Here is a 72089-nt window from a genome sequence, read left to right on the forward strand (position 1 = left end):
AATCCATGCCTACTAACTAAAAGTCAGCTAAACAATCACAAGATGTAAATCAAGTTTGTTTTTTGCTGTTTTCACAGGATCTCTCTGTGTAGCTAACTAAGGCTGACCTAGAATCTGTTATGTAGACCAGGATGGTCTCAAACTCATGGACATCTGCCTGGCTTTACCTTCTGAGTTCTCTGTTTACAGGGTTTTCACATGTCACTCATTAAAAATGTACGTGTATGTGTTGTCACATTACAGTGAAGTTGTATAATAAATCACATAGGCCCTGATATTGTCCAGATATTTCAGTCTAATTTTCTTTGATTTGGAGATCAAGAGTTATCTCCTGGGAAAAATGATAAAACTCTCCCTAATGTGTTTCAATTTGTCATAGGAAGCAATGAGCTCAACTTCATGCCCCTAACAAATGGCTTCACTGGGCCTGTCATCTGTTGTTACTAGGTGCCAAGTTCATAAAATGTTTCTCATACTGCCTTGTGGGTAGTTGATATTCTCTGTTGAAACTTAAGAATAACAAAACTTCTGTCTAGATGCAAATGTACATTCACATATTTCAACACGACAATCTTTATAGACATGGTCAAGGAAGGTAGAGTGATAACAGAGTGTGGCTGATGGATGAAGAGTAGAAAATCAAGCTTTGTCAAGACACAGGGTTCAATCCAAGGACTCTAGGATCTACTGATGTCCATATAAAAGAGTTGTCCAAGAAAGTTAGATAGTTACTAGCCAGGATTTTAGTGTTAAAACTTAAAATGTTTTGGGGAATGTAAGATAATTCCAAATTAAAATTGGTTTCCTTTTCTGTTTGTGGACATTCTGTAATCTCATGTTCCATTTCCATCTTCAGAAGCATGTAAAGAAGTTGTTACTAGTGTATATTTGTAATAAGGGAGTCTTCTAGATCGTGTTCAATTAAACAAATCACTAATGCATAGCAAACAGCCTCCAATCAAATAAAATCACTCCTACCTTGTTAAAACCTCATTTGTTATAGGAACTCTCAAAACATAAGGTGTCTCAGAGGAAAAATTATTACCACTCATATTGCAACAGGAAATAATGTTCCCTATAAATCAATACCAGCAGGAATGTTTTTATTAAGAAGGGATTCACAGGTCAATGGCTAATTTCAAGCTGACAGTGTAATTCAGCAAAGCACATTCCCTGCCTGTTGCAGTGGTCAGGAATTATGTTTGTCAGGGTCTGCTTCAAGCAATTTGCAATAGAAATAAAACCACCAAAATTATACATAAGAATACATGTTTTGATTTTTTTTTAATTCTCTGGAATTCAAATGTACTTGTGGGAGAATTAGTGAGAGGTGACTTTCTTGGTCAGTTGAGATATGGTAGAAAGCTCATTTCACCAAAGGAAAGCTGGGATTCTGGCTCTTAAAGGCCCAGAAAAGAACACAAGAAAGGCAGAAGACTGTGGCCCCAGTGTGTAACCTTTGTACTTAAGCAGGAATAACTTTTGTGTTCTGAACCTTGGCTTCCCAGACTAAAGTGCATTTATTCTCTTAAGAAATCTTGTTACAGTCTGGATTTTGATTCATGGCTACAGGGATTCTGCACTTGTAACAAGCTTCCAGATGATCAAGATGATGTGAACATGGACTATACATTCTGAGTAGAACCGTGGTGTCTATTCAGCTAGTGGCTATATGAAACTCCCCTGTGATTTGTCCAGGGCAGCTACTGTTGTGGATGGGAATATGGTAGCAAGTCATGGTGCTGTCTATTCCAAATACCTGGTGTGTTGTTTCTTTTTCTTGTTTATTGTATTTAAATTATAACAGTTCCCCCCTTTTTTTCTTCCTCCAAATGCTTCCATATACCCTTTTGAGCTCTCCAGCAAATTCATGGCCTCTTTTTCTCTTTTTTCAATTGTTTTTTTTCTCTCTCCCTCCCTCCTCCCCCTCTCTCTCACTCTGTCTCTGTCTCTCTGTCTCTGTTTCTGTCTCTCTCTCTCTCTCTCTCTCTCTCTCTCTCTCTCTCTCACACACACACACACACACACTTTTTTTTTCTTAAATGTCCAGTTGAGTTCATAAACCGATTCTTGCAGGTATGTTTTCAGGCCTGACCATTTTGTACTGTACAATCATCATTTGATGTGCTCTTCTTTGGGCGAGACAACCTCCCCTACCTCCAGTTTTCCTCAGTTGCCTATAGTTCTTTGTGTAGGCCTAAGATCCTCATGAGCTTTTCCCCCATGAAGTTTGGGATATTTGTTGGTGTCCTCTTTGGTACACTCACATTCAGGCAGTCTGGTTGAATAGACCTTGAGATATTACTAGGAAAAACAATCTCACAGCAAACTCCTTGATCTTCTGGCTCTTAAAATCTTTCCCTCTCTCTTATGCAATGATTTCTGAGTCTCAGGTGTGGGAGTGTTTTGTGATATATTCATTGAAACTGGGCTCCACAACTCTGTATATTTATTGGTTATAATTTTCGGTTAGTGGTTTTCATGTATTGCAAAGAGAGGTCTCCTTGATAAGGGGTGAAGGCTACACTTATCTGTTGGTATAAAGACAAAAGAATATGTATAGATTGTTAAATTAATGATTGAATATTCTCCTTCAGTAACTATGATTAATTGGTTAAGATACCAGTACCAGGCATAGTATCCTGCCTCTTGAGTAGATCCTAAGTACAATTAGAGAACTGTTGATTACTACCAAGGTATGTGCACAACTACTACACCTGTATGATTATTATACCATGCTGGATGATGATTTTGTTAAAAAAAATAGTTTTAAATACCATATAAGCACTTACTCTGTGGGTGCTATTTTAATTAATTACTTCACACCAACACCATTTTACTTATACAACCTCTTATTTAATCATCACATCCACACCATTGCTCATGGCCTATAAATCTTATCTTATAAAGGAGGAAGGATATTGAGATGTGAAGACTAAATACCTTTCCCAGGCTGTGTAGCCAGGGTAAGAACTGGAATGGTGCAACATGTGGGTACCTGAATGTCTGTTGGCATCACACATTCTGTGAGAATAGTTTAGGTTCTGTTTCATTAAATAATCTTGAAAGCATTATGATTCCTTTTATCATTGACTATCTTTTATTCTTATTTATGATTCCTTTCATCATTGACTATCTTTTATTCTTATCTCAATATTACTAATAGTTTAACTTTTTATGTTATCTGGTTTAAATGCATTAACTCTCATAATCATTCTGATATTGAAATGTATTGCTGTCACCGCCCAAGCTGCCCCGCGTTTGGAGGCCAGAAATGTTGAGAACTGCACTATCCCACATTTGGGGCCCAAAATGTCTCGGACCGTTCTTTCGATGTTGGAACCCACACTGCCAAAAGCCTTGGGGACTAACTTTTTAGCCTGCACTGCCCCAAGCTGCTCCAGTCTGCCGGTCAGGGTTCAGCAGGAGAGAGAGTGAGGATGGACTCGAGGAATGGAGACCAGACAGAGCGTGATTCAATCCCATTTATTCTTCAGTCTCTCTTCTTCTCTCTAAGTCCCAAGTCCTAAGTTCCTAGTCCTTAGTGCCTCCAAGTTCCAAGTTTCTTCTTCCAAGTGCTGAGTGCTTAATGTCTAATTCCAAGTTCTTCCTCCAAGTGCCAAGTGCCTAATACCTATTAACTAACTCCAAGTTGTACTCCAAGTTGTACTCCTAATGCCTAATTCCTACTCCAAGTTGTACTCTCTGAAGTATTTGATTCTCTGTTCTCCAAATTGTTCTCTAAGAAGTGTCTGATTCTCTGATATGCTCTTCTGTCTGCCTCTCACCTTTTATATGTCTCACTTCTAAGCCACGCCTCTAAGTCACACCTTTAATCTTGCCCTTAGGTCTTGTCTCTAAATCTGATCTCTAAGTCACACCCTTAAATCACACACCTTTAAGTCTCACACACCCAAGGGAAAATCCTGAGTATCTAAAGCAAGATGTTATCAGAGTGTGCTCAGCTGTTGTAGGCTAATGCAATCAAGTCTCTGGTCAGGGTATATGGCTCAAGATGGCTGCAAGGATGATAGCCTCTTTCTGTCAGCTCCCCACATATTGCTATTTTTTATATGATTGAAAACTGCAGTTAAAAGAATGAAACCCTTTAAATTAAAAAGGAAACATCAACCATAGAACTGAAATAAGTTGTAATAGCAGAATCATTGAGCCAAGAAACTTTGTTGTAAAGAAAATAAATTCTATTTGATCCTTCCATGTATTTATATAGATGATGTCTTTCACAGAGTATATATTATCTTTCTTAGATTTGTCTCCCTTATATGAGTAACAATTTTAAATAGTTTAGAAATTAGAAATAATTTACTTTCAGTTTTAGAACTAACAGAATTCCTAATACTTAAAATTACTTAAGTATAGAGTAGAATGGATAAAGAAAATGTAATATATATTATGTATGTATATTTTAAAAACCATGCACACAAATGCAATTTTGTTCAGTCACAAAGAATGAGCTATTCCATTTTCATGAAAATAGATGTTTCTGAAGATAATAATTTTAAGGCAATTAATTCAACCACAGGAAGACAAATATCATGTATTTTCTCTCTCATTGTTATTTCTTAAAATGATTCACAAAAACATATGGATATATGGGATGAAAGAAAAGTGAAACCTTAACCTTAGTGAGAAACAAAAGGTATGGATGGGAGGCTTAGGAGATCAGTGGAGGGATGGTGGGATGGGATGTCAGAAATATAGTCCATGCATAATATATTCATGCTCCTCATGACTCATCGAAATGTTTTGCACACAGCCTTAATTTTAATGTCCTAAGCAGCTCAACAGCTGGGCCACTTCCAAACTTCCACATCACTAACTTCTCCCCTCCAATGTTTCAGAATTATTACTTACTAAAATCTGTATTTCATTTATGTTACCCTAGACCCGATGGGCCCCTGGGGCCCTCTTCCCAGATTCTTATAAGTTGTATGCTTTCTCTCTTATAGTTCTCAGGCTTGATCTTTCTGCTTTCCCATCATGATGATTTCAAACACTCTGTCCTCACATTCTTTGTCTGGGAACCTCAAAGTTCGTCCTCTGTGTCCCTACCCAACCATTGGCTGCTGACAACTTTATTTACCAATTAGAACCAGCTGAAGGCAGGAGCCATCAATGTCTCACATGCAAACATGCAAATTCTCCTGTAATTTGGGATGATAACTTGCTCATCTGCGTTCACTGCTTCTCTATTTTCAATAAGCAAGAAATGGAAACACATGAATGGATAATCAAGATTTGATACATATACAGAAAGTAAAAATATTGTGATATATTCCCAGGTAACCCTGATAGAAAAAGACTATAATTGCATTTTCTCTACTCTAGATTCTAGCTCGGAATCTTTAGATATTTGCGTTAAACTTCAGTATCTGCAGAAGTCAAGATACGAGAAATGAGCCATGGGTGGGACTTAAAAGGATGAGGACCACAACATAATGATCTAAAGGGGGAAGAAATATAATGTTTAAGGAGGTACAAGCACACACACACACACACACACACACACACACACACACACACAATATATATATATATATATATATATATATATATGTTTTCACTGAAGACTCTCTGCTTCCTATGTGAATAGAGATATTATCTCTTAGCTTCTTGTTCCTTAACCTTCCACAGTGCCTCTTTAGTTATTATGAACTCCTGTTTGGAACTTTTAGTTCCCTCATCGCTCTTTTCTTCAGTCATGATATTTTAATTATAACAATAAAAATAACTAAAATAATGCTGCGGAGTTAATTGTGTACAGAAGAATCTGAAGTCATATTGATGTGTTCCTCATTCTGACCATCTCACACAGACTCTCTGGCATTGAGTAATTGGCACTTTACTTAATTTCTCTGATTAAGGTTGTTTATTCAAGGAATTCATAGTCAGGTATAGTGGCTCATGCCTGTAATCCTAGCATAATGGAGGCCTTGATATCAATATGGTGAGTTCCAGGCTTACCAGGCATACACAATGATCTTTCAGCTTTGTCTTCGAAGAACTGGTTCCTTGTAAAGATGAACAGGATGATTTTAGCCAAGTTAATAAAAAGAAAAAGACCCAAGTTAATATAGATATAGGTGAAAATGGAGAAGCTATATCAAAAGACAACTGAGTGCAGAAAATCATGAGGGCACAACTGAAAAAAATTACTTTTTACAAAACTGCACTTATAGCTTTTGATAGATTCTGGGGGAATGACAAGCCACTCTAGACATCTGTGTACCCACTAAGGAGCTGCATATGCTCCAGCAGATAATCCCAGTCTGTACTCATGAACCTGGTTAAACTCAATGGGTCTTAGGAAGGGAAGGCGGGTGGGAGAGAGGGGGAGTGAGAGAGAAAGAGACAGAGAGAGACACAAAGATGTAGAAAGACACACACATAGAGAGACAGAGACACAGATAGAGACAGAAAGACAGGAAGAGGCAGAAGAAAGAGTAAAAAAGAGGAGGAAGAAAGAAGGAAAGAAAGAAAGAAAGACAGAAAGAAAGAAAGGAAAGAGACAGTAATAGTATCACAGGAAGTGCAAGAAGCAGACTTGTAGAGAGCAGGTGTAGACAGGTGCAGTAGAGGGGGTACTAGCATAATTATGTAATCAAGAGACTGCACATTGTACATATATGAAACTGTCAAAGATTAAAATCTAGAAGAAATGGATGAGTTTATAATCTGTAAAAATCTATATACATTAAATCAAAATGAAATGAATATTTTAAACAAATATATAGCAAGCAATGGGGCTAAAGAAATAATAAAAATAATCTTCCAGCCAAAATTATTTCAGCTATAGAAGGATTTTATTATTATTATTATTGTTATTATTATTATTATTATTATTATTATTATTATTATTAACCAAATTGTGTCAGATCTTTTTTCTTTTACTTTTTAAATAAATAATTTTCTTACTTATGTCTTTAAATATGCCATTTATTTTTTGAAGGAAGTCATAATCCTTTCTAGCAGTAAAATGCTACCTTTTATTTGTAGTCAATACTCTTCTTTAAAAATACCTTTTATTAATTTGACAAACTTAATAAGGTTTTTATAATAAAACATTAAAACATTGAAGAAAATATTTAAGAAGATATTAAAAGTTGGAAAGACACTGCCTGTTGATATGCTTCGAAAGAATCATAATTGTGAAAATAATTGTCTTATCCTAATCAAAGTTTCAACACTAACTCTAAGAATATTTTTAAAAGCCTTAAAAATTATATTCATTTAAATTTACCTAAAACCACATAAATACATACAAATGCATGTATATAGATTTTATACAGCTTAAATGAAGTTACACTACTTGGACTGACAATACTCCACCAAGAACCATAGACCACCTAACAAACAACCTAGCACCAAGCATGAGAAACCTTTTGAATTTTTGGCCAAGAGAGTGCACAAGATTCCTAAGACAATATAGGCTATTGCTGACATCATTGGTTGCTTCCCAGAGTCTGAATGTTAGTTTCTATTAATGAAAGTACAATATATTTTAGAAAGAGGGCTTGGAAGATTTGAGCAGAATTTCATTTGAAAACATCTTTTCTGAAGATTAGTTTTCATACTACCAGAAAGTCTTATGCAAGCTGCCAAAAAAAGAAAGTCAGTCAATAGTCCTACCCAGATGTGATTTCTATGAACAACAACAATGACCAGCATAACAAGATTACACAATAGTGACACTTATATCTGGTAACCAATAGTTATCTAAATGGACCTTAAAACCTGCTCAGCCAGAGTGAAATAATTTCTAGTACTGAAAACATAGCCAATTATGTGGAGCTAGTGAGGTCATGGATCTTAGAGAAGAACCTATTACCATCACTTTATTAGACCTGCATAATTTCTAATTGCATTCTGAAACATGTATCCTTATACCCACAGATAAGAATAGTTCCCAGCCCTCATCAAAGGATCTTATTTGTTTAATAGACAGATTATTATAGAAAACCACAACTAGTCAAAATACAGAAACAACTGACATTGGATGTTCAGTCCCAATGGATATGTTTACAACACAACTCCTACATCTAAGTCTCAGTGAATGTCACAGAAGAAGAAGGATTGTAAGAGCCAAAGGGCCAAGAAGACTTCTATAGGACTGTTTCTACTAGAAATGACAAGGAGCCTTCTTTCATGATGCCACAACAATATGGTAGCATAAACAAGACCAGTACAATGACAACATCAATGGGCACACTAAAGTAAACGAGGAGTCATATGGGCTGTACCCTTAGGAAAAGATCTATAGGTAATTAATAAATTCTGAGAGAGAAAGAGAGATAGAGATATTAGTTTTTCTCTAGATGACACTGTAATTTGTTGTCCAAAACCAAATGAACAGTCCAGATATCATACACATAATACTTTTATAAGCAACAATAAATAATTGTACTGTTGTATTTATATATTTATGACTATATATATGAATATATGTTTGTATGTATATAACAATAATAATCAAAGAAAAATGTGCCATGAATTTGAGAGAAATTAAGCAGGTATTGGAGCAATTAGAATGAAGAGATATGGGAAGAGTTGGAGGAAGGATAGAAAATGGAAAAAAATAATATATTTTAATTTTTAAAAAAGTATTCCAATACTATTTTTCACAGAAATTAAAAAAGCAATCTTAAAATTTGTTTACATGCTCAAAAAAAATTGTCAGATAATCAAATTAGCACCTGTGCAAAGACCAATTAAGCCTGAAAGAATCACCAGTCTACATACATGTTATTTTACAAAACCATAGTGGTAAATTAACATGGCAGTGACACAGAGACAGACATGTAAATCAGCAAAATAGCAGTTCTAGATATAAGCCCACACAGCTACAGACACTTACTTTTTGGAAATGATACTAAAAAATCAACACTGGCTGGACGGTGGTGGCACACGCCTTTAATCCTAGCGCTTGGAAGGCAGAGGCAGGCGGATTTCTGAGTTCGAGGCCAGCCTGGTCTACAGAGTGAGTTCCAGGACAGCCAGGGCTACACAGAGAAACCCTGTCTCGGAAAAAACAAAAAAAAAAATCAACACTGGGGAAAAGACGGCATCCTTAACAATTGATGCTGGGTAAAGTAAATGTTAACTCCAAAAGATTTTAAGGACTGACACAAAATTACTTTCTTTAATCCATAGAGAATTAAAACACCCAAAACTTGGACTATGAGAATCCTGTCGGGTGTGTAGCTGGAAAAAGATTCTCTCCATTCAGTGTGTTGTCTCTTTACTAAGATCATTTCTGTCTTTATTGTATCCAAGCTTTGTAGTTGTATGATGTCTCATTTGCTGGTTATTGGCCTTATTTCCTGAGTACATTGAGTTCTATACTGAAAAATTCTTAGTTATGCCTGTGAATTGTTTTCCGTACTCTTTAACTTTAGTTTCCTCTAGTGGGAAAGCTATTTTCGTTGTTTTGCTAAACGGACATGATGTGACTGTTAAGTTGCTTCCAAATAGTTTTTATTGTCATAGATTAGAGATCCTGTGTAATTTGGTCACAGAATCTTCCTATGAAGAAGGCCCTAACTGGATGAAGTGAGAGACTAATTACCTGTTGAAGCACCAGTTAAAAGAGACATCTATATCACCTGCTCCAAGGCACAGAGAACATTTTGGGAAAGGGATCAGAAAGAATCTAAGAACCAGAGCAAGAGTTGGAGTTCTGAGGATCACTGTCTACAGGAAGTGGACATGCTACGGCTTTTGTCCTCTTGAAATCATAACTGCTGTGATTATCTCCACAAGATGGTTCTCGTCAAGATCTTGTTTGGGCAGGGGAAAAAGAAGCCCCAACCCTGTCTACGTTAATTATAGGTAACAGAATAGGTTCATGGGATTCCACCTCTCTCAGAGACTCTCTAAGTAGTTAATGAATTATTGCTGGGGAAGGAGAGACATTTTCTTCAGTGGTATGGCCATGGGAAAAGTGCCCATGATTCTATCAATTCCATTTCCTTGCTTCTGCAGGTAGTCACAATGGAGCTCATTAAGTCAACCCCACCCAAAAAGACACAAATAAAAGAGGGACGAGGAGGGAAGATGAAAAGATCAGTGCTGGATAAGAGGAGGGAAGTATGAGAAAATACATTATATGCACATATGAAAATGTCCTAATCAGACAATTATTATATATAACCAATATATGCCAATATAAACAAAAAGAAAGGGAAGAAATAGGCAAGGAAGAAAAGGATGGTGTAGCAGTGACTTGTTAATCTGCTCTGAGCTCCCTGCAGGTGCATGAGTGGCTCTGCATAAGCCCAAGAGCTCTGGATTCAGGAATTTACTATGCCTAACTTGCTCAATGCCTGGACACTTCCAAGCCTGCCCATGACTACCCTCCAGTATTCCTGAGTAAATACTGCTAATTCTATATTTCATCTGTGCTACCTCAGAGAGGAAGTGGCCTTTGAAGCCACTTCCCTCACTCATATATATCCTGTGGGCTCTTGTCTGATCTTTCTGCTTCCCCATCATGAGGAATCTTTCCTCTGCACGGTTGGTCCTCCGCCTCTCTCATGGCAGAATACATTTTCTTCTCTCTGTGTTTCTTGCCCAGGAATCCTAAAAGTCCTGTCTCTGTCCCTCTGCCCAACCATTGCCCTCTGGTTCTTTATTGATCAGTCAAAAACCAATTGGGGACAGACTCTCAGCATCTGGACATGTAGATTCCCATGTGATTCTGGGAGCCAATTAAAGCAAAGCATGAGAACCAATCCCCAGTAGGAGGGAGGGAGGAAAAAAGAATTCAGGACAAAAACATTGGAAAAGAACAATGCCTGCTTCAAATGGTATTAGAACAAAAGGACTACACGTACATAAATAACATGGAAATTTGAATGGCACATTGTATCTATTAGGTGAACAAATGCTTGCCTACATATTGTAGACAGTATTTCATATTTAATATACTCAGTTTTTCAATTATGCTATAAATAGTTCTTTTACCCATCAAAACATCATTTGATATTATATGTTGCTATTTGTGTTAGAGTTGACTATGAGGTAGCAGCAAATTATTAATATCACAGCTAACTCATACTGAGATCCTTTTCAACTCTGTTATATTCTACTAGTTTGGAATTTTCTATTTACTTCCCTATATGGTTTTTTTTTTTCTGTAAAATTGAATAAAGGAGCCTATCAAGATTGACCTGTTTGTTCTCTGTATATATGGATGGAACTCGGATCTTCTGATGACTGTTTTTTGAAACCTAGTCTCACTGTATACATTTGTCTAAGATGGAATGCACAATGTAGTCCATACTGCCCTTGAGCTTTTAGGAACCCTGCTGCCTCTACTTCCTGTATGATATTATCCCTGTCGATCACACTGGTCCATTGTAAACTTCCATTCTAATCAGCAGATGCTGAACAATCCAAGCCTCTAGGTAAACATCCAGGAATCAATCTAATGTGATTCTGCTGGGTTGAAATAAGATTATTCTTCAATGTACCTGGCTTATTCACTAACCCTGGAGATGTACTGGGATAGATGAAAAGCCACAATTTCCTGTCTGCTTGAACATCAGACCTCTTCTCACTTCTCTTTGTCCTGGACACCTTGTTGGGGTGTATATTTCTCTGCGACATCTCAATCAGTCACAATTAAGTGGGGTTAAAGATGCCCTTTCCTCTGAGGTATAGCCATTGTGTATGTAATCTGTGGGTATAGACAGGAAGGCTTGTTCTGTTCTGAGAATCAGAGACTGAGACTGCTGAGAGCAGTTTGAAATCCAGATTCATTGGCAGTGTAATTAGCATAATATCCCTGCAAACTCTGACAAAACACTAGCTCTCTGTCTTAGCTTTTGCAGACAGAATGAGTTTCCATCATTCTGCCTCAGCACGATTTCAGAATTTTTAAGTGAGGCTTCAGTTTAATCTACACACAGTTTTTTTCCTCCTCAAACCCAGAAGGAACTGTAATTCCACAGAGAATTTTTCCAAGAATCTCTTAAAACTAAACTCTTGAAAATTGGATACTTTTTAATGTCTAAAGATAATTTCAGTTGGATTTTGGGAAGTTGTGACTCAGCTGAAGTTTAATGCAATCTTGATTGGGTTTCTAGCAGGGACTGCATGCTCATTGTCTCCAGTGTTTTCCTTTCATTCTCGGGAAAACGTTCTGTTACGCAACTTTCATTATTTTTCACAGCAACACAGCTGGTAAGAGGTTAAATCCACTGCATCTAATCCCAGGGCTCTTTAACTGTCTTCTGTGTCAAGATAATAAAATGACACTTTTAATCTTTTATTAGGATTTCAGAAATTTCTTCACATACACTGTCTTATTTGCTCCTTGTAGCTGCCATGTGAAACAGTCAGGGCAGAACTCATTACTTCCTCTGACAAGGGAAGAGATTGAAGGCCAGGGGGTTAAGTGGCTCATTACTACCACACTCCTTCTTTGGTGAAAGGTGTCACAGTAGACTGAGGAGGGTACCTGCTTAGGAGGCAGCACCTGGAGTTTTGTCATCTCCATATTCTATACTGTCTTGGCAAAGTTGTTTACGTACCCTGAAGTCCAAGTCATTAAGTGAGACCCTAAAGCAAAGCAGTGTCAGGGATGCTGTAAACACAGCGCATGGGCTCATTTAAAGATTCAGATAAAGAGTGAGCTAAGGGAGAATGGGCTAGCCGGGGTAAAACAGATGATGGAGACGGAGTGCTAAGGGGATTGTCATCATTACTTGCTTTTGCTTTTTGTTGTTGTTGTTGTTGAAGCATTTATCTGTATGTATAATCCACCAGAGACTTGAGACACATTTAGTGATGAGCCGTGTGGTTTTTATTCTGTAGGACACTTTCCTTTTTCTTTTTCCTTTTCCTTTTTTTTTTTTTTTTTTTTTTTTTTTGACAAAATTGAACAAGCAGCAGGAAAATACACTTTAAAAATAGCTTGATCTGTACAGCCCGGGGCTTGAGTGATGTGTTACTGGGTTGTATGTTGCTAATGACAACATGCTGGGCATTGGGATGTGATGAATAGGGTTCTGTTGGACCTAGGGGATGTTTTGTAAAACCAGTGTTGGAAGGATGTGAGATGATAGGGTGAGCCCCGGGGCTGAATTCCAATTGCTTGCTTAGATAATTTATGATCTAAAGAAATGGGAAAGATTGCAATATTAAGCACAATCATATTCTACATTTGTTACTTGTAGGCACACTCTTATAACCAGAAAAAAGTGAAATCACTTTAAAATTTAAATTATTTCTAAAAGGTCAACCATACATTACTATACATTGCTATAATTATAGTTATTTAATTTACTTGAGGTTTACTGTAAGAATGTTGATTAAAATAAACGTGCGTGCTATGGCTATTTATGAAAATTCTCAGTGTAACATTCTCTACCATGTGTTCTAGGGAGAACAACACTGGGCCCAAAACAAATTAGAGTGTGCCAGGATTCACTTCAGAGTTTCATTTTCCTTTGAGGTGAATGGGGAGGACAGAACCTTTGTCTTTTCGAGTTTTTCCTCAACAAAATTAATGTTTATTTTTAGAGCTATTTCATTGAATTCTTTTTTTATCATGTTTAAAGACTAGTTCCCACTCATGGCTGCTTCTCAAGATCCTCAGAATAAATTATAGTAGAGTGTTCAGTCCTAAACAGGACATTTATACCAGCCTCTCTAAGTCTAAGGAGGCATTTTGAAAGAGGGAGCCTAAAGAATATATAAGCTGAAAGATAGAAGGGGTACCAAATTCTATTTTGTGGAATGACAGCCATTGCAAACATAATCTTAAAGCAGCTGTGTTTGCTTGCACTATGCCTGCACAGGCCTGAACCTGTCAACAGCTAATTATGGATCAGAGAGGCACTCATAAGGTCCCTACCATTCCCTGCAAACCACTGGCAACTGGTGGGTTTCGGATCCTGGAGAGTCTTATTTTCAGTTGTGTACCATGGTGAGTTCATCAGGCCCCAGAGTATAGTTGCAAACCAGTGGTTACACAGAAGATCTTGGTTAAAATCAGAAGGATACACACACACACACACACACACACACACACACACACACACACACTTTACTTTTTCTATTTGTTGCCTCCAGCCAGCTTTGGACCTATAAGGATTCACCAGCACAGAGGAAGCTTTTATGTTGGTACCAGCTTGCTTCCTCCATGTCCGGCAATAAAAGTATGTGATACCTTACCATTGAGTTCTGGTGTGTAACCAAGAATAATGACAAAAGACCAGTACACTATGTTGTTCTAGTGGGGGGATAGGGTGGTTCTGGGACCCTCAAAACCTAACTAACAACTTAAGAAAAGATTTCCCATGCTTGATAGTGGGATTTTTATTTGCAACCTATGCCTCTTGTGAGGAACATTAACCCCACATAGGGTAACTCTGGTTAAATTTTTTTTTTTTTTTTTTTTTTTTTGTTACATGTATCCATTCTTAGGAAGCTTGTAATATAGTGGGTTGCCAGATTGCCTTTTCAAACATCCTTGGTGTTAGGAATTCTTCTTTCCTTCCCTCCCTCCCTCCCTTTCTCTCTCCCTCCCTCCCTCTCTCCCTCCCTCCCTCCCTCCTTCCCTCCCTCCCTTTCTTCCTCCCTCCCTTTCTCCCTCCCTGCTTTCTCCCTCCCTTTCCCTCCATCCCTCTCTCCCTTTCTCCCTTTCTCTCTCCCTCCCTCTCCCTCTTCCTCCCTCCCTTCTTCTTTCTCTCCCTCCCCTCCCTCCCTCCCTCCCTCCCTCCCTCCCTCCCTCCCTCCCTCCCTCCCTCTCTCCCTCCTTCCCTTTCTCCCTCCCTCCCTCTCCCTCTTCCTCCCTCCCTTCTTCTTTCTCTCTCCCCTCCCTCCTTTCCTCCCTCTCTCCCTCCTCTCTCTACTTTCCTGTTTCCCTCACTACTTAAACTTCCCCCAACTTTTTTCCTTTCTCCCTTTATGTTATCTGTGTTCTACTAACACCTTCCTTAAAATTTCTCTTCCATCTTTCTATGACCACTTTCTAGTTTCTTCAGGTTAAACATATTTAAAAATTTGACGCTGGAATTCCTGTATGAGAAAGAACATTGGAGAAATCTGTCTCTAGGTTATCTCACTCACTACATTTTCCCCCCAGTTCTACTCATTTCTATTCATTAACCTTAAGGCAGTAATGCTTGTAGGAAGTAGAAAGAGGATTTTTTTTTTTTTTTCTAATTCAAGTTGCTGCTCCATTCTCTTTTTTAAAATGGGAAATCCAGACCACTGATATTCAGATATACCAAAATGTGTGTAATGCTCCCTGTCGTCTTCTTGATTTTATAGTTTTTTTTATTTATTGTTTTCTGAAGTCTCTTGATTGTGCTTGTCTTTCTCTTCAAGCATAAGTGTTCATTCCAGTATCTTCTGTAGGGCTCTCTTAGTGTTTATAAATTCCTTAGCCTGCTTGGATCAAGTAAAGTTTCACTTTTACCTTCAGTTGCTATAGTTTGACCTTGTGAATTAGACTGGTGGGCAGTATCTTGTCTTAAGTGTGTCATTCATTGCAAGCCCCTCTTGCTTTCCTAGTTTGGATTCGAAAGCCAACATTGTTCTAAGAATCTTTCTTGAGTGGGAGTTTACTCTTTTCTTTTGCAGTTTTCAAGGTATTTGCTTTGCTCTGCACATTGAGTGTTTTAAGGCTATCATGACGTGAGCAGCTTCTTTTCTAGCCCTGTACATTTGATGTTCCATGTACTCTTTAATTCCGAATGGTTCCTCTTCCCTATACTTAGAAAGTTTTTGCCCAGGATTCATTAAAAAATATTTTTTATTCCTTTTGCATGAAATTGTTCCCCATAATTTATAAATTCTGATTTTAATTGTGACTGTAGATGTGTCCTGAATGATCCAATTCTTCTATTTTGCTTTGGTATCTTGATATTTTGTCCTTTGTATTCTATTGGTGAGGTTTTCCTGTTGAACATTTTATTTGACCCCCTGTGGTTTGCATTTGCATCACCAGCACTTTGCTTTTATTGAATAATTCTCTCTTTTAAATTCTAATTTCATATCTTAAATTGGCATCTTTTTTTTTTTCATTCAGCTATTTGTGTTTTCTCGGACATATTCCTGTTTTTAGTTGTGTGGCGACACATAAAATCACTTTCCTTGAGTTCTTTATCTGGAAAATTTCTAACTTGATTTCATCTAGGTTAATTGCTACAGGGTTGGCAGATACTTGAGGACAACGGTTATCTTGCTTTTTTATGTTCCTGTGTTTTTGAGCTGGGATTTGCCCATCTGGATTTTAGGTTTGTTTGTTGTTGTTGTTTTTCAGGAATGGATTTGTTTGACTTACATCCCAGGTCATAGTCCATTACTGAGGGAATCAGGGCAGAAAGTAAAGAGGAAATTAAAGCATAAACCATGAAGGAATGTTGCTTGCTGCTTCACTCACTGATTCATGCTTAGCTAGCTTTCTTTCTTTTTTTTTTTTTTTAATAAAATTTAAAAAACACTGTATTTTGATTATGTTTCTTCATTCCCCCAACTCTACCAGGTTCTCTCTACTTCCCTATCTACTGAACTTTATCTTCTTTCTTTCTCTGTTTTCCTTGAAAATGGTAAAGATATATGTCCTGATATTGTAAACCAGATCAGCTTCTGGGATTGGAGAGATGAGGAATAGGTGTAGGAAAAGATTAAGGAAAAGGAAGGAGGGCCGAGTGCTTTCCTGCATGTTGTGTGCGACTTTGTTTTCTTCCCCTGTCTCTTCTTTAGAAAAAAAGACAACAGTAAAAAGAAAGAACTAAACAACTCCTCCCCCAAAAGACCAATGTAACCAAAAACTGCCAAAACATAACAATAAGTCCGCAAAATACAACTGAGTTATTTTTATGTTGCCACTTCTACTGGGTATGAGACTTTCCTTGGAGTAGTCATAGATACACTCAGTGACATGTCAGTGGATAAAATTAATTTCTATTTGTCAGCAGGTGTCAGTGGCAGATGGATTCATGGTTAAGAGGAGGAGCCATGTCTACTTCCCCCTTTCAGTGCTGGGATTCCATCTGGCTTGAAACTACATAAGTCTTGTCCCTGCTGCCACAGTCTCTGTGGGTTCATTTATACACTAGTCCACTTGTGTCTGAAAGAGTTTCCTTAGAATTATCTATCCTCTCTGGCTCTTCTAGTCTTTCTGCCTTCTCTTCCATATGGACCCTCAAGGGGAGGAGTTTGTTGATGACATCCCGTTTAGGATTGAGTGCTCCAAAGTCTCTCCGTCTCTGCTTGTTTCTAATTAGGGGTCATCTTGTCAGTGCCCATCTACTGCAAGAAGAAGCTTCTCTGACAATGGCTGAGTGAGGCATTGCTATATACATACAGCAGTGTGTCATTAGGAATCACTTTATTTGTTTTGCTACTTTAGGAGAATTATAGTGTTGTTTTCTTATAGACCTCACCCTTTCAGCAGTGCCAGGTATGTCTTCCAGCATGAAGTAGGCCTTAAATCCACTTATTAAAAAATAAGTGGTTCTTATTAAAAAAAATATTTGGTTCTTCCCACAGTTGAGATTTTTGTTGTTACATAATTCAGGTTCTCTTTGCAGTACTGAGATGAGAATATGTTTTCGTATGTCAGAGTGTTCTTCTCCACAATCAACTTTAATTTGACAAAATTCCCATTTTTCTGTAGGCCTTTCTGCTCTGATGGGAAGGTGTCTTGAAACTCTGAAGCCCAGGAGCCACACATCTCTGAGGTGGGACAGTGTCCCAGTGGAAAGTATTCTAAGATACAGAAGCTCAAGAACCACACAGCTCTGAGAGGAAGCCTCTTCAGCAGAGGTGGTGTAGCTCTGGGAGCAGGGCGGGCGATGGTTTCCCCAGCTGAGCTGAGCTGAGCTGAGCTGAGCTGAGCTGAGCTGAGCTGAGCTGAAGAGCTCTTCACTGCTTCCTTTCTTCTCTTCATTGCTTCATGCCTTCTTCTGATGAGACTTATACCAGGCAGCAAATCTCACAAAAGAGATTTATTAGAGAGTCCAGGGAGAAGAGAGATGAATCCAGGATTGTCTGCCTATGCTTCTTTGGGCAGGTGGGGGTTGGGGGGAGAGCACGGATGGTGAAGATTGGTAGGATTTCAAGTCCTGAGCTTTGGAGCAATAATCACTATTTAGCAGTAAATCCACACTGATAACTGAATACAGGAGATTACAAAATAGACATTTGTTAAGTTCCAATTGTTTAGCAAGAGAAGGGGCCCAAACAGTACTAAGTGTATGGGATATGTTAGTATGAGTCAGAAGGAAAGTAAAAAAAAATAAGTAAACAAACACTCATAGTGAGATTAGAGGTTAGGTTGTTACAGGGACAATGGGGAAAAAAACCGAAGTAGGTGTGAGTGTTCGCCCAGGGGCAGGGTTGGCCTGCCACCTTGACCTAGAGTTACATAAACAGGCACAAGCTGTTCAAAGGAAGGGGTGCTAGATAATGACACCACTGGCAGATAAGGAAGGACTGTGTCTGTAGAACTGGGTGGTGATCTATGAAAAAGAGATCACTGGTCTCCTTGGTGGATTCTCTGTTTAAGTTTCCTGGTCTTGTTCCAGGTTATACTTGATGTGACTTTTGCCTATTCTGATCTTCTAGACATCTAGGTCACGGTCTATAGATATTGAGCCAGTGTCATAATGTTTTAACCTTATGTTTAAACCTTCAATTACCTTTCTACCTTTCTACCTTGTATTTTCCCTCAGGTCTTCTCCAAGATCAAGTTTAATTTTACAAAATCCTATATCCCTTGCATTTCCCCCACTTTAAACAACCTAGAATATGTTCCACACTCTGTGGCTTTTGGAAAGACTGTTGTCTTAAAGACTCATTGTGGAGCATGGTTTAATTTTTTCAGTGAGTAATACTTTTTTTATGTTCTCTTTGTGCGTGTTGCGTGTAGCTTTTGCTATTCTGCCTAAGCTCTGGGAAGAGGCCTTGCTACCAGCCCCCACCCAGCTTCCCTTGAATGCATGGATAAAAGACACAGACCACACGTCCATTTTTAACTTGCCTTCTTGGCACAATTGCTGGGCATTTAAAAACTCCTGCAGCTAGTGAGCCCTTATCAATAACCTTAGCTCTGCATCTCCCACCTGCCCTAAACTTTAGTTGCTCAGTTTCATCTTGTCCCCCCTAAATTCCCTTGACCATCTCCCTATAGAAGTGGCCTGTATGGGCACTCCATTTTGAGATCTCACATGCCTCGTCAACTTTTCTCCATTAGAAAACACTACAAGCTCTCCTCCCTTTTCTCCTTATTTTTCTCTCTTTTCCTACTACAAGGTCCTGGAAGTCCTGGCTATCCCTTCTGCCCAGCAATGGCCCCAGGCTTCTTTACTGACAGATCAAGAAGAACTAACTGAGGAACAGGACCCTAACATCAGAGCCACCCTACATGTGTGATGGAAAATTTCTTTGTTTAGGTCTGCCAGGCATATTTCTTGAATATTTTATTCTTTTCTATTATTTGAGAGTTTCTTGAATTGATTTTATTTTGATCAAATCTACTCCTCTCTGTCCATCCAACCATTCCCGTTCACCATTTCATGGGTTCTGATTTTAAACCTACTGAGTTCACTTAGTACATCCTATATGGGCACTGGAGTAGGACCATCTACTGGATCCTGTGCAGCCTCTCAGGGATCACATTCCTGAACAAATTCTGCCTTTTCCTCACAGAGTGGGAGAAGCAACTCTTTACATTCCACCTCTAGCAGAGGATCTATGAGTAACTGTCACTCTTGGTATTGTTATTGCTGCTTGTTCATATACACATTTTCATATCCATCATGTTTCTTTCAGAGCAGAACGTCATGCTTGGTGCATGAATATGCCATCTTTCCCCAGGTTGGCAACCACTAGTTACAAGTTGTCAGTTTATCTTAGGTTTTGCAGCTGTCACTATGCCTCCTTGAATTTGAAATAATTATATTTTTTCTAGGTCTTTTCTCTTAACTTTAACACATGTACTGGTTCAATGATCAGGTAACTATTATATCTTAAGTAGTATTGGAGATCTTGTGTAGGTTTTTAAGCTAAATGAATGTTCATAAAGTTTAAACGTCAGCTTAAGACACATTTCTTTTGCCTTGGTGAGAACTTGAATTTTAAATTCAAATTTAAAAAGTGTGTGTGTGTGTGTGTGTGTGTGTGTGTGTGTGTGTGTGTGTAGGTTTAAAGACAGGTCTTACCTTTCAGAACATATATGCCTTCACCAGGTGAAAAAAAATTACAAGAACATAGGTTATGATTACCACCTGTCCTTTGAGCTCCTCACACTGTAGAATCTATTGTAAGTTACCATGATATGGTTTTACATAATTTTGTGGTATTTTTGTATCCTGCCTTGTTGATTTACTTACATTTTTATTTTTATACACTTTCTTCTGCAGTATATTATATTGCTGGAAATAATACCCGTTTTACTAGTTATTTGATAAAATTTAGCTTATATTTGCTCTGAAGTTTTCTGTAACACAATTAATTATTTTTGGCTTTATTTTTTATTATTTCTTCTTATATTTTGTTTCACTTACCTGGTTCTTCTAACCTTTTTGGATAGAAATGTCACTTATGCATTTTTGAAAAATTTAATACCAAAGCACTTTGGAAAATATATTTTTCGGAAATTCCAATTTCTATATGAAAAACAGTTTTTTTCTCACTCCAGTTGGGCTGCTAAAAATGCCAGACTGGGTGAATTTAACCATACGGGTTTACGTCTCATAGTTCTGGAGGGAGTGGCATCAAAGATGATGTTTTTTGGAGGATTACTTTCTAATTCTGACATGACTATCTTCTTGCTGTGACCTTGTGTGTAGGGGATGCTGGTGTGGAGGGTTAGTAAGAAAAAAGAACATATTCTCTTAGGTCTCCTGTATAAGGGCCACTGACCACATTCACATGGCTCTGATAAAAATATAGTCTTGCAGGTCTCCTGTATAAAAGGCACTAACCACACTCATGGGTCTCCCATGAGAAGAATATACTCTCACTGGTCTCTTGTATAAAGGGCACTAACCCCACTCATGGGGCTCCGACTTCTTAATCTTGTACTAGAGTTAGAATGTGGAAGAAAACAGACCATCACAATCAAGGTGCAGTTGGTTTCGTTTGTTTCAACAAGATTGAGCATTTTTATGTTTCTCTATGTTGGTTATTTATGCTTCTTAAAAATCATAATCATTTGTCAATTGTTTACACAACTGAGGTGACTTTCTTTAAGTTACATTGAAAATATAATAGATATTGAGTTTTGGATCATCATATGTATTGAAAGGGAGTTTTCTCTTCAGTTCACCTCCAGATTTGAAAAATGACCTATAATTTAAGTTCCTCTCTGTTGTTGAGAAATAGGACACTCACAGGCACTCTTAAAGTGGAATAGACAATTTTTATTCGGAATGGTAACTGTATGAGAAACTTGCCCAATTCACCCATCACCCTTTCTGTTCTTTTATGAACAAAACTTATATCCTGGTTTGACACACTGCAGTTAGAAAGAAAAGTTATCCAGAAACAAAAGCTATAGAAACCAAAAGACAAGATTAGAGACTTCAGAACTTTCCTGGATCCTGGAACTACTGTCTAGGCCTTTGATAGATTAGGTCTTTGTCCCTGTTTTGGCAGGTGTTGTGACCTACCTGCTAGGTTCTAAGGTCAGAATGGTGCCTCAGACACGGTGTCAGTTGTGGTAAGGTATCAGGACCTGTTAATTTTTCTTACTTGCTGTTCACTTTCTTTGGCCTCTTCCCTGCAATTGACTATTACTACGGGGTTACTTATAATTTTCATCAGTCATTTGAGATGTTATTATTCTCTGTCTTTTCCTCTTTTTTCTCTTGTCCTCAAATTCCAATTTTTGCTGTCTAAGATCTGTTTAGCATCTTGTCATAGTTTATATTTACCCTAGATATTTTAAAGCAAGAGAATTTTCTGGTTGCAAATCCATTGATAGGTCAGGTCTAGAATTCTTTCTCATAAATGGCAGGTGTACCTGGTGGTATAGGGTGGACTATCTCAGGACTGACAATGTGATGGGAACAGATACTCAGGCTTATGTTATGTGTGTGAAAACTATGTGTACATCCTATCCACTTTTTTTTCTATTTACTTCTGTACTGGCTGGTTTTGTGTGCCAGCCTGACACAAGGTAGAGACAACAGAGAAGAGGAATTTCAGGTGAAGAATTGCCTCCAATCCAGCTATAAGGCATTTTCTCAATTAGTGATTAATGGGGGAGGGCCCATTCCATTGTGGGTGGTGTCCTCCCTGAGCTGGTGGTTCTGGGTTTTATAAGAAGGCAGGCTGAGCAAGCCATTTAAAAGCAAACCAGTAAGCAGCACTCCTCTATGGCTTCTGCATCAACCTCTCCCTCCAGAATCCAGTCCTGCTTGAGTTTCTGTCCTGTCTTTTTCCAATGATAGTTTATGACATGGAAGTATGTGCCAAATAAACTTTCCTTTCCTCCCCAACTTTCATTTTGGTCATGGTGTTTTTATTGTAGCAATAGGAACCCTGGCTAAGACAACTTCCTAACAAATGACCTTGCTATGTTGTTGTCTGTTGTTAGATCAGTTACTAGCTACAGAACACAAGACTGTGCTAAAACATCTGCTTGTTTTCACAGCCGTGTTCTTATGAAGATTTCAGTGGCCTCCAATAATTTGTCACTGATGGAGGCACCTTGCACTTCACAGCACCTACATTATCATATTGGTTAAAGCAAGCTATTTTTATCATTGCCCAGACCAGGCTTAAGATCCCTTTCCCCTGGTTTACAGTGAAAATTGGCAAGCTTCCAAGTCTGCAGAAAACAAATCAAACATTGACCTGGTGGTTGTGTTTTTCCAGAATCCAAAGGGAAGCATTAAACACATGTCCATTCTTAGTGTTGAGGCTGATAAGGTGCCAGCGATTCTTCTTTGAAAAGGAATTTTCAGACATGCTTTAGTATCTGATTTTTAATTTGCATCTTTCTCTCTCTCTCTCTCTCTCTCTCTCTCTCTCTCTCTCTCTCTCTCTGTGTGTGTGTGTGTGTGTGTGCGTGTGCATGTGCGTGTGCATGTGTGCTAGTGGGTGCATACCCACACATATGGACTGTGTGTAAAAGCCCATGCTTTTCTTGCTTGCATTTTCTCTTTATTTTTTAAGACAGTGTCACTATTTGAACCCCAAACTCATGGATTCAGTCAGGCAGTGTGGCCAATGAGCCTAAGGAATCTACTTCTCTTCCTGACTCTCTCAAGGCCGTCATTATAGGAACACATTACCTTGCCTGGTTTTTAATGTGGATTATGAGGATCTGAATTCAGGTCTTTGTGTTGCTTGGTAGGCACTTTACCAGTGGATTCATCTTTCAAGTCCTATTTCTACTTTGCTTAAAAAATAAACAAACAAACAAACAAAAAAACCCAAACCGGAATATAGTGTACATATGTGTGTATACCTACATGATCTCATGCACATACACACATGTGTACACACACACACACACACACACACACACACACACACACACACATTCCTTTATAACTTTAATCAGTCAAGATGACTTTAAGATTTATTCGTAATGACTGTTGTTGTAGAAAGCACTAGTTTATTCTTTTTTTTTTTTTTTTCAGTTTCTCTTTGGTAAACAAACCTATGGTTTATTTGCTTTTGTATATTGGTCCTTTATTTTTTCTTAACTAGAGTTCATTACATACTTCCCATAGATATGGGAAATAAGCATATTGTCCTGGTCTCCATTTTTTTTCTATAAAGGGCATGTGTTTAATCAAGAACAACTATTTAGTTTCATCAAATGTGGTTTGTTTCCTTCCATGAGATGTATGTATGCTTGTTCTCTTCTTGTTCTCTATGTATGCTGGAGTGAGAACACTTGCTCCAGCAGGAACTGTCATGGCCCATATCTACAGTAGCAGTTCAGTATGTGCAAACACATCTCTAGCTGTCAAAACCTGTACTTCTTTTACTTAATATAGCCTTGAAAGCCGAACAGGGCTTGCTGTGTTCTGTACAGGGATGGGAGATTTTATACTATTTGTGGTTCTCCATGAGCTGAGATACCCTTTCCTAATTCACTTTGTCGTTGTATTTCTTCTTCTACTACACATGGTTCTGAACTTGCTAAATAAAGTAATTGTGAACAAGCCCCCATCTTGTGTCTACTGTGAAGTACGCTTCTCTAAGACTACCGAAATGTTATTGGTGGCTTTTTCAATTTACTTTTCTAGAATGCAGCATGACCATTTCATATTATGTATTATATTTTGCTGGGTTTGCTGGGTCACCTGTAGTCATGAGCTAGAATGATTTGTACATTTCCATTTCTTTTACATATCATTGTCAAATTTTCTAGCAAGGTAGTATCAGTCTCACAAACGAACAGAGGAGTATACCATAATATTTATTTACTGTGAAAGACTAGAATTAATACTTTGTTGGGTATTTAAAGATGAATTTGAAGCCAACTCTTGTCTATATTTTTTCATAGAGTTTATCTACCACCATGTAGACTGTATCTGTGTTCTCAGATCTCTAGGGTGCTATATTTTCCTGATGTCTGGACCTTTTTAGAACATTACCATAGGATCTGGCCAAGCATAGTATTGTGTAGTTAAAACCCGGAGAGTCGATGCAACCTTGAGATGAAACAAATGATAAAGAGGCAATAATTGTATACCTTCCAGGTATAAAAATCTCTTGGTTTAAGGAATTCTAATTACAATAAAGTAGAAGGTTACTCAAGGATTGACTTTGTGGCAAGTGTTGAGAATTCTGCTCATTTTCCCCCAGGAAGTAAGCTGCACCTGGACCAGCAGCAATAATTGTATGCAGCATATAATTATACTATGATTATCCATACTCAAGACTCAGATGCCTTTCATATTACCAAAGACAGATACATAGGCTTTATCTTTTAGCTGATTGTATCATAGCTCCTTCATTTTCTCAGAGAAAACAAATTGTTTTCTGTTGACTGTTTTGGTACAGTGGAGACATTTCAGGACCCTTTCTACATTTATAGCCACTGCCTGGCAGGACAAAAAACTTAGTGAACTCCTTTTTTTTTTTTCAATTTCTAAAGCTACACATTTCAATTTTGTGTTGCAAGCCAGGAGGAATGACTTCTGGTAGACACAGTGGCCTCATCAGGCCTACAAGGACTCTCACATTCTATTGGTCACATGTCCCAGAGTCCTCAGAATGTAACAGTTGTCCTAAGCCATAGTCTGAGAACCCAATCAGATGTAGGTATTTCTCTTTATCTCAAATATTTTTTCAAAACGCTTCAATTTGAAATAAGGATGACAAAAGTATTCCTGCTAGGATTTCCAGAACATTTGGAGGATAGGTACTTTCTTTTACATAATGCTCCAGCTTCACTAAATGGCTTTAGTAGTGAACTGGTGGGCTCTGACATTATTATGACTTTGGTTAAGGATGACAATTTTATTATAGTGTTTAGACCTCTGCTTTCAAGGAATGGAGAATTTTTATTAGGCCATGCAATTTAAGTGAAGATCAAAGAAAGACATTCTTCTGCTTTCTTCAAGACTCCACAATCAATCCACCATTCAATCTAAGTCACTAACTTCTATGTCTCTTTCCTTGTCTTTGGGCAACAGGGACAGTATGGAAACTGGCTTAAGTGCTGGGGTACTGCTCACCCAGGTGCTCCTCAGATCTTCATAGAAGAAATGTCTGTTGCCAATTAAACTTAGCTTAGCAGCCAGGAACAGAAGGCAGGAAGAAGAATGCCAAGCCTGGTCACAGTGACTATCAGAGGACATAGCACGTTTCCTTGTCTCTGGTTAATCTTTGCCTGTCCATTTTTTCAATAACACAATGCAAGTTTACTTGGCATTTAATTGTGCTTTTGAATAAAATATACATGTGATTGTTTTAAAGCATATTTGTAAAGTCAAATTAATGTGTTATAATCAGCATAAATAAAAAAATGAAAGTACTAACATGCATGAACAAAATAATGGGATAATTTTGTAAATCCTTTCCTCATGTATAGTGAAATATAAAAAATACTTTATCATTCTTTATACTTAACACAATTTTAAATTTCATATATTATACAGTTTTTTGTTTTTGTACTTATAACTTTATGTTTAATTATAGCTGTAGTTGGGGCACACAGGGAAGCATTGCATGTAAATGTTCCCACATCTGGGGTTGGCAAGGTAACTCAATAGTTAAGAATAGTTAAGAATAGTACCTGAGTTTGGGGCTCAGTACACTTGTAGAGCAGGTAACAGTCACCTGTAACTGGAGCTCCAGAAGGTACAAAGACCTCTTTCTGCTCTTTATGGTCATTTTCATTTCATGCACACACACACACACACATACTTACATAGTTCAAAAAAATCTTAAAAGAAGCAAAATATCTCATTTCTCAAAGAACCTTATCTATTTCAGGATGTTTTTATTGTTTTAACAGTGAAAATATAACAAAATTTATTTAAGATGATTTGGAGACAAGTTTCCTCTGCACTGTAATCTTTTGTTTCATTTGTTTAAACAACGCTCTCATTTTCATGTCTAGGCTGGCCATTCTTCTTGCTTCAGCCTACAGGTATGTAACAACACACCTGGCTAAGGCTCAAATCACCTAACTGTTTAATCTACTGACTTCTGAGATATTATTGTGGAGAGTGACATAATCTTAATTTCTGAGTTTTAAAAATAAACTTGTATGTATTCATGGATGTGTAGTAGAATCAATTCTCTTCTTTTAAAAAGTCTTTCCAATAAATGTCTAAGAATGAGTGTCTGTTCTTCTAATCTGTTCTCCCTTTCCATTTGAATAAAGCAGTCCCTTCTCTTTTACTCATTGCAGAAAGGGATGTGTTCTAAGATCCCAGTAGGTGCCAAATGCCACAGGTAGTACAGAAAACACTCTATATGCTGTATTTTCCCTATATGTACTCAAGTTCAATGTAATTGAGAACATTAATCATTTTTCTTAAAGTAAGCATTTCAAAGCTTTGTCACAACTGAATTGCTACCATCACTTCTCCTGTGACAGTCATTAGTTGAAAGTAAGACCCAGGATACCATTAACAATGCACCTGCTGACTAACATAGGTGCTAAGTGCATAATGGGTATATAGCTTGTATTTCTTTAATAAAAGATTGGTTCACAGGGTGATGTGCGTTTTATTACACTACTGAACATAACAGACACTTGAGTTTTCCATTTACTATTTTCAAACTATAGTTAACAGCAGGAAACTTGAACTAGAGAGGGAGCAAATGTACCCATGCTTTTATTTTAAATCACATATGCAGTTACAGTAACTAGTTCATTACCATATTTCAAACAGTCCCAAATATTTTTTAATCTCCTATTTTGCCCCTGAAGAGTATCAACTGTATATTAGCATTTAAACCAGGTAGCATTCCACATCTCCTGTATCTCCACAGCATCGGTATGAAAGTATGACCGGTTTGGGTCTAGGGAGATGAATCAGTGGGTAAAATCATGTGCTACACCATATGGGCAAGACTGAGGATGCAAGTAAACACAAGAGATGGGGGGAATTCCTGGACCTGTCATCTTCCAGCCTGGTTTTAGGTTCAGTGAGAGACCCTGTCTCAAGGGCATAAGGTGAGAATAAGGGAATAAGTGAGAGAGCAGGACACCTGACATCCTCCTCTGTCCTCAACATGAATGCACGAACACATACCACACACACATACCTATACATTTCTCTCTCACACACTCTCACACAAACACACACAAAAAACATACAAACACACACAAACACACATGCTCACACATACAAACACAGAAAGACACACAAGCACAGACATGGTCACACATACAAAAACATACATACAAATATACACATACGCACAAACACACACATACACAAACATACAAACACACACAAACCTACAAACACACACAAACACACACTGGCTCACACATACAAACACAGAAAGACACACAAGCACAGACATGGTCACACATACACAAATATACATACAAATATACACATATACACAACCACACACACACACACACACACACCACAACCAATTTGGAAACTTGAGTGTTGTAACCAACGTGAATTGCTAACACAGTAAACTTCAAAAAGCTTCAGGATGGTAGAAAAATCCTGTTTCCTGGGAAAAGAATAGAACTTCTAACAGGACTTTACAAGTTCCAACTTTGCTTTGTGTCTGGTCTTAGTACCCTCTGAAGATCCCTTGCCTAGTTCTGCCTCATGCTCTCTCTCATGTTCCACCCCTTCTCTGTATGCCCGTGTTCACAGCCTAGGTCTCGGACAACTCTACCTGACATTTGCTTTAGGAGATTGGCATTGCTGTTCCCTCTTTAAAATCCTGTGCTTCCTGTCATGTAGAATGGCATGAGTGCATCTTTAGGGCAACCTCCTCTAACCTCCCAGTCACTCTTTTTTATCTCCCCCTATTGGGTTTTCATCGAATTTATTGGCATCAAATATTTTATTGCTTTTGAATACTTTCTGTTATCTTTCACTGTTTATAGGGAAAAACCTTATCTATTTCATGACTGACATGCTTCACTCTTTACATTTCCTGAATGGCAGGCAAAGTGCTTCCTTTGCTAATGAACAATTCTAAAAATAAATTCTTTTGGTAGAAATACTTAAACTTAGTGCACTGACGACATTTTACCTTCATAGTCTTACTTGTAAGATATAATCATTAGTAAATTTATTACCCTAAGAAACACTGACTTTAATTTTTGTGAATATTCTTTATACAAATTAACAGTACAATCAATAGTTTGTTTTCTAAGTAGGATTAAAACAGGGATAATATCTGTGAGCTTTTTGCAAAAATTAAACTAGCATATTTTATTTTAATTTTTAATGAGTTAGAGTTTTACCATGTAGACAGGTTGAACTTGCACTCATGAGTTTCCTGTTCCAACCTCCTGAGTACTGTGATTACAGAGATGTGTCACTGTGCCTTTTCAAAAATTAACATCTGTTATAAAAAGTCAACAAATATTACTCTATTATTCCATCTCATGTATAATAAATTTAAAAAATTTCTAGGCCTAAAAATATATGTCTTATTTGCCAAATGTGTGTGTGTGTGTGTGTGTGTGTGTGTGTGTGTGTGTGTATACTAATATAGTTAACTGGAAACATCTTGCTTCTGAGAACTTTATGTTAAAGAATTGAGACAAATAGTTATAAGGACTTCTTAGTTTCTCAAAATCATTTATATATTTCTTCATCAGGGGAAAAACCATGATTAAATTACTTCTCATAAGTAATACATGCTGAGAATCATCTCTATAAAATGAATATCAGAATATATATGTATAGATAGCTCTTACCCTAGCATCTGTATATAGATGGCTGTGTCAAATTGTGTGGGCACTCAAGTCTCTTAGATAAAATGGCATAGTATTAGAATATGATATACATAGACTCTTTACTTTAAATCATCTCCAGTGATTTAATATAGCACAGATACCACATGGATAGTTGCTACAGTGTTCTGTTTAGGGACACGGAGGGCTGACTGCAAACAGGATGAGTTTCTAGACTCCCTGAAGCCTACTTACTAACTGAGTTACAGATTATATATTTAAGAATTCTATCATCTTAATTTGTTCAAGAATATTTTTATTTACCTCTTTTGCTTTTTAAATTATCTATACATTTTAAAGAAATAAAGTAAGCAATTTGAGTTTTTTATAAGTCTCTCTTATAAAAGATACTATATAAACTTGGAAATAAGGTTGAGAAAGCCGGATACTTTTCTTTGCATTTCTGTTCACTTCCATTGTCATGGCTACATAAAAAGTTATATTCCCAAAGGAATATAATATAGTATACAAGTGTTTAGAATGTCTCATTGATCTGCTATATTTTCTGCTCTAATATTTAAAGTTCCATACTTTTTTTGAGTTTAGAGCAAAAAGACAGTTTGCGATATTCTTTTTACAAAGTGGAGGGTGGAGTGGACTTTGGCCACACAGTGATAAACAGGTCTTTATTATTTTGGATACTGATATATTGAATCTAGTGGGCATTCTTCCCAAACTAGCATATGTCCTTTTATTACAAGCATGGTGAACATTACTAATACAGGTACACATTTGGCTTGCTGTAAAATTAGTTGATATCATTACCTGGACACTGAATAAAAGTAAAATATAAGATTTTTTTTCCAGTTTGATTGACTTTGAATCAGTATATTAATATATACTGCAATGTATGAAATTCTTACATTTTAAAGAGGCCGAATGGATAATACTTATCTACCATCATTTTATACAACTTTCAGGTACTTAACTTAGAAAGGAAATGCATTTGTATGTTAATAAAGTATAATTAAACCTTTATTTTCTTCATTAGAATGAAATAATAAATCAAATGAAAGAAAAAAAATGGCAAGGAAAGATTTAGCATAAAACAATATTTCTTAAAGGGGAATGTCAAGCATGTTATGAAAATATTCACATTGCTTATAAGTGCATGGCAGAGTCCAGTCCTTTACCATAAAAAGTAAATGTATTCCTTGCTTTCAAGCTACAGTTTACAGCCTTACATTTGGAGTGGACCATTCCTACATATATGGTTTCTGGTTTTATAATGAAAATAAAGTAATCTTTCTGGAAGACTATCTGGATGCATTCTTTCTTAAGCCACAACCCTTCTATACTGTAAGAAGGAATGTATTGATTGTTCTATCTTTCTTTGCCATAGAAAGATGTAATTAGAAAAGGTCTAAACAAAATACCATAAAGTCAAAAAAATAACGATGGAATATTTAAAATTATAATTATTGAGTGAAGATTAAACACCTATCTTCTTCAGTATGGGCTTTGCAGTCATTTGCATATTGTATTCAGCCAACAATCACATTTTAATTTTTAATTAGTAGACATTAAAATATAATTAGCAGCAAATAACAGAATGACAAAGCTACAAGGAACTTCTTGAAGAACAAAGGAAGCAACATTATTTAGTTAGAGTGTGAAGTGCTCTTCCAGGTTCTTGGGGAGTCAAAAATGTCTTCTTAGTTTTCCCACTTGGTCTCTTTCTTTCTCTGAGATAGAATATTGATAACATGAGGAAATCTGTCAAAAACCAGGTATGCATTCTTCAGACTCAAGATCCCCAAACCATAAGACACACATGTGTGAAAGAATACAGCAAATTCCAACATAGCATACACACAACAAAATTAATTCATTTATCAGAGACATACACAATTTTAAATATTTCCAGAAGGAAGCAGAGGACAACAGAGACAAACTATAGCTGTCAAACCAGTGGAACAGAGAAATATACTACAAAATTCACACGATACATGAGTTACAAATAAAAAATAATGCTTTAGGAAAAGAAGTCAGTGGCCTAATATATGCTCATGTATATATTTGTATATAGAATGAAGAAAGTCAGCTTGCATGAGCATCATAGCCTATCTACCTTGAAGTCATATCACACATACTATAAGCAATTTACAGAATTTGCCAGGTTTGCATACACAGAAACTGCAAAATGAATTAAAGTACATTGAAATATACCACACTCAATATGTATGAATATAAACCTCCCAGGATTGACAAGGATTGGCCATAGTTGGCACTTTCTACCATTGAACAAAAATGGCAGTCGAGGAAAAAGGAAACTCCAAGATAAATTCCATGGGGCAAAAAGGAAGTGAAAAACTTTGATTATTCCATATGTAAAATTAAGTTGTCTGTTGTTGGTTTGCCCTTTTTCAGCATTTTGCTTTTTGTTTTGTTCCCCAGCTGGGGTGCTATTTGAAGACAGTTTGTGTTTCTTAGGCTTGTTTGCTTCTTCCAGATTAGGTGTCCCTTGGTAGGAAATTGGTGGGATCCATGGGAATATTTAGTATACTGATGTCATTCAGGCCAACTCCCGAGCAGTCAGTGAAATGCAGGCTTTATTTGTTGAAATAAAAGAAAAAAATTGATCTTGTAATCAGAAAACGTCCTATCACTTCACATTAATTCTCTTGAAATAAAAGACCAGCAACTTCCCAAAGAAAATGTTATCAATAAAGCGTGTGATAGTGTCTTCACTTATGCTTCCGGAAGCTGATGCTCCTTGTGTAGATAACTAGAGTACAGGGGTGTAGAATGGTGCTTGGAGTTTAGGGTCAACTTTGCTGTCCGCTCCGTAGATTTTACAGGCGATTTGCTCTTTGCTTTAAGAAGAGAAAGTGATATTGGAAAAAAGTCAGCACTTTAGATCAAAGCAAAGCACCCTTCACAAAGCCACAAACAAGAAGCAGGACAGAAAGTCCATGGCTTGTAGCTATCCTCGCACCTGCGGAAGAAGTTATAAGATATTCGCTCATCTTGAAGATTTCCAATGCTCCTTATTAGGCTGTTTTAAACATATACATATATATATTTAATTAGCTCGCCAGCTTGGCTCTGGTGCTCATGAATGTCTTGGCATGCACTGCAAACAACAACACATACAAAACATTTCAGTCCCAAGAAGCTGATGGTGTCTGTTTTCAAACAATGCCATCCCGCGGCTGGGAACTCTGAGAACGAACGAATCCAAACACTTTTCCCTTAAGAAATTGTGTGAGTATCACTTTTTATGGCCATTTGGTTATTCCTACCCTTGTCCCTGAGAGCACACTCTCTAGTTCACTAGTGTGTTCGTGTGAAAGTGCAGGGGAAATCCAAAGTTTAAGAGCACTGCGCTGATCAGTGCTGAGGACTGTGGTGGAGTCTATAGCTTCTTGGTGACAGCTTTCAGAGTATGACCTTTCTCAAGCTTTATCCCTCAAGTCGAGGGTAGAGCTAGTGCTGTCAGTAAAAGCTCTGCAACTAGTTGTGTGTGATAAAGCGGGTCTTAAATTGTATCATTGCAATTCTTCCTTTATTACCCAGTCAATTTTTAGCTTAAATGACATATGATTGTTAGAATGACAAGGGACAAAAAACATGTTTTCTTCTTTGTTTGTTTAGTTGGAGAATGGTTATAAGGAATTGGAAAAGGGTGAGAATTCAAATTTTTTCAACATTTCAGTGAAAACCCATTTGTTCTTTAATTGTAATGACTGAAATTGATGCAGTCTAAGAGCTGTTGCTGAGTGAGCATGCTGGGCTTTGGAATGGCCCATTGAAAGACCCACATTTCTGAGTTTTTGTCAAGCTTCTCTGATGCTGACTCTGATTTGCTTGTCTAGATGGTGGCTTGTGTATAGGACCAAGTATCTCCTTCTATCACCCTAAGGACTGGAGGCTCTGCAAGTGTTCTGTGTCCAACTTGTGTGAAAAAGTTCAGAGACCCAAAAGTTATTATTCCCTATGTGGCTCTAAGTACAGAGATCATGCAAGAAAAAAAAAAAAAAACATGTATTCTAATTCACTAACTGCTTGCAACTGTGTATTCATGGTAGATTTTGAAGAAATATATTTGACAGAAAGGAGATGACAAATTACAAACAGTTCTCTAAATAGCTGATTGCAGTTGATTGGACACAAATATATATGCAACCAAGAGAAGTTTGAAAAATAATGGAAGTAGCACATCTTGAAAAAAGGATTCACTCCAGGAGGTATTTTTGTGAAACAGCAGTTCCCTTCCCAGGATGAGAGCTAGATGTTGGGTTCTAACTGAATTTGCTGTTTTCTGATGCTCCTTTTCTTAGCTCTACCATTTCTAGTAGATATTTGTCCCATTATCCCTCTAACACATTAATAAAAAACAGCTGCTTCATTTAGACTCAGCCTTTCCTGTCATATGGCTAGCATGTGCAAGTTAAAGCATAATTTACATGAATGTTTTAATGGGAAATAAATAAACCAGTCTTACATGGTTGAAAATATTTAAAAGCCACTGGAAATTTGAATTGCCTTTTGATCCACCACTGAAACACAGCACTTGCTTTTTTTTCCCGGGTTGGAATCTTTCATCCACTCTAGTTGTTTGAGTTTGCTAGCACATTCGATGAATTTATTTCTGCAGCACACTCCTAAAACTTTGTTCTACGTGGCAAATTCTACATCCTGTTTCATCACATCACAGAGTGCTTTTCACTTCTTTTTGTGCCTTGTGTGGAGATGGACTCCTCAATGAAATTCAAGGCTCTAAACTGCTGCAATCTGTGTTATATAATTGAACCAAGTTACCAAAAATCACTGTTTTCATTAAGATTCATACTGTTTTCAGAACACAATATTGTCAGCCAACATACTCTTGTTTATTACATATAAATATTAAAAGTATTGTTTTTTGTTTGTTTTATATTTTGTTTTGTCAAGAAAAAACCCAGCAACCCCTCAGGTACTTTTCTCATTTTCCCATACAGAAACATTTCACTTTGTGGGACAGTAAGTCAAGCTGTAGTCAGTTCTGCACCAACTTCTATTGTTGTTCACTTCTGAGATTTCAAATGAGACACTTATTTATTATATGTCTTCTAAAATTACCCTAACTATGCATGCATTATAAATGTTTTCTTTTTGGCTTTTTTCACAGTATTAAGCCAGATCTGCTTTAGAATACATTGGCTTGCCTTCTTTCATTTTGTGTTCTTTCCTCTATTCCCAGGCCAACCATGTAACCTATTACTTGTCTTAAATAATTATACATTTAAGTAATCATTGCCCTCAGATGACTGCTATACATTGTATCTTTTTTTTTTTCTCCAGAGGATGGGACATTGTTTCCTCTGAACCTTGCCATTATTTTGATTCTGCTTCTCTCATCTCCTCACATAGTTAACATGGTTTGAAATTAATTTTATTTATATGTTACCTCATTGACTACACCAGTGATCCATTAAAAATAATGAACTGAATTTGTTTAAGCAGTTGTTAAGCATGTTGTTTATCTATCTATCTATCTATCTATCTATCTATCTATCTATCTATCTGGCCTTTAAACTTTACTTTTGTCTCTAATATAAAAAACTCTGTGAAGAGGAGAGGTGTTATTATGTAATTGTTGGAAGAAAATGTGCAGGTAGTATGTCTGAGCTGAGAGAGGCCAGCTCTGACAAGGAACTTTTTTCCAGGTTCAAAAGTTATGCCACTTGGCTTGTAGCTAGCCAATAATGACACCTTCCCCACCCTCCACAGTCTTTAATTATGTTTCTATGGCATGTTCGGGTGTTATCCCCATGTCTGTGCAAGCTGGTGTAGGTATTTTCTCTATTGTAAGTAGGAAAGAGGTGTCTAAGACATTTCAAAAGTCTGTGAAATGCAGAAGCCTAGCTCTCATTTCTTTGAGGCCTCATGGCTTTTGCATTGTCTCTAAAGATGTAAACAATCTTGCAATCCTCTTGAGTGTGAGAAATGAGTCTTACCAAGAAGCCATGAAGAGAAGTTTTAGCAATTCCTTTATCATCATCATTCTCATCATCACATAATACAATAGAAGTTTACTTGTTTATTTTTAGATAAATTAAAAAATAACTCAAGCTCAACAGTCAAGACTTGGCAACTTCCTCAACTGAGCCAGAAATGGTATGTATTACACAGCCTTCTGATATTATCTGTTGCAACAGCTATGCTCTGTCCCAGGTCATCAACAGAGAGGCTCATACTCCATCTTCCCCTTATTTCTTGAGTCTGTGCCAGCAGCTAAATTGTTTCTTTCCTCTTACTCCTTGCCTGTCTCCTCTGCTAGATGGAATAATTTAGCTCCCCGCCCCACACAATACTTTTCATTTAGCATTCATTTGGACTGCACAAGCTATGCTTGTGATCTGCAAAGTAGGAAAGATGTACGGGGGATCTAGTATATATCAATACAGTAAACATTTATAGACAGAGTCTTATTCCTTAGATGCTTAATGGACAGATTAGGAATACAATCCTCAGGGACAGAAAGTCACTCAGTCAGAGATACAAAGAAAATAGAATAGGACAAAAGCATAGACAAAAAGCCTGAATAGATAGAGCCAACTAAAAGCCCCAACAAGCTCCTGACTGAGCTCAGGGGCAGTGACAGTGCTTCACGGGCTTCATCTTTGTTAGGGCATCATTTGAAGAGCATGCCCGGAAGAGAAAACTATTTCACATACGTTTTATTTTTTGCTGTGACTTGGTACATGCTGGATTTGGAAACATCCCCATGTCCAAGTGAACTTTAGCTAGAGATGTATCATGTTTCAGATAGCACGTGCCACAGTGTTTTGAACTTTTCAAAACATAAACTTTTAGAGTTTAAAGTTTCCCCAAAGGCTCTTTAGTGTTTGAGTGAGATGCGGGTTCATCATTATTTGGACATAACATGGCTAAGAATTTCTTTTTTCTTTTTTTTTTTTTTTTAAGTTTTTACCCAAGACAAAAAAAAAAAAAAAAGATAGGTTAAGTGCTGTCTATGTCTTTATTAGTTAGCCATGGTGATGAAAGAGATAACAAAGCTTGTGGCTGGGAATAGCTATCACCAGGAGCAGTGAAACCTAGTGAGAATGACCAAGTGAGAAGTGAAAAGAAGTACTTTAAACTCTAACTCATGCAAAGCTTATTTAAATATCCACCTTCTTTTGACTCAGAATATTTTTATGCATTACTTTTCTATGCACATATGACTTTTACTTGGCGTAGGAACACGAAGCATCTCTATTGAAAGTGTCTATTAGACATTCCAGGTGTGCTGCCCGAGAACTTTCTCCTCTTCTCCCTGACCACCTAATATCATAAACAAGAACAAGAAAAAAAAGGAGAAAGATATTTTCTGCCTGTGTGGCTCCACTAGTCAGATTGTCAAATATTAATTTTACAAGAATACATATCAGAGATACTCATCGTATGACCAGAATTCCTCCAAGATAAATGTAGCAATAGTCTGATATTTTGTTGTCTGAGAAGTCTTTGTCTCTATGTTCTTATAGCCCCAGAGAAGGCAAGTCCCTCTGACATACTTTTCTTTACTACAGATGTCAGTTTTAAGAAGTGAAACTGACTGTGGTAAAAAATAAATAAATAAATAAATTGAGCTAACTTTTGAAGACAATTTTATTCCAGCTAGCTTGTAATAAATCACTACTGAGGGGAAAGATCAAATAACAGTATGATTTTATCCTAGAATATTTTTAAGAATGATAGCCTTTTATTAAAAATCCTAAGGGTCCAGTGACAATTTCTTTGAGAAATTTAGCTTTTATGATGAAGTGAGCATCATTTTGACTTAATACTTAAATTACTGACTTTGCTGTGTCCTGGCATGTTAGCCACTTAAGATTCTTTTCTTGCTTTTCTTTGGTTGGCAAATCACAGCCTCTTTTAATTAGAGAGCTTTCTACTGTGGATCAAAGAGAAAGTTTAATCGTCCCTCCATTCCATGTCTAAATGACAAGATGAATCAGTGCATCAGAGAGACCTTGGCTCAATATACAATGTGGAAAGTGATTGAGGAATATGCCCAGTGTCGACCTCTGGCCTACATACATACATACATACATACATACATACACACATATATGTATATGCATAGGCATAGGCATATGATTTATATGTATGTGTGTTCATGTGCATATGACATACACATGCACACACATACATACACACACATGGCAGAAAATGGATACATACACGAACATTATAAAAGATGTACTATGATCTTAGCTGAAAGGAAGCAACATTTCTATTACAGATTCAGTCTTCCTTAGAATATAGATACCTAAACTTTGTAGTGCCTGATTTTAGCAAAGAGAAAGTCTGGAAATTCTGTAGTGATCAGGGTATTATCCAAGTGCCTTGTCATTTAGACACAAGTTTTTTCTGTCTTTAATTCTAATGTGTTGGGATTAAAAGAGGCCTTCACGTTCTGCCTGACACTTACATGGATACTAAGGATTCAAATAATGGTCTTTATGCATGGGAAGCACTGCTCTCCACTCAGCCATTTCCCCAGTCCTGAACTCAGCTCCTTACACTTGCATGGAAGTATTCACTTACTGAGCCACTTCCAGCCTGCCATTATAGGGCATCTTAACTAAAGATGTGTTCATAATGATATCTCTATCCAAGTAAACCTGGTCTTTTTGATCTTGTACATGACATAATGAATTATGACAGGACAAGCTAATATTTCGTGGGCACTTTGACCTCTGGAAGTGATCTGTGAACTAGCCATAGACCTTTTTTTAAAAGGAGGGTTTATGCAATTTGTTCAGATTTATTTATCTGGTAGCATCATCGAGTTCCAAATCCAGGTTATGTTAACTTTAGAACTCAGATGTTACCAGTTAATGCACTCCCATTCTTTCATCTAGTAATTCTTCATACCCTTCAAATTTAAACTTTGTCAAGTCTGACAGCTAAAAATAGAAGGGAATATGAGTGGCTTTTACAAAACAGAAGCAAGAAGAATAAGAGTTGGTAGATAAATAGAAGGTTCCAAATAAAAGGACATTTGAATATCACACTTTAATAACAATTCTAATGCCTAAGTAAGAACTACATATAATTGATCCTAAATATCTTGGAATATGAGTAAATGCTGCTAGTGTGCTTAAACTAGGTATTCATAGATTTTCTACATGTATGCATTTATTATTAGTTAACAAATCTTCAAGTAAAGTGAAATTAGCTATCAATTCAGACTCTGAATAATCAAATTTTACACATGTGATTTTCCTACACTGATAATATTAAATAGCTCTATATTTAACTGTGGAGTTATGTAATTGGGGAATGAAGAAGACACTGGGAGGACAATGGCACTGGAGTGTGATGACAGGAGCTCTGCACATGCTCTACCTACCTAAGAGCAGCATGAAGACAGACTGAGTTAGGAAGCCAATACAAAGTGTACCACAGCTAGAACTGTTGAATGTAGCAGTCACAGAAATGTGTTGTAATGATACCTGCACTGATGAAGTACAAGTCAGCACAGATATTTAGGTATTACTTACTAACTGGTAAAATAAAAAACTTCTCATTCATTTCTTGTGTTTGTATAGACCTCAGTCCTCGAGGCCATCATGGCAAATTCCTTAGTTACAAAGGGAAATATGTCATGTTCTTAAAAAAAAAAAAAAAGACAATGGAGGAATTCAGGATGAAGGGATGAAAGGAAGAAGAGCAGCAGCTGTCAAGACACAACTTCAAGTTTCACGATGATTCTTAAATTGAAATGGTGTCACCATGATTTGAAAAATGATAATTTCACACAACTTAAAATTTAGCCTTTGCTGTTTAGCACATTTGTGTTTGTGAGGTGGCAGCTATTGGAGCACTGAATGCCACCCAGATAAAGAAACCACTGTTGTGACCTTAACAATACAGTTGTTCAACATAAAGCAAAGGGGTAAGATTCTGTGCATGCTTTTATTAGCTTAGTGCTATAGTTTTTACCCTTTTTACTAATCTAGCGGTTTCAAATGCTTCTGAATTAAGATGTTTTAAAAGGTATTCATATAACAGAGATTATCTTCTTAGCTATCATCATTAAATAGAGATTCTAATGTGAATACTTTTTAAAAATGTCTCCTTTTCAAAGCATGCAAATCAAAGGATCAACAAAACCGAGTACCAGAGCATGTTCCTCTAACCTTCTAGATACAACTTGTCAGTAAGTATCACTTGAAATACCAGTGTGGTTTTTATCATTAAGCCTGTAATGAAGAGTGGTCCACTTGCTATTTTCCAATATTCTCTGGCCATTATTATATAAGTGGCCTGAAGCTATTTTCTTAAATATTAGCCAATTTATATAAAAATGTATGGATCTTTTTTTAACAATGATGTATCCTGATGGTTTTCACTCAGATAAATTAAAACATAAATCTTCAAATCCTAAACATTCTTCTTACCCTAATTATATTAGTTAAACGTTGTGAAGGACCACAATATCTTTAAAAGCACCAAGATGTAATTCATAGCCCTAAATTTTCTGTAATATTTTAGATGGTTTGAAATAGAGTTTTCAAATTCTGTAGTTATTTTTACTATATTTAATAGTTGTAATTCTATTGATTGCTCCTTTAATGCAGCATCTTTCCACATTAATTAAGGCTAAAAATGGCAAAGTCGCCTTCAAACCACATGAACTTGTTTGATCAGAAATGTTATAAATGAAATATTTTACAATTGGCTACAAAAGATGCTTTTGCATATTTGTTCATAAGATATCTAAAGGATAAAAGAAATGAACTGATGTTACCATAGATTCTGTCACAGCTTTACGTATACCTTTACATAGCAAACTTTTAGAGTATCTGACTAAATTATTTAATGTTCACTAAAATGTTTATGTCTTTGAAGATAAAATTGTCTCATTTAATTTCACCTTCTGTCTTTACCTTCCCAATAATTCCATAATTGTCTGCTTAATGAAACCAGGACTTGGAAATTCTGGTTTCACATTATGTTTGGGTCAAATGCAGAGACTGTGAAATAGTCAAATTAAATACTAATGCCCCTTGTTTATAAATCGTCTGTGTATGAATTCATTTGACATTTCCAGTGTTGACACTTCACCCATCTTCTTAATATTTCTTTGAATTGTGAGGTTGAACCACTTCATTGAGAGGGCAAAATACTGCATATTTTATTTATGGCTATTATGTGTGCGTGACTTACAAATTCATCAGGCTCAAATCTTTCTGCTTAGAAACAATAATTTGATAGACAAATTTTCTACTCAGGGTCCAGAAAGTATGGTGTCGCATATATGCATGTAGATATATTTCTAACTTTATATCCTACATGAAATTTTCAGTATAATACTTTCATAACAGTTCCTCATTATAAACATGTGAACATATATAATATGCATCTATTTTAATTTTGTCATGAGCTCGATGTCAGATAGCTTCTCTTTTTTTACTTCTCTTATGGCACTGTCATGAGATGCCTACTTTTATTTTTTCACCACACACAGTTTAATCATTACATTGGTTTTTTTTAGTTATAGCAAAGTAGCAAGTTATTATACTGACAGTATAAATACAAACATCAAATATTAACATCTTGACTTTTTAATGTATATTTTTATGTATCATTTTATTAATTTTCTAGAGACATAGTGATGTTTTATAAAATGCAGTTTGATACAGAGAGAGGGGGTGCCTTAGTGGACCTATGCTGAGACTCTCCTCTCTCCCCCTAGGCACCAGCCACAAGACGGGTCTTGTATGAAATGAAGTTTATTTTGGGATGGGGTAAGGGGGTTGAGAATGGAGTAAAGACAGAGAGAGAGAAAGAGAGAGAGAGAGAGAGAGAGAGAGAGAGAGAGAGAGAGAGAGAGAGAGAGAGAGAGAACACGTGGAAAGAGAAGGGAGAAGGAGGGCGAGAGAGGCCAGAGGGGGGAAGTTGGGGAGGGAGACCAAGCAATCCTTTTATAGCAAGTCAGACTCCTACCTGGCAGTTCCTAGGTAACTGTTGGGTGGAGCCTAGAAGAAATGCTAACACATAGATCAAATTGATTTAAAGTTTTGCATATGATATGGTGTCATTTAAGGGTTTTGTACCCTGGAGTTTGTATATATATATCAAACACACAAACATATGTGTATACATACATACATACATACATACATATATATGTATATATAGACATATACATGTATATATATTACATTGAATCTTTCTATTGTCATTAAATTTTCTATAAAATATAGTTTAGAAGCTTCATAATATTTAATATATACTTTAATATATTCATCAGTTGACTTCTGTGGTTTTAGTCACTATGCATTTGATAAAAAAACCTGTCATGGGGGTTGAAGACTTAAAGTCTCATAGCCAATCCCGGCTATTTACTTTGAGAGAAAAGATTTGAGAGGATGGTTTTCAGCTGACATTCATTCTAAAGCCAAGAAAAAAGCCAGGTTAAGAACTAAGTCTCTTAGTTAGGAGAGATGACAGAGGTTCTGGTTAGTCAACAAAATGATGGACTGGGTATTAGGTCTATCTTGTACCTTACTAACACAAATTGGTACAGTTATGTTCTAATTGTATTTTGAGAGAAAAGTTTTATTTTAACAGGAAGGGTGGTATGTAGGAGGAGCTAAGGTGGGAGAAGTAAGGAGAGGAAGAGGAGAAGGAGAGGAGGAGCTAGGAGATGAGAGATAGATAGATGGATAGATAGATAGATAGATAGATAGATAGATAGAGGAGGGGAGAACATGGAGGCAGATGTTCGTGTGTCTCCACCAGTCAAAGACAGTTGATATATCTAGGTTGGGTATTGGGTTACACTTCTAATTGTATGGGCATCTTGTTATTGAGCATTACCAAACTTACAAAGCCCTTGATTAACATTTAGAAAAATGTATAAAAGCAAAAAGGAGGAGTGGGGATGGGATAGAGGTTTTCTAGGGAGGAAAAATGGGGAAAGGGAATGGCATCTGAAATGTAAATGAAATATCCAATAAAAAATAAAGAAAAAAAAAAAAAGAAAACCTGTCATGGGTATGAATGGTTAGCAGTTGACATCTGATTTACTACTGATCTAGAACTTACTTCTCACAAGTACAATTTCAGAGGACACAAATCTAAAGCCCCACATTTGACCTTCCCTGTCAAGTCAAATTGTACTTGGGAAGAGTTGTTCTTTCCCAGTGCAGAGTGCTAGGACACTGAATTCATTGGGACTTTAATCTCACGATTGTAGGCAGCAGTTGCCACAATCATGTCTGTCAAATTTTAGAAAATTACTTAGGATTTTAACTTCGTTAAACATATGGATAACTGCAGAGTCTGCCAATTGCAGTGCTGGGTCTAGTCATCTAAATGCACAGAGTGTTTATTTATTCAGCTTTAAATTATCTCAGTAAGTTGCTCCATTCACATGTATGTGACATGTTATTTATTATCTTTGCAAAACTGACATTTTTACATTTTTTTCCTTTTGAGTACAATTGAGGATTCTCCATTATGTTCTGAGTTTTTCCTTTCTGGGTATTGTACTTAGGTACAGGGTTGAACTGAGTTTGTACATTAGTTTAGTTCTTATCCATAGCACATTATTCCCCTGCTGAGTAGCTTACATAATCACAGTACATTTTACTATTGGCATGCTTACCTCATTTCCTAAGAGTTATACAAAAATATAACCTTCTGCATTGTTTCAAGTTTCCACTAAATTTTATTAAACATTTAAATTACTTACAGTAAAATGTCATTTTCACCTGCTAACTATTTCAGAGCCTCAGAGTTTTTATTTGACCTTTATATTTTTTTATTTTATTTTCATTTGGAAATAGATCCTAAAATTGTGGCAAAATGGGTTGGTTTTTTTTTTTTTTTTTTTTTTTTTGCCTCTTTTAATTTCTCCTCTATTTTTGTTTCTAACTTACATCATTTCACATGATTTCAGAATTTCCCAATCTTTGTTCCCTCTACTTGCATTTGTGTTAGTTTGATTTCCTCTTTTTAAATTTAATTTAATTTAATTATTTTTATTCTTTAATCTTTTTTTACAGTCTAGTTTTTAACCCTGTCCTGGTCAGCCTCTGATTGTTCCATATCCCATACCTCCCCCAACTTCTTGTCTCCAAGAGAATGTCCCCACCCCCCACTCCACAGCACTAGACATCCCCACTCCCTAGGTTTCAAGTCTCTTGAGGGTTAAAAGATGCACATTAGATACAAGCTTTTGGGAAGCCTAAAGAAGAGGGTAGGGAGTACTGACCTCACCTACATGCTAGGTTTGCTTGTTAGATGTTTACAATCCACAATTTTATTCAAAGCTGAGAAATGACCTGGGGCATGAGCCTTGTCATATCAGTTTTTATGACAAAAGCATTTCTGAAGTTCAGAGTGATTCTCAGGGAGGCTCACCCACTATCAAAGGGCTGTAGACAGTGAGAGTCAAGGAATCAGTCTGCATCCACCTGGGATTGCAAACTAGACTTTCATCATCTTTCACTATTGGCCTTACCATTTTTATTTTCCTATGTAACCTTTTCTTGACTGTTAAACTTTTGAAAATATATTCATTTCTGTATATTTCAGCTGTATTTCTAATTATTTAAAATTTAAAAAGACATTTTTGAAGGCTTGAATCTAATTTAGATGACAGAAGGTCTATATACGTACAGCTTTCAAAGCCTTGCTGCTCATTCAGATCCATTTCTTAAAATTCTCTGAAATTGTATTGCACTTTACATTAAGGATCTAATTACAACCTTTAGCAAAATAGCTGCTGGCCAATATGATATGTTCTAGATGGAAACCTACCACTTGTTAATGGTGCTGTGACAGAAGGGGGAAAAAGCTTTGAAACGACAAGTGACACACTAAGAAGACTTTAACTTATCACATCTCCATGCCTCCGAAGGGAAATATCTGCCTCATACAACAGGTAGACCCAGCCATTTATAGTCTTCCTCTTAATCTATAGTTTTCTATTTCTCCATCTAAGTTGTCTAAGGTCAACTGTTCTCCAAAAATTGTATTTGCCTTATGTGTCTGGAGAGGTAGCTCAGTGGTTAAAAGCATCAGGGTTTGATTTCCAGCATCCACACAGCAGCTCAAAAACATCTGAAATTCCAGTTCTAGGGAATCCAATGCCCCTGTATAGCCTCTTCAGGTATTGCATCCATGTGTTACATAGAAATATATGTAGTCAAAATACCCATATACATAAAATAAAAATAAATAAAAAATGCTAAAAAAAATTTGTCTTGATTCTTTCTAAAGAGACCACATTGCCTTAGCTTTCTAAATAGTTCTCTAAGTTTGTGATTGTCTTTGCTAATTTTTTCCTATGCCTTATTTATAGTTTAAATTGTGTTATCAGCATGTACACAAAATCAGGGTTCCTGTAGGGTTCCTGTTATCTTAAATTTCATGGGTCCTAAAATGCATCCCTTACAGATTAGGATGAACAAGGGTAGTCTCATCATTTTGTGCTGGTAATGGCATGCAAGTGTGTGCAATGAGAGCTGTGCTTATGTTGCAACTGGTTACCATTTACTATTAAGATGTTATGGAGTGACAAGTCTTTAATACATAATTCTCAGAAGTCTGAGGATTGTGCTTTAGTTCCCTGTCAGAGAAGGGAGAAGTAGAACCACAGAGCTATACATGTTTGATCATGGCTCCATGTTCCTTACTGTTGTACTTTATTACTCTGCTGTCACCAGAGGCAGGACAAGGAGTTCATCCCGCTGCCCTTCTCAGCTGAGACATGCACTAGCTATAGATTATCTTCCTCTCCATGCCAGCAATATTTCTTGGAGAAGGAATTCTGCCTTTTATTTCTCTTTCAAGATGTGTGCTCTTTTGACCCATAGGGTAGAGCATGTTTTGTAGCTTCCTCACCCTTTGTCAGCTATCCAGTAAGATGTTCATAGTATAGCAGCAGCTCTTAAAATTCCAAGGCCTATCACAAGACACACCAGTGGAGACCCAGTCTACAGAACTGACAGATTCTGCTTTGTGGAGCAGGTGGCTTAAAAATCACCAGTGGACCTTCACTGTGAACTGAGAAACCTATTCAGGAAGACGATTGCGAGCTTCCGTTAGTACAATTGGCTAATGGTTTCTGGAAAAGTTAATGAGTCTGGATTCCTAATCTCCATAATTCCTATTCTAGCAGCTCTGGCAGATGCTTTGGCCTGTGGTATACAAGTCATTGCCTCTCATCTTGTTTTTCTCCTTATTCACTGACTATCCATTTACACAGCTGCCTTTTAGTTGATGGAATGACAATGACCAAATTAACTTATCCTAAATATCAACATTAACATCTGAGTTGTGTGATGGCTCCGTACTTCAGTGTGGAACAGCACTTACTTATATATCACATCACTCTTTACGAAATGCCCTCAACTCCTCGGCCCATTTTTTTCAATTACTCTGAAATTCTGATTTAAGGACTTTTGTACCTAGCCACTCTTGGAGAGCTGCCATGTTTATCAGCAGCCGAGGAGCTCCAGTGAGCCCTGGGCTTCTGGCAGCTTTCGCAGCAGCTGACTCTCAGCTCTTAAGGATAATATCATGGTAGAAAAACAAAAATCATGTTTCAGAGTTCAGGGAACCAGCGTTCCCACTGAGTGACTAGAGGCTCCACATATAGCAACAAGACTAAAGGCATCCTCAACCATTGCCAGCTTTCTGCACTTCCAGCTGTTCATCCCTGGAGTGAAGAAAAAAGCTTTGCAAGTCCTTCTCAACATTAGAAAAATACAGTAGGCATAGAAAGTCTCCATGAGTATTTTGAGGTGCTGGCCCCCTCGCGAATAGACTTCTGATTCTTTTCTTGTTCCAAATGACTTTTGAAAACCAGTCATTCTCATAGTTTACAAACACACAGATGTCTCTCTCTCTCTCTCTCTCTCTCTCTCTCTCTCTCTCTCTCTCTCTCTCTTCTAAATAGAATGTTAGCATAGAAACATGACGCATGCTCTCCCATGGGATCTTGCACAGAGAGAGTGCAGGATTCACTTCAAGAATTGGTGTTAGTAGTTTACATCATTTAGGGGATTGTGGCATAAATATTCACTTCTTCTAGGTGTGTAGAGCCCTCTTAATTTCTTGCAATATCTACTGTCTGTTACAAAGGAATCGTTAGTGTGGCACCAGTTTTAGTTGGCCTGAACAGGAGGTTTGGAGAGTTAAAAGAGGTATTTCTCACAACACAAAGTACAACACTGGCTTCAAAGCAGGTATGACCAAACTGATGAAGAAAATCTGGCTGAAGAAATAATGGATTTTATTTCCTGATCAGGGAGCAGGAGAGAGCAGTATAAAGGGTTAACATGAATAGGAATTCACAAGCACAGAAAGACCGCACAGGAAAAAATATTTGTAGGGTTATAGAAGCAAAACAGTACATGAAAACACTCAAGAAATACTAAGCAGGAAAAATAAGGGCCAGGATTATGAATAAAGAAAAAGAGTTTATAAAATTGATGGTGGGCTCTTTGTTTCTTCTTTCTTACTTTTCTGTTTTCTTTTTTTTTTCTTTCTTTCTTTTTTGGTAGGAATGATGGCTTTTAGGAAATAACACATGGGCAGTTGTGATATATTCCTGACGTTGAAATTGAAACACAAAGGATGTTTAAAGATTTAGGATAAGGAAAGTAAAGAGTGATTATGTTCAGAATTAAACTGTTTGTAGAATATAAAAAATGCAGTTTTTTGCGTGGAAGAACATTACGGAACAAAATGACTAACTGAGTTGGCAACTGAAAGAGGGAAAGATAAGACATTTCAGAGTTTCCACAGGATCTGTCTTCATGATGATACTATTGGATATTCAGAAACAGGACAGCGAGCATTTTGTTGTTGTTGTTTTTAGTGAGAAAGCTCCGATAAAAACATATAACTCTAAACATCTGAGTTTAGTGGTCTACTTCAGGTATTATCTACTGCTGTGGAAGTACTGCTTATTCAGTACTTGAAAAATGGAAATTCATTATTCTCTCTTACTGCTCTGAATGTTGTCTGGACCAAGCTAGGCAAAGCTTGTAGGAGATGAAATTGGGGCTGGGGTTAGATGCTTGCTGGGAATGATGGGTGTTCAAAATGGCTTCCTCATGGTCATTGGACTCCAAGATGTAAGGATACCTTTGAGTTCTTGTAAAGCTTAGAATTGGAATTTCCTAACTTTCTCAACCTTTATTAGTCATATGGTCCCAGGCCACCTAAAACTCAAGAAGGAAAACAGACTACTTCTTAGTAGGGGAGTACCAACAAATGTGCTCCTGTCTTATGTTTGCCAGAAGGTTTTGAGTACCCACATTCGGAGATGTTTAAAAGGACAATTCTGAATCTTAGTCTGGATCTTCTGAAGGAAATTAGGAGAAATGTGAATGGAATCATTTTCTAAGGAAATTAGCAGTCAAATACTGGACAGGGTCAAGAAGCTATGAATGAGAGAAGAATATCATCATAGAAGAAACTGATGTCAAGGAGAAAATAAAACAGAAAGGCAAAGAACAGGGAACCAGCCTTCACATGCAACAGGTCAAAATCTCAGAAGTGGACGATAAGGAAACCAGTGTTGCCTAGATGTTGGAAAGGATAGGTTATACGAGAATGTGCAGTAGACATCTGGGACTTTACAGACACATCAGCAGTGCTATTAAGAAGTAAGCAGTACCCTATGGCACGAGGAGGAAGATAGGGCATGATACTGCCCTTCTGGGAGCAACTGGTTTCAGCTGGGTGAACACTCACAGAGAGCTAGCTCTGCTCAGTGAGAACAGAGGGACGAGGGATGGCTTCCTTGGGGTGTTATTTCTCTACTTGTCAGGTGGGTTGAAATGATCAGTGAACGAGAAGGAAAAAGAAGAAAGGAGACAAGCAGACTTGCTCAGTGTAAAACAATTTTTGCCTTTGAAGGACTGCAGATGAGGAATGAAGGAGACAGGAAGCAGAAGCAAATACAGGTTAGCTTGATCCTTCAGGGCTATGGGAGAGGTAGGAGGGAGATAGAAGAGGTCTCCAAATTTCTGGAAAGTTAGTTACACGATTTCACCATGACATTTCACATTGTGGTCTCCCACTTTACTCTCAGAGAATCCTTCCTTCACTGTCTCTGCTGGAAAGAAGTAAACTGCACTCCTGTTACTGAGCTCCTTCTCCTGAGGAGCCTTTATTGCATCAGAGAGGGAGGAAGACATTCTTCCTCCTCAGAACATCATTAGAAGATTCCTTTAACTTCTATTTCCATGCCCTGATTGTCTCGTGAATTGAATCTGATGGGATTTTTTTCTCTTCAAGTTTTGTGTTCTATAAAAATAAAACATAACAGAACAAAATATGATTGGAGACCTAGGTTTGACATGAACAAATTCTGTCCCTGGTACACAGAACTGGAGAGGGCTTTATAGAACTGAAGATAAAAAAAAATCATAAGAAAGTTTTGTCTATCTGTTTGCATTATATTTTCTTTATTGTTTCAGTTTTAGTTCTGGTTATAAAATAAAAATAAAATTTAAATAATTCTAAAAGTTAAGAATTTATAGCTGTTTGTCATTTATGAAAGGATTTATAAAGAGAAAAAATAATTGAAAGAAAGAAAGGACAGAATATAGTCACTAGTTTTTTGGAAAAAAAAAAAAAAGGACTAGTTACACTATTATCCTTGGTGGAATATGGAAGGTCACAGGCTCTATGGTAGGCTATAAGATACCTTTTCCCTCTTCCTTTTCATGTTATTTTTCTTTAGAGTTAAATTAATTTTAAACACAATTTGAAGATTTTTATCTAAAGTTATTTTTAGCTAATGTTTCCTTCATAAAGAAACAGGAATTACTTGACAGGAAAATTGTATGAATTTAGAGTTAAGCATGTGAGTCTAAATAGTCAAGCCAAAGGGTGTAATAAAAATAAAGAGCCAAATAAACCAGTTTATTGGGGCACAGGTTAATATGATAATGCTATCAAAAAGTAATTCTCAACCTGTGGGTAGTGACCCCTCCAGTAGTCAAACTACAGTTGCACAGAGGTCAAAAATGATATCGTCTGCATAATAGTTATTTACATTACAGTTCATGAGATTAGCAAAATTTAGTTATGAAGTAGCACCAAAATAATTTATGGCTGGGTGTCATCACAACAGGACGGTCTGTATTAAAGGACTGCAGCGTTAGGAAGGCTGAGCACCACTGCCAGATGATGTAAGTCTCCCTGTAGCAGTTGATAAACTATAAAGAGCTAGCATGGACGCTAGCATGGACCTTCTTCACTCACAGAAAGATTTTCATTTTTATGTCTTCACCATAAAAACTGCACACTACATGGAATCTATGGATTTTTGTTTTGTTTTGTTTTCAAATGAGAAACTAAACAAATCCTGTAGAGGGAGGAAGTGTGCCTTTCATTTTTGCATTCCTGGGTTTGTCATGCCTTCCAGACACGGAAGGTAAATGAGTAAATAAATAGGAACTGCAATAAGTTGTACTTGACTCTATTGTGAAAGTTGCAGAGAAAAATTAATAACGAGGACAGGAATGTCACATGTATAATGCAATGTATATAATATGTAAATATCCATCCCAGTTAAGACAATCTTACAGGCATGAAACATGACAACACACCAGAGTGGCAGGAAAGCCTTGGCTTCCGAACGAGACATTTAGAGGCTGTGGATAAAACTGCATGGGAGATTTTCCCATATCCACTGGTAGAAGAATGAAAATTGAATGTTTTGAGAAATTTTAGGTTTGTCTTTGCTGCAGCCAGGAAGGGAGTGGCACAAAGCTTTTACTGGATAGAGGTTTCCAGGAGAGAACACTCTTCTCTCCTTTAACCTTTAGGAAAAACAGTTTTATGTTAAGGACAGGGATGAAGGGGTTATACAAAATGAGCAGTAATTTTACTTGAAAATTGTTTAAAGATATTGAGTTCATAATTTAGTTCCCATTACAGCTCCAAAAGAGAGATAGCAAAATAAAGTAGATATTTTTAGAGTACATTATTTTATATTATAAAGTGGATAGGATATTTTAGAAAGAGAACACTTCATTCTTTTTAGTCTCTCACATGGACTAATTGCTCCATTTGACTTTATCACACAGATTTATGGTATCTAGCTTGGAATATTCTATATATGCTAATAACTTCTTTTTAGGGTTTAGAGTTCTCACTAATTTTATTTTAAATTGACTGCCAAGGACTGCTGTAATTCTACAGGTAGAGTTTAGCCTCTTGAGGTTATAAGATAAAAGAAGATTAAAAGATCACAACTTAATCATTGGAAAATAATAGTTAAAAATTGAATTGAGATATAGACATTGATGTACCATCACAATGAAACCATTATTAGCTTTACAGGCTTTGTTGTTGAATTCAGGAAACAAAAGAGATCACAAGAAAAAAATAAACAAAGCCAGAAAAACTGGTTTTCAGAGAGGCTCAGCCATCATTCAGCAGATGGCTATGTTAATGTGATTAAAACATAACCGGACTCTCATCAGCACCTAAAGCAATGAATGTGCCCAGGACCCCATCTGAGCTCCCGGGTGGATCTACATCACATCTATTCAAGCAAAAACCATAAAGAGGAGATGCATGTTGGCATACATAATTTTATTAGTTTTTATTGATTGATTGATTTTTCCTATGATGCTGGAGATTGAATCCAGGGCTTTTCACAAATTAATAAACTGAGCTATACCCCCAGCCCCAGACCTGGCACATATATTTCTGAGACATATTAACAAGCTAGGATTTAGAGATAAGCATTGGCTATTGCTAATGACCTTCAGGTAGGCCTGGACCTGTGTTGTTGTAGCTCCCTCTAGCTGGTATCAGTCACTGAACTTTTATAAGGCTTGGTCGCATAAACCCCACTTTGGAAATCTGAACCTTTTAGTGGCTATTATTATCTTTGAACTTCACTTTCTGAAAAAATTGCAAGTGGGAAAAAAGTGCAATAAATCGTCACAACAAGTGATTCTACGTACATCAGGTATGTGCGTAAGCAGGGTGCTCCCCTTATCCTATGGTAGGCAAAGCGTTTGAGAAAATAGGACAGCCAGGGGTCTCGTACAAGCCTGCTCAATCCAGTCTGCCTTTATCCCACAGCAAGGTTAGTAGAGTGAGTTTCCAATGGTGGAACAATTGCATAAGTTAATGCCATTCAGAATTACTTTAACTTGCACAGCTGACTCGAGAGATGTGTGACTAAGCTTCCAGATTGGCATCCGAGGCACATTTGTAGGAGCTGCTTTATCTCTGCACTGCTTCCTTGGCCCCCCTCCTCACTTCCTGCCATTATCACCATCAATTTCATCTCAGGCAGCTGAAGTTTCTCCTTCAAAATCAAAAGCCCTTGGAGAATAGCTCTGCTTAAAGCCAGAGGTCACTAAATATATGGATGATTATGGTGAGCCTTTTTCATTTCCAATTTGATTAAGTGAAAGCCTCTTAATTTGGGTCATTATTGATACATAAATCTGTAGAGAAAATGAACATGCATTTATAATGTAGCCAGCATTACGTGATTTATTGTTCTTCCAGTGTGTAAATACAGAAAGAAGGGGGAGGATAGAAGAGTCCAGCTCTCAGATCCCTGGATATGAAACAGTGCCAGGGATTAATGGAGTAAACTCATCCTGAACGGCCAGCCTCCTGCTCTCAATGGCTCATGTCTCCTTACTTCAATCGAACTCAGCCTCCTATTTGAAAAGCCATCTAATACTAATCTCTCTATGCTACCGAACTGAGCTTTTGGTGGCAGGTTTGTGAGTGATAAAATGAAAGGCTCAAAATGCGTTCTCATACCTGATTGTGGACTTTGCTTGGGGATTTTGGCTACCGCTTGAGGGCTGGAGGTGGAGTGCATTCGCTGGTTGGCAGAGCTGTGCATGCTGCTGGGAACCACTGATGATGCGTTCTTTCGAGGCTTCGTGTCTTGAAGCCACATAGGTGAGGCTTCAAAGGCTTGCATCCTCCGAGCATGGCTGTTGGCATTGACTTTCAGGTAGGCCTGGGCCTTGTGTTCCTGAAGCTCCCCGTAGTTAGCGTCAGTCACCCTGCACTCATATAGGCCTTCATCCTTTTTTCTCACTTTGGAAATCTGAAGCTTGTGGGAGATATCATTGCCTTGGACTTTCACTGTCTGAAAAATTGCAGGTGAAAAACAAAGCTTCACATCAAAGGGTTTTATTCCTACACTTCATTTTAAGTTGGCAAATGTTGGGAAACTTAAGGGACTAACTTCCTAGCACAAACCTGAAGGTCATGTTCATTCTGTTCTATGAGCAATCTCATCCACAGACTTGAGAGGCCATAAGCTCAATTTTAGCAGTGGCTCTAGTCTCATTTCCCAGACTATCATAACATGGGATTGGTCTCTGCACGGTTGGCTCGTCTGAATGAAACATTGACTAAGGAGTTCATCTTTGCATAGATTTTTCTTCTGTACGGCTATTTGACAACTCCCTCAAATATGGGGCAAGAGGTGGGGGATAATAACAGTTTAAAAAGAGGTAATAACAGTTTAAAAGAGGGTGCACTTTACTGAAGACACTACTAATAGACTTAGAAATATTTTTCTTCTCAATTGCCTACTAACAGAGAGTAGCAGGGCTTAGGATATTCAATAAAGCATGTGAAGTAAAGGCTCAGTCATTATATAAACTTGCGATACTGTTAATTGAACATTGATTTGATTTTCAAAACTGAAGTCAACCCCATTCACTCCAATAATTTTAACCCAGATTAATAATAAGATCATATGTCTAATGTATAATATTGAATATATACTATATATTTCATATATATATCAGAGGAGTTAAATTTTATATATATTTTATGTCAACCCATGATTGACAGACTCAAATATTACATATGTCAGGTTTAAGGATTTGATTGTTTTTTTATAAACACAGAAATGAAGGATGATGAAGAAAGATATTCTAGCCATGGCTATTGTAGTTATTACAAATAATCCATATCTTCATATTATCACCAGGCTAGTATGGGCTAGCAGCAGATGTATACTTATATTTGCTTTGGTTTAATATTTTTATGACTTGTTTGAAAACTATATTTAGAAAAACTTTACATTAATTATGAATGATATCCAAATTGAGTTACACTGTTTCATTACATTTCAAAGTCCTAGTGGATGGTTTCATTTTTGTTTTCTTGAGATTTTTATTTTATATTAAGAGTAGGTACTCCTATTAGTTTGAATTATTAAAATTATCAATGTTGAAATGTTGTAGACCTTCACTGTTACCTTTAGGCGAACGTGAAAAAGATTAAGATAAAAACAGTGCAATAATCCTATTAGCTAACAAAATAATACTCTAGCCAATTTGTAATTATTTACATAGTTAAAACGTGCAATTTTACTCTAAATTCGGCTCACTTTTTAGGGATTTAATAAGGTAAAATAAGAGAGAACTGCCTCTCAGTCTGAATTTGTAAAATTACCTCTTCAAGTTCAGTGAATTAACCGGTTTTAAATCTAAAATCTGTTTTCTACTAAGGTCCATCTTAGGCCTGCTTGGCAGTTTACTAAAGAATGTGCCCCCTGTCGCTGGTCCCTGTGACACTCACACTAATCTTGGTCCCGTCGTTGTCCGGGTCTCTGTCGGGTAAGAGCTCCACCTGTAGGACAAGGGTGCAAATGCTCAACCTCGGCCGAGTTCTTCAGTCCCAGGCGCCACGATACCGCAGCGCAGCAACAGCTAGAAAAGATCCCTGCCTTCCATTCTTGAAATGCTTCAGACAAAGCAATTTAAGAGACGGAAGAACGACCCAGGTCCCAACCGCACTCAGTCCCGAGGCCAGGCTAGCGGCTGGACTGCTTCCCTCGTCCCTCCCTGGAACAATCCCCGAATTTCTCTGTTCCCGAGCCAGATACCAAGCAGTCTCCGGGGTCTCCACGTCTTCCCTAGGCATCACTGCGACCTCAGCTCTCCCCAAGAATCCCTAAGGCCTCCGTGGTCCCCTCTGCCCTAGTGACACCCTAAAGAGTTCCTGTCGTCCCCAAGCATTCCCGTGGTCGTCGCGGTTCCCGTGCTCTTCAAGCCTAACCGAGGTCCCCGCGGTGGTTTCCTCTCTCCTAGAGACACTCCGGAGAGTCCCTGTGATCCCCGCAGCCCTGCAGGCTTTCCTCCCTTTGGCTGGCCCGGTGCTAGCATCGCAGCGCTGCCAGGTCTTGTCCCTCGCAGTTCAGTCTGCGTGGCCTGCGGGTTCCGAGAACCCAGGAGGGGACAGGAGTGTGGGTAGAAGTTTTCCAGATGAATTTCTGTGTCTCTGCCCTCGCTGCTGACCAGTCCCCAGCTCTTTTCTACAGACTTTCTCCTCTTCGAGGTCTCAGCTCTGAGTCCCTTCAGTTTCCTGGGCCTCCCGGTTCCCGTTCTTACCACGACTCTTCTAGCTGGTTTTTAGATTTTTCTTCCTCCTCTTCTTCCATTCTCCCTCCTCCTTTACTCATCTCCTGCTCTACTTTTCTCTCCAGTCCAGGGCCTCTCCCTGATTTTCTGATGCTTACCCCCATCTCTTCCTCCCCTCCTCTTTCTCCTCCCCCACCCTCCCTCCGCCTTCCTTCCGTCCCCCTGCCCGCCTCTCTCTTTCTAGAGAGAGAGAGAGAGAGAGAGAGAGAGAGAGAGAGAGAGAGAGAGAGACGAGAGAGAGAGTCTAGAAGAGAACAGAGAGAAGAGGAGGAACACCACCCTTGATAATGGAAAAATCAGAATGCTGGTGGAGGATGGGAGAGTGTCCTGAGCTGTATCAGAGACACATTGCGGGTTTGGACAGCTCCGTAATACTGGTTACTAAGAGCTGGTTAATTCCAGTCTAAATAGGGAAAGTCTCCTTCTGCTCCTGCGACTTCCTAGGTGTTTTTTTTCTTACTGTGACTAGGACAAATTCAGCCTTGCTCACTCTCACAGAGCAAGTAAGGTTCCCTTGGACACATGGGCAGTACTTGGGCCCTGGATGCTGATTAGAACTGCACAGAACTCAGAAAGTGACATGCAGGCCTCTGTGGGCTTTGAGCTATGGCTACCTGCGAGCCTGCAGCCTCGGTCCCTTGCTCCAGGTCCTCTGGTCCCCGAAGGAACCACCACTGAATCTCCAGGTACACCGAAGCAGAGCCGCTTTGGAAAGCACAGGACATCTCCACATTTTGCCCTTCGGTCGCAGTCACGTTTCGCGGAAACTCGGTAAATTTTGCTGCAAGACAGAAATGCATCGTTTTGGTGTATCTACACCGGCTTTGCCAGTATCTCTTTCCTGGAGAACTCGACACAAGTTTTTGTTTATTTGGCCTTCCTTTTTCATGGGCCTTGAAAGAAGAAAATAAAAATAGCAATAACAAGCCCTTATGACATCCCTGTGGGGCTCCCCATCCCCATTGCTCTGCCTCTGCATATCTTGTTCTTGGTATCCTGCCTAAATCACTTTGTTGTTGATCAAGTCCAGATAATGGAAAGGTTAATGAGCTTGCCAATAGCTCTCTCTGCTAGCCAAGCTGCCCAGAGTTAGATCCAAATATCTTTTGTCAGATTGCAGCATTCCCTAAAACTTACTGAGAGACCCAGGGAGGTGCAATTTAGACCATCTGTCAAGTTGATCTATGAGGAAGCCTCTAGATTCTTAACTTTCTCAACAATCTATGACTAACTGGGATGTTTCCTGTTAGAGGTAGGTCATAAGTATATGTCAAAATGCCCATTCTTAATCTCTCAAAAACAGTGGTTAGCAATTTTGTTCTGGAGTAGTGAAACAAGTTGCACACTATCTAAGAGGCATATGTTTCATCTCCACAAGTTAACCTTCACGTTTGTTCCCTTCAAGCCATTGTAAATTGCAATATGTCAGGGGACATAAAAATCATACATCCCTGTTTAGTTCAGATCAGAGATTATTTGAAAGATACCACAGAGGCTCCGTCTAGCCCCTTTGCAACTAACCTTCACACTGCCAGCTTGTAAGATTAATAGATCCATGTAAAAGTCACAAAAAATAAAGTACCTTCCTCCCTTGAGGGATTCTTTGAACATGGGATGATTTTTTTTTCTTGTTCTCAGCTTATCTAAGGGACATTTTGCAAAGACCTGATGGCTGTCTAGAAGGAGCCTTTTATTTGTGGCTGAGAGAAGGGGACCACCACAGGCACACATATGAAAGAAAGAAGGACGGTTGAAAGGCTGGCAGGAATGATTACGGCCACTTTCTCCAAAGAGAAAAGATCTTAAAGATAGTGAATCTGGATATCTCTTTACTATTTTATGAAATGCCAAATTGAGCAATAATTAAGGGAACATTTCATGTTTCAAGGAAATGGACACTATTCAGAAGGCAGACTGTCTGAAAGGGCTTTTCTGCTTATATTGGCTAGTGGACTAGGGTATTTCTGTTTGCAGAAGTGATGCAGTCTTCAGGAGGCAAAAACTGTGATTTGATCATAGCGCTGAAGCAACCACTGCAGCCTGCAAAGTCCTGAACAACTGGGCCCAGCAGGCTGCCGCTGCTTATGATGCAATTCATAGCTCCTTGTGGGTCCTCTGGTAAACACATGGGGAAGAAGTCACAGAGACAAGAGAAGGGGACTAAAGCTTTCTGCCTCCAGGGAGAAGGGCAAGCCCCTTCCAAACATCAGCTCTGTATTCTGTATTCCTGAGTGCCTGCCTTGTTCATGCACAGTGAACACACACACACACACACACACACACACACACACACACACACACACCTGTGTATGTGCTCACTGAGGAACTCACCCATTGCCAGGCTGGCCTCTATTAGATTTTCTCGGAAACCTGGCTTGCTTGCAATTAATAAACTTTGGGGGAGAAAGCCCAAATGAACACTATTCATACTACCTAAACCCACTATCGGCTTGATTTGAGCCACTCTCCAGCTGTCTTTCCATTCTTCGAGTTGGTTCAGCAAACACACGCATCACCACAAACACATTACAAGCAACCGACTTACCTTGAGAAGAAAGCCCTTGTTGAACATACAACACGGAAAAGAACATAAATCCAACAGACGCCAGAAAGATCCCCATCATGCCAAGGGAGTGGGGCACATCCGTGTAGCCCAGAGCCCCAAAACCTAAAAAGACAGGCAGGCAAGCGTGTCCGTGGGCTGCTCTCAGAGCCCGGGGCGCGATACTGCATGCATGCTGGCGCTCACAGGGAAGAGTGGCTTGGGCACAGGGGATTGCGATTGGCGAGGGTTAGACTGAGCTGGCTGCGATCCGGAGGCTTCAGGCGCAGACCCCGGCTGCCACGCCGTGAAGTGTCTCTGCCGGCGGCTGGCTGCTTCCGCTACCTGGCAGCTCGTCCCACGTCAGTCGCTCGGCTTGCGTGCTCGCCGCCCTCCCCACGCCCAGCGAGCCCGCGGCGAGTGGAGCGGGCGCGGGGCGGTGCGGACTGGGCTCGCGCGGAACCCAACTTTGCCTCTAATGGCTGCGATGATGCCTTTAACTCTCTGAGCGCCGGGACTGCGCACCTGCCGGCCCGGGTTGGGGTGCGGGGCCCAGCTAGATCGTTGCTCTCCAGTCGGCCTTTACCCTCCATTAGTCAGCTCGGGCTTAGCTGGGTCAGATGGCTTTGTACAAAGAGAGCAGGACAGATTTAGGGTCTTGGCGTTTGGTCTCGGGTAGGAGTTAGGAATTTCAGGAAGAAGTTGAGGCATTGTTAAAGACGGAAGAGGAATGGGATGGGTTGGAGTGACTGCTTTGGGGCGATGAAAACAGCCCACGGAGGAAAAGGGCGCTTAACCAGTTATTAACTGCTCCAGCTAAAATGATCTTATGCTATTATTTTACCAGAATGTATTGTGAGCAGCTTACAACCCAGGAGAGGCCATTCATGCAGGCACTGGATCACTCCAGCTGGCGAATGGAAGGCACAGAAAGTGCAGAAGTCCTATGACTTCTATGAGAATGCTCCAGAAGGAGAAGTCTATCATGCTATGCCGTATCATCGGTTTCATTCTTATTCCCATTGCCTGCCTTGCCTTCCTCCCACAGTATTCCAGGTGGGGGAGGGGTTTTCAAAACCATTACGGTCCTCTTTGCAAGATTTATTTTTGTTTTGTTCAGTTTCTTTTGCATAACATTAATTACATAATAGACTTTAGGATTATATGAATAGACAATATTATTTTAGTAGGCTTGCTCTCTATCACACACACGCACACACACACACACGCACACGCACACGCACACGCACACGCACACGCACCCGTCCAGTAAATTTCAGGACTTGGAACAAGCCTAGTCATTTACTTCGGAAAAGCTTGAGATATACACTGTATTTTTAAAATTAAGAACCTTGATAAACCAAACACACCCAGAAACTCTTGATAGCTCTTGTCCAATCCAACCCTGAGTCAATAAGCTTGCATTTTAAAATCCATTTTTCATCAAAAAGCACAGAATAATTTAAAGTATTTCCATTATATTTCCTATGTAGATATACATATATTTTCACTATTAATTGAAAATACGCATTTGTCTTAACAAAGCTACCCGAAACCAATGAAGTTTATATATTTCCATCTTTGAAGTTAAGAGTTTGTGCTTGCCTGATGGCTTTCCTGACACAAAAACTTAACCCTAACATGGCTGTAGGATTTTAAAGCACTTGTCTCCTACAGCTGAATGCAGGAGGAACTTAAATTATCAAACTATGAAGGCATATTAACTTCATGGCAATACATTTTATTTAGTGAAAATATAGTTGCTCCCATTACAGAAGGGTCTTGAGAATATTTTGCATCTGTTCATGTGTAAGCTAAGCATATTGTGCATCTTTCTTCTCATCAATGTGAGAAAAGGATTTTGAAGTTTGTCATACTTTTAAAAAAAAGAATTTCTTCTGTTCTAACATTTTGTCTTCGAGAAGCTGTTCAGTGTATAGAAGCACAACACAGGTAAACACTCCATACCAACCAGTACTTCTTCAAAAAGAAACAACATATTGCAGGCATTAAATGCTCATCTGGCAGGTCATCTTCTCATTTAAATGTTATGCCTGACTTGACATGTGGGAAGTGATTACAGGGTTTTAGCTTTCTTTACAGCATTCGGCATAAACATGAGCTTAATGTGTCTTGAGAATGGCCTGACTTCAAGATTATCTGCTGTCTAGTTTCCAGTACGGAGAAAGGAGCTCCCAACATAAACAAGAGGTCTGTCTGAGTCAGTTTAGAAAGGCAGATGGCATTTGATGGGAAAACTGAATCCTGGAGCTGGAAAAGTTCAATGGGACAAGTTTGAAAGTATAAAGGAGAAAGAAAAGAACTATGATTGGACACACCATCAAAATTCATAAACAGGAAGTGATAGTGTCCTTCACATCATTCAATATGATACCTTACTGAAGACAAAATCTATGTTAACAATTAGAAATGTGAAGTTTTCTGAAACTGTCCCTGTAGTATGCTGTGATTTCCAAGACTGGTGGTGCAGGGATTGGAAAGGCCAGTTTTCTGAATCAAGATGTACAGTGAACATTTCCTTCCCATTCTTTCACTCCCCAAAGATGGGTAATGGGTAGTATTATAGAAATGACAGTAAATTTCTTCTTAATGTCACTTAATATTTCCTATTTTGCTTTCTACAATCCTAAGCATTGTGTTACCACAGTTCTTTCCTCCCAAGCTCCTGCTAAGGAGGATTATCTGAACTTCTTTTTCCTCCAACATCTTTCAGTCCCTTTGAGCCTTTCCATTGTTTTCCATTCGGCTTCTATTTAGGCTGCATTTATGCAGTTTTTGCAAATTCAAAGTTGCATAACTTTGTCTTTCAAACAGTTCCTTTGCAGGCTTTTGCATAAGCTTTCAGAGCTATTGATCACCGAGTCAAAGGGAGAGGAAGGACTAAGAGCCCTCTGGCTAAAGACCATGTAATCTCTTTACCCTAAGAGGTATGCAGGGGGTATTTTTCCATAGTGAACTTGAAAGGATTCCTCACTTTCTGTTCTCATATGCACAGAATGCGTTTACTTTCCATTTTACACTATCAGTTTTTCTTTAAACCAAGCCCTGTGTACCAAATGAAATTTGGAAAAAGAAAGTTCAGAATAATTTAAAGACATGAAAATAGACATTTCACGAACAGTCTTGAGAACGTTTAAAATATCCATGTGCAGAACCAAAGGTTAATCCTCATGGATGGAAGAAGATAAACCTCCTTCCTTTGCAGGCCTTGCTGGCTTCTCTCTAACTTAGTTGAGCTAAGTTCAGATGCTTTCCCATCTGCAACCCTGAAGGTGTTCACTATGGTGTTCTTTTTTTTTTTTTTTTTCCAACTTTAAAGACTGGATTTATTTGGAGAAAAACAAAAAACCCTCAACCCAAAGAATGGGATTTTACATCTCAAGACATCTCCCAAGTAATGTCTACAGATTACAAATCATTTTCATAGAAGATATTTTTGTACAAATTTTACATGTATTCAGGAGCGGAACACCTTCTTTGGAGATAATGGAAACTGCATAAGAAAGAATATTCCAGGGTATTGAGAAATATTTTCACTCAAAATTTCATGCTCAGATTAATTTATTTCTTACTTGGGCAAAAAGGAAGTATTACAATGCTTAAATGTTGCAGTGATCAAAAAAAAAAAGTCTACAGAGAAATTTTTATTTCAACTGAAGAAAATAAGAGTCAACAGGAGTCACTACTTAGAGTTATCAAAAATGGACTTTAAAATTTTCTTTTCTATGGGACCATACAAACCAAGGGATGTAACATTTAATTCTTCTTGGGATGTTGAAATGGAAAGATATGATAAAGTTAAGGGTGAATGGTAATGTCAGAGGGACTGTGATTGTTTCTTTTTGCACATGTGCAGCTCATATCATTAGAAACTGAGTCCACTTCTGAACTTTTATGGATTTCAAATGTTTCATGCTGGACCAGTAATAGCATATGGCTGTTAATGAAAGCAAACTCCTACTTTATTTCTCCAAGATGTTAAGATCTAAAGTGGATTTGGTACTACAAGTCACCTGAGGAAAGGCCCATTATGATTCTTTCTGAGATACTTGCTAACAAGCCACATGGCATTCTAGACCATGATAGTTTCCTTTAACACACTTCATGTTGCCTTGTGGACTGTGCTTTGTAAACAGTTTATGCAGCGAAACTAACTGGTGCAATCTGAAAGAGACTAAGTAGGGCACAGATAGCTCAAGGATGTCAACTGCCCACTGCATAGCTACTGTTCATTTAAATCTCCCCCATGACACCCACCCCTTTATCTTTTCCTCTTGTACACGACAAAAATGCAAATTACTTAGATCTGCCTTTTATGCTGGGAAATTCAGTGTAACTTTCCAATTGAAGTTCATAAAGTTAGAATACAAATTATTCATGAGGCCGTCTTATGTCATTTTAGAACTGTAATGTCTGGCCTACAGGCGACCTCTGGAAAAAGCAAAGAACAGAGTCACATTTTCTTTAAAAGTTAATAATATCAAAATCTTAGCTGCCCTGTACAAAATTTATAGCTCCCCCCATTCTCTCTCTTTTCCTTAAAATGGTCTTATATGAACATACATTATGTCTGTTAATTTCATTAGCAAATAATTAACATCTCTTCAAGGCATCTTTAGCTACCAAAGAGGAGAAGCTGAGAATTTTGTCTTTGGAGCTACTCTCAAGAGAGTTCCTGCTTCTGAATTGTTTTGGTTAAAGCTCAGAACTTGTACCTGATATTTACTAGCTTCAATCTTATTTTATTTTTCATTTCAGATCAAGTGGGTTTGACATGAGTAACCAGAATATACACCTATTTTTGAATAAGTTCATTTATGTTTTTGAGATTTTTTTAAAAGAAACAAATTAATTTGTAGACATTTAACTAGTCTAACATTCTGAGTATGTGTGTTGTTTAATTAAATGTACGTTTTGAGTATCAGACACTGGGAATTAGCTTCTTTCTAATATGTGTTATTTTATAACCTTAACAAGTATCTTAAACTCCTTCGACCTTATTCAATTTTCCTGCAATAAAGATCCTTGCTTCAGACTTTGTGCTGATGCAGTGGAACAGGGCATGCTAGGAATTATTACAATGTACATGTTACAATGTTAGATTTTCTGATAATGGCCATTCACACTCAGGTGATGGCACTTACAGTATCTTTAATCGTATTTATCCAATAAGTACAGATGTTGTTCACTTTAAAAAAAATCCTTGCCCATTTATATGTCCTCTTTTGAGAATTACCTGTTCATTTTATTTTATTTTTTTATTAGATATTTTATTTACACTTCAGATGGCATCCCCTTTCCCCATTCCCCCCACCCCCCTTAGGAAACCCCTATCCCATGCCCCCTTTTCCTTTTTGCATTTATACATTTTTAAAAAATAATGTTAATCATAGGCTTTATAAGTTTGGAATTGTTCAATCAGAGGTGTAACCCACTGACCAACCTAGATATAACATCTATCTTTGACTGGTGGAGATACTTGAACCTCTGCCTCCCTGTCTCCCCCCTCTTTCTCTCTTTCTTCACCTAGCTTCTCCTCTCTTTCTTCTTCTCCTCTTCTTACTCCTTTTCTTCCTCTCAGTACTCCTCCTACCCTAGCTCCTCCTACACATCACCCTTCCTGTTAAAATGAAACTTTTCTCTCAAAATACAAGTAGAGCATAATTATGCCAATTTGTACCTGTGAGGTACAAGATAGTCCTCATACCCAGTCCATTTAGTTCTGAACCTGGCTTTTTCCTTGGCTTTAGGATGATTGTCAGCTGACGACCATCCACTCAAATCTTTTCTCTCAAGGTAAATAGCCAGAATTGGATATGAGGCTATAAGTTTTCAACCCCGACAGAAATCCAGAATGACTGAGTTAACTATAATTGTGGGAAGCACAAAGCATAGCTTCTAAAACTTAGCCAATTTATAGAGACCTCTGAACACCTGGACACTCCCTATACTATAAAACGTTGGAGCATCTGTTCTTCCGCCTTCTGGCCCAGGATCATCTGACAGACCTTAGTGCTGCAGAATTATTAAGGGCTGATTACTCTGTATAGGCAGATATAATCAGTCGACTATTCTGCAAGTGTGTCCTTTTCTGGACAGTAATTTGTCTGTAGGAGGAAAGTGGCAATTCTTGCCTAGTGGCTGTCTCACCACAACTGGAGTAACTCCAAGGATGCTCAATTTCTTCTTAGAATTCAATATAGGAAGCTGTCCGGAGCAGACAGGTCTCTAATGAAAATGAACATTAATACAGAAATGTTTGTCATGTCAATTCTAAGGATTTCTGATGTTTTGAAAACCAGCTATCAATGTAAGGTAATCTGGACTGTTGCCTGTTAACTCCACTCAGCTATTTCTAAATAAAACATAGAGAACACCCTTATAATAAACTCCAAGCCATGAATTTGCTATAGTCCTTTAACTCACAGGCTGACCATCTCAAATCAGTTAAAAAAGTTAAAGAAGGACTGGGTCTAAGCTTTGTATTACTAAATGTGTTATACTGGTACAATGCCTATGGGAGTAACAATATTCATCTCACTCTTATATCACTAAGAAGCTCATGCCAATGAAAATCTTAAAATTTGTAAACAAAGTAAATTGGTGTCATTTAAGAATTTATATTTTCATCTTGATATTAATTATACAGATTTCTACTAATAGGTTATGGCTATGCAATAAACCCTAGCTAATCCTCTCTATTCTGACAAAACCATTACTTTTCCCTAGAGAGACAGCCCAACATTTACCACCTTAGTCCCCAAGCCCAGGGAATAGGGGCGCTGACTCATCATTAGCTTCTTCAAGCTGATTATGGGCGTTGAGATATTAGAAGAGGAGTGGGGGGGGGGGAGCAAGTTGACAATCCTCTGATGCTGTGTCTTTGCTGCCTCCAGATGGAATTCCCGGACCTCAGAGGTTTGAGCAGGTCTACCCAGCTTGCTTGTTGAGTAGATACACCAAGGGTGATCATTCTGCAATATACAATTCTCAAAAGAACTTTTAGTATCAAGATAGTTTTGTTTTTTTTTTTTAAAGAGGGCTGACATTTTATTAAGAATGTTGGTTCTAACCGCTTTTCTATTTTTTCCCCTCTTTTATTGGATATAATATTTACATTTCAAATTTTATCCCCTTACCATATTTCCCCCACCACCCAGGAACCCCTTATCCCATCCCCCACCCTCCTGCCTCTATGAAGGTGTTTACCCACCTACTCCCAGCCCCCCTCCCCACCCTCAGATTCCCCCCCCCCTCAGTGCTCAGCCTTCAGGGTACCATTGACCTTGTCTCCCACCTATGTCCAACAAGGCCATCCTCCCCTACATATACTGCTGGAGTCATGTGTCTCTCCATATGTGTTCCTAGGCTGGTGGTTTAGACCCTGGGGAGCTCTGGCTGGTTGGTATTTTTGCTCTCCTCACGGGGCCACCAGCCCTTAAGGTTCCTTCTATTTACTCTCTAACTCCTCCATTGGGAACCTTTGATCAGATTAATGGATAGCTGTGGGTATCTGTCTCTGGGTATGTCTGACTCTGGGGGACCTCTAAGGAGATAGCCTTATCTGGCTGCTGTCAGCTTTCCCATCCTGACATCCCTATCAGCGTCTATTTTTGGTGACTGCACATGGAATGAATACCCAGATGGAATGGTCTCCCTACAACCCCCCCTTCAGATTCTGTCCCACACTTTGTCTCCATATTTGCTCCCTTGGGTATTTGGTTACTCCTTCTAAGAAAGACCTAGGCATCCTTACTTGTTCTTTCTTCTTCATGAGCTTCATGTCGTCTGGTAGGTGAATCTTTGTTGTTTCAGCTTTTTGGGCTAATCTCCGCTTATCAGTGAGTAAATACCATGTGTGTTCTTTTGTGATTTGGTTACCTCACTCAGGATGATATTTTCTAGTTCCATCCATTTACCTAAGAATTTCCCAAATTCATTATTTTTAATAGCTGAGTAATATTCCATTGTGTAAATATACCACATTTTTTGTATCCATTCCTCTGTTGAAGGGCATCTAGGTTCTTTCCCGCTTCTGGCTATTATAAATAAGGCTGCTATGAACATAGTGGAGCATATGTCTTTGTTATTTGTTGGGGCATTTTCTGGGTATATGCCCAGGAGTGGTATAGATGGGTCCTCAGGTAGTGCTATATCCAATTTTCTGAGGAACCGCCAGACTGACTTCCAAAGTGGTTGTACCAGCTTGCAACCCCACCAACAATGCAGGAGTGTTCCTCTTTCTTCACATCCTCGCCAGCATCTACTATCACCTGAGTTTTTGATCTTAGCCATTCTTACTGGTGTGAGGTGGTATCTCAGTGTTGTTTTGATTTGCATTTCCCTGATGACTAAGGATGTTGAGCATTTCTTAAGGTGCTTCTCAGCCATTCGAGTTTCCTCAGTTGAGAATTCTTTGTTTAGCTCTGTACCCCATTTTTAATGGGGTTATTTTGTTGTTTGGTGTCTAATTTCTTGAGTTCTTTGTAAATATTCGATATTAGCCCCCTATCGGATATAGGATTGGTAATGATCTTTTCCCAATCTGTTGGTTGCCGTTTTGTCATGTTAACAGTGTCCTTTGCCTTACAGAAGCTTTGCAATTTGATGAGGTCCCATTTGTCGATTCTTGATCTTAGAGCATAAGCCATTGGTGTTCTGTTCAGGAACTTTTCCCCTGTGCCTAGGTATTCGAGGGTCTTCCTCAACTTCTCTTCTAATAGTTTCAGTGTATCTGGCTTTATGTGAAGGTTCTTTATCCACTTGGAGTTGAGCTTTGTGCAGGGGGATAAGAATGGATTAATTTGCATTCTTCTACATGTTGACCTCCAGTTGAGCCAGCACCACTTGTTGAAAATGCTGTCCTTTTTCCACTGGATGGATTTAGCTCCCTTGTCAAAGATCAAGTGACCATAGGTGTGCGGGTTCATTTCTGGGTCTTCAATTTTATTCCATTGATCATCCTCTCTGTCTCTGTACCAATACCATGCAGTTTTTATCACTACTGCTCTGTAGTACAGTTTGAGGTCCGGAATGGTGATTCCCCCAGAGGTTCTTTTATTGTTGAGAATAGTTCTTGCTATCCTAGGTTTTTTGTTATTCCAAGTGAATTTGTAAATTGCTCTTTCTATCTCTATGAAGAATTGATTTGGAATTTTGATGGGTATTTCAATTGAATTTGTAGATTGCTTTTGGCAGGATAGCCATTTTTACTAAGTTAATCCTGCCAATCCAGGAGCATGGGAGATCTTTCCATCTTCTGAGATCTTCTTCAATTTCTTTCTTCAGAGACTTGAAGTTCTTGTCATACAGATCTTCACTCCAAGATAATTTATTTTATTTGTGGCTATTGTGAAGGGTGTCATTTCCCTAATTTCTCTGCCTTTTTATCCTTTGAATAGAGGAAGGCTACTGATTTGTTTGAGTTGATTTTATATCCAGCCACATTGCTAAAGTTGTTTATCAGGTTTAGGAGTTCTCTGGTGGGAGTTTTAGGTTCACTTAAGTATACTATCATATCATCTGCAAATAGTGAAATTTTGACTTCTTCCTTTCCTATCTGTATCCCTTTGACTTCCTTTTGTTGTCTAATTGCTCTGGCTAAGACTTCCAGTACTATATTGAATAGGTAAGGTGAGAGTGGGCAGCCTTGCCTAGGCCCTGATCTTCGTGGGATTGCTTCAAGTTTCTCTCCATTTAGTTTGATGTTGGCTACTGGCTTGCTGTATATTGCTTTTACTATGTTTAGATATGGGCCTTGTATTCCTGATCTTTCCAAGACTTTTAACATGAAGGGATGTTGAATTTTGTCAAATGCTTTCTCAGCATCTAGTGAGATGACCATGTGGTTTTTCTCTTTGAGTTTATTTATGTAGTGGATTACATTGATGGATTACCGAATATTGAACCATCCCTGCATTCCTGGGATAAAGCCTACTTGATCTTGATGGATAATTGTTTTGATGTGTTGTTGGATTCTGTTTGTGAGAATTTTATTGAGTATTTTTGCATCAATATTCATAAGAGAGATTGGTCTGTAGTTCTCTTTCTTTGTTGGGTCTTTCTGTGGTTTAGGTATGAGTGTAATGGTAGCTTCATAGAATGAATTGGGTAGTGTTCCTTCTGTTTCTATTCGATGGAATAACTTGAAGAGGATTGGTATTAGGTCTTCCTTGAAGGTCTGAAAGAATTCTGCACTGAAACCATCTGGCCCTGGACATTTTTTGGTGGGAAGATTTTTAATGACTGTGTCTATTTCTTTAGGCGTTATGGGACTGTTTAGGTGGTTTATCTGCTCCTCGTTTAACTTTGGTACCTGGTATCTATCTAGAAAATTGTCCATTTCCTTCAGATTTTCCAATTTTGTTGAGTATAGGCCTTTGTAGTAGGATCTGATAATTTTTTTGATTTCCTCTGTTTCTGTTGTTATGTTTCCCTTTTCAGTTCTGATTTTATTAATTTGAATGCTGTCTCTGCGTCTCTGCGCCCTTTGGTTAGTCTGGCTAAGGGTTTGTCTATCTTGTTGATTTTCTCAAAGAACCAGCTCCTGGTTTGGTTGATATTTTTTATAGTCCTTTTTGTTTCAACTTGGTTGATTTCAGCCCTGAGTTTGATTATTTCCTGCTGTCTACTCCTCTTGGGTATACTAGCTTCTTTTTGTTCTAATGCTTTCAGGTTTGCTGTCAAGTTGTTAATGTATGCTCTTTCCACTTTCTTTTTGTGAGCACTTAGAGCTATGATTTTTCCTCTTAGTACTGCTTTCAATGAGTCCCACATGTTTTGATATGATGTGTCCTCATTTTCATTTAAATCTAAAAAGTCTTTAATTTCTTTCTTAATTTCTTTCTTGACCAAGTCATCATTGAGGAGAGCATTGTTCAGTTGCCAAATGTATGTGGGCTTTCTGTTGTTTTTGTCCATGTCAAAGACAAGTCTTAACCCATGGTGGTCTGATAAGGTACTAGGGATTATTTCAATCTTTTTGTACCTTTTGAGGCCTGTTTTGTGACCAATTATATGGTCTATTTTGGAGAAGGTACCATGAGGTGCTGAGAAGAAGGTATATTCTTTTTTTTTTTAGGATGAAATGTTCTATAGACGTCAGTTAGGTCCAATTGGTTCATAACTTCTGTTAGTTTCATTGTGTCTTGATTTAGTTTCTGTTTCCATGATCTGTCCATAGGTGAGAGTGGGGTGTTGAAATCTCCCACTATTATTGTGTAGGGTGCAATGTATGCTTTAAGCTTTAGTAAAGCGTCTTTTATGTATGTGGGTGCCCTTACATTTGGGAGATAGATGTTGAGAATTGCGAGTTCCTCTTGGTACATTTTTCCTTTGATGAATATGAAGTGTCCTTCTTTATCTTTTTTGATTACTTCTGGTTGAAAACTGATTTTATTTGATATTAGAATCGCTACTCCAGCTTGTTTCTTGGGACCATTTGCTTGGAAGATTGTTTTCTAACCTTTTACTCTGAGGTAGTGTCTGTCCTTTCCACAGAGGTGCGTTTCCTGAATGCAGCAAAATGTTGGGTCCTGTTTACTTATCCAGTCTGATAGTCTATGTCTTTTTACTGGAGAATTGAGTCCATTGATATTAAGAGATATTAAGGAAAAATAAGTGTTATTTCCTGTTATCTTTGTTATTGGCAGTGGATATATGTTTGTGTAGCTACCTTCTTTTACGGTTTTTAGAAGATTACTTTCCTGCTTTTTCTAGGTTGTAGTTTCCCTCCTTGTGATGGAGTTTTCCACCAATTATCCTTTGAAGTGCTGGGTTTGTGTTGAGATACTGTGTAAATTTGGATTTGTCATGGAATATTTGGGTTTCTCCATCAATAATGATTGACAGTTTTGCTGGGTATAGTAGTCTGGGCTGACATTTATGCTCCTTTAGGGTCTGTATGATATCAGTCCAGGATCTTCTGGCTTTTATGGTCTCTGGTGAGAAGTCTGGTGTAATTCTTATAGGTCTGCCTTTATATGTTACTTTGCCTTTTTCCCTTACTGCTTTTAGTATTTTTTCTTTGTTTTGTACATTTGATGTTTTGACTATTATGTGGCGGGAAGTATTTCTTTTCTGGTCTAAACTATTTGAAGTTCTGTAGGCTTCTTGTATATTTATGGACAGCTCTTTCTTTAGGTTAGGGAAGTTTTCCTCTATAATTTTGTTGAGGATACTTACTGGTCCTTTAAGTTGGGAGTCTTCCCCCTCATCTATTCCTATTATCCTTAGGTTTCGCCTTCTCATTGTGTCTTGGATTTCTTGTATATTTTGGGTTAGTAGCTTTTTGTATTTTGCATTTTCTTTGACAGTTGTGTCAATGTTTTCCATAGTATCTTCTGCACATGAGATTCTCTCTTCCATCTCTTGTATTCTGTTGGTAATACTTGTGTCTATGACTCCTGATCGTTTTTTTAAGTTTTCTATCTCCAGGGTATTCTCCCTTTGTGATTTCTTTATTGTTTCTACTTCCATTTTTAGATCCTGCATGGTTTTGTTTAATTCCTTCTCCCTTTAGTTGCATTTTCTTGCAATTCCTTAAGGGATTTTTGTGTTTCCTCTTTAAGGGTTTCTATCTGTTCTTTGAGAGTGTTATTTATGTCTTTCTTAAAGTCCTCTATCATCATCATGAGAAGTGATTTTAATTCTGAATCCTGCTTTTCTGGTGTGATGGGGTGTTCAGGGCTTACTATGATGAGGGAACTGGGTTCTGATGATGCCATGTAACTTTGGTTTCTGTTGCTTATGTTCTTGCGCCTGCCTTTTGCCATCTGGTTAAATCTAGTGCTACCTGTGCTTCTGTCTCTGATTGTAGCCTGCCTTTCCAGTTGTCTCGATTGTGTTTGGTCTTCTAGGGGTCCAGATGTCTCTATGATTTTTTCCTGCTGCACTGATTATGGTGGTATCTCTAGGATGCCTCAGGATATGGTGCCTCCAAGGTAGCAGTCCAGCTATTTGTCTGCTGTTCTGGGTGCAGTGTCTCCTCTTAGATATCTCAGGATATGTTGTTTGACACGCTGAGTTCAGTTGTTCCTCTGTGGCTCTGGGTTGAGTGGACCTTCCAGTATGTCTCAGGCAGAATCCTGGGTCCACACAACTGCAGACCTGGCAGAGGTCTGGTCTAGGCCTCAGACCCGGGAGATGGGCAGAAGGGGGGTGCTAGCCGGCAGGGGCGGGGGGGGGTATCTGCTGGATTCTGAGCACTCAGGGCACCCAGCTATGAGTTCAGGGTAGTATGTGGGTTTTCCTACCTAAAGCTTGTTGTGGGATCTGTGGAGCCCCCAGAATGTGTCTGGCAGCAGTAACCGGGGTGCACTCACCAACAGGCCTCAGACCGGAAGAGGGGCGCGCGGTGGCGGCAGGGGAGTGCTAGCGCTGGCTATGGGTTCTATGGATCGCCTAGAATGTGTCTGGCGGAATCCGGGGTGCACTCACAAGCTGGCCTAGCAGAGGTCCGGCCCAGGCCTCAGACCGGAAGAAGGGATCTGTTCATTTTATTAACACATTTCTTGAACGACCATTTTGGTGTGTGCGTGTGCATGTGCGTGTGTGTGTTTTATAAATTCTGATTACTAACAGCATGTCTGAAGTATAGCTGTTAAAGCTTTTCTAGCTTCTGTGGGGAGGATTGTTTGTTTGTTCCACTCATAGTTTCTTTCTTCCATTACTTCCATTTGTTCATCCTTACAGCTACTTCTTGAGGCATTGGATTACTGAACAGAATAGAATGTTTGTGCCTAAACCTATATCTTAATATTTATGCCTCGTCTTTTCCTTTACTGGTGTTAGCATTTAAGGTTTCAATTTAAGGTATTTTAGTAGAGGGGGGTGGGTCTAAAAAACATACTTGGTTCAAAAAAATCTAAATGATAGCTAAAACATTACATTCTAATTTAAAAAATTAAAACAAAATGTCAGTTATCTAGTAAATACTCATGGCTGAAATTTTATAAAACTCATGTGAAATGAAAGAAGTCTCAGACTCTTAAGTTGTGTGTTTAACTTAGACATATTCAAAAATAGAATTATACTGGGAAAGGGGTGCATGTGTGACTTTAGTATAAAGGTCAGAACACCTATTCCCATTCCCAGGTAAGCCAAGCCAGAAATGTACTAAATAATCTTTAAGTGATCCTGTTTGATATTGCACTTTATTAAAGTTAATGTAGCTGTAAAGACTGAAAAACAGTGACTCAGATAAGGGGTCTACACTTCATAATACTTTGACTGTTAGAACTCCTAAAAGCCCAAGACTTAGGCAAGTATCATTGAAATCTTATGTTGATTAAAATATTGTGAACCCAGTGGAACAGTTCTGGTCCATGGCAACTGCCCCTTCCGAGGCATTGAAGTGGCACCTTTGCTTCAGAGTATAGTCTGTTTTTGATGAAAATAGTATAATGGTGCTAGGTGCTAGTTAAAATGGAATGGGAGGGCCTTGGATGAATTACGTATCATGACTGAGAAACTTGCAAGGTCCAAGCTGAAAGGTAATGTCAGACTGCTTTAAGAGGTCAGAATTCAGTAGTGTGAGGCTATTTAAGATTAGATGAAAGAAAAGTTTGATCCCAGTAAGCCTATTCTATATTGAGACAAGAGAAGTCAGTTCACTTTCTCTTTGGAGAGCTCCCCCTAGGCCACATGGGAGTAGCTGTGTGTGGATGACGGAGCTGAATCATCAATTAGTGTTCATAATTGCAAAGAAGGAGCAAAAGCACATTGAATT

The 72089-nt window shown here is 38.1% G+C and overlaps 1 protein-coding gene across 3 annotated transcripts; it reads right to left on the reverse strand.

Annotated features, from left to right (window-relative positions):
* Positions 1 to 30911: 30911 nt before the first annotated feature.
* Vstm2a (V-set and transmembrane domain containing 2A) lies at positions 30912 to 57834 on the reverse strand. 3 transcript variants are annotated; one of them, XM_034509304.2, is made up of 5 exons: positions 57344 to 57834; positions 55413 to 55579; positions 53957 to 54007; positions 52172 to 52508; positions 30912 to 32336 (listed from the first exon to the last, which is right to left on the reverse strand). In XM_034509304.2, exons 1-5 carry the CDS (start codon positions 57420 to 57422, stop codon positions 32260 to 32262), a joined length of 711 nt encoding a protein of 236 aa, XP_034365195.1. In that variant the 5' UTR covers positions 57423 to 57834; the 3' UTR covers positions 30912 to 32259. The 3 variants fall into 3 exon arrangements, with proteins under 3 accessions (XP_034365195.1, XP_034365194.1, XP_034365196.1); XM_034509303.2 differs by having other exon boundaries at positions 30912 to 32214; positions 57344 to 57824; XM_034509305.2 differs by lacking the exon at positions 30912 to 32336 and adding an exon at positions 32344 to 32474 and having other exon boundaries at positions 57344 to 57823.
* Positions 57835 to 72089: the final 14255 nt, after the last annotated feature.

This window comes from Arvicanthis niloticus, chromosome 7, assembly GCF_011762505.2.
Source record: "Arvicanthis niloticus isolate mArvNil1 chromosome 7, mArvNil1.pat.X, whole genome shotgun sequence".
Classification (NCBI taxonomy): Eukaryota; Metazoa; Chordata; class Mammalia; order Rodentia; family Muridae; genus Arvicanthis; species Arvicanthis niloticus.

Excerpts from the sequence above, each read along its gene's own strand:
- Vstm2a (XM_034509303.2), bottom strand. The coding sequence starts at position 57,422 with ATGATGGGGATCTTTCTGGCGTCTGTTGGATTTATGTTCTTTTCCGTG. Across the intron at positions 55,580-57,343 it reads ACAAGGGCTTTCTTCTCAAG|CAAAATTTACCGAGTTTCCG; the intron begins GTAAGTCGGTTG and ends TCTGTCTTGCAG. Across the intron at positions 52,509-53,956 it reads ACGACGGGACCAAGATTAGT|ACAGTGAAAGTCCAAGGCAA; the intron begins GTGAGTGTCACA and ends GCAATTTTTCAG.